Source organism: Phyllobates terribilis, unplaced genomic scaffold (genome assembly GCF_046119375.1).
Source record: "Phyllobates terribilis strain yellow unplaced genomic scaffold, ASM4611937v1 Scaffold_3__8_contigs__length_932513732, whole genome shotgun sequence".
Lineage (NCBI taxonomy): Eukaryota > Metazoa > Chordata > Amphibia > Anura > Dendrobatidae > Phyllobates > Phyllobates terribilis.
The window spans coordinates 89,541,161-89,613,249 of NW_027362763.1; the positions used below are offsets into that span (position 1 = coordinate 89,541,161).

The 72,089-nt window shown below is 45.6% G+C and overlaps 2 protein-coding genes across 2 annotated transcripts; both read left to right on the forward strand.

Moving 5' to 3' along the window:
* The first annotated feature begins 24,721 nt into the window (after nt 1-24,721).
* Nucleotides 24,722-28,708, forward strand: LOC141258446 (microtubule-associated serine/threonine-protein kinase 3-like). Its single transcript, XM_073673445.1, has 12 exons — nt 24,722-24,925; nt 25,168-25,293; nt 25,395-25,527; nt 25,673-25,838; nt 25,987-26,088; nt 26,327-26,449; nt 26,603-26,706; nt 26,795-26,886; nt 27,210-27,298; nt 27,885-27,974; nt 28,200-28,466; nt 28,668-28,708. The coding sequence occupies exons 3-12, from the start codon at nt 25,459-25,461 to the stop codon at nt 28,706-28,708; spliced, it is 1,143 nt and encodes a 380-aa protein (XP_073529546.1). The 5' UTR covers nt 24,722-24,925; nt 25,168-25,293; nt 25,395-25,458.
* A 15,746-nt stretch (nt 28,709-44,454) lies between these two features.
* LOC141257948 (uncharacterized) lies at nt 44,455-53,504 on the forward strand. The gene is made up of 2 exons (XM_073672952.1): nt 44,455-44,479; nt 51,721-53,504. Exon 2 carries the CDS (start codon nt 51,729-51,731, stop codon nt 53,421-53,423), a length of 1,695 nt encoding a protein of 564 aa, XP_073529053.1. The 5' UTR covers nt 44,455-44,479; nt 51,721-51,728; the 3' UTR covers nt 53,424-53,504.
* Nucleotides 53,505-72,089: the final 18,585 nt, after the last annotated feature.

A 72,089-nucleotide genomic window follows, 5' to 3' on the forward strand; every position in this document is an offset into this window, starting at 1 on the left:
GGTTGATTGCAGCGGCGGCAGATGGGTCGTCCGTCCTCGTTGTATCGGTCGCTGGGTCTCCCTCTGGCCGGTGGGGTCCTCCTTGGTCGACGCCACGGGATGTCCTCCGGTCCGGATGCCAGCTGGATCTTCCCTGGAGTGGAAACCTGTAAAGACTGCACAGTTCGGGTTAGCGCAGCAACGCTTTTAGCTAGCTCTTGGACCTGATGGTGCAGGTCTGGAGCCGGGTCATTGTTCAAAGCCTGCGCATCAGCTCCCACAGGCCCTGCCGACAAGGGCGCCGCCTCCTGGTGGTAAGTGGTAGTGGGGTGTCTGTGGGTCACAACGCCACCTGGTGCCGGTTCTCGGAGCACCCGGATGGCTCTGTCCTTGAACTGTGCAAATCCCAGATGAGGGTCCTGTAAGGCCATTGCCCGCAACTGGGTTCGGTGGGCATTGCAATATAAACCCTCTATAAATTGTTCAGTCAACAGCCTGTCCTCGTCTCCCACGCCGTCAGGGTCGGTCTGCTTAATGGCTCTCAGGGCCTCTTGTAGGTTCAGGGCATAGTCCCTTATACTCTCGTGTGCTCGCTGCTTGCACCCGTAGAATCTAAGCTTGATCTCGGCTGAGGTGCGGGTATCAAAGGTGTCCCTCAGCCGGGTTAGTATCCCTGCGACAGTCCTCCCCCCAGGTGGCCAGGACTTTACCTCCCTTCGGGCTGCCCCAGTTAATTGGGCCACCAGGATGCTCACTTTTTGCTCTTCTGTGAGGGGGTACACCTGGAAGAGGCTATCCAGCTTTTCTCTAAAGTCATGCAGGGTATGTGACTCCCCGGAGTACTGGGGTAGCCAGGCCGCTCCCGGGATATAGGGCATGGTGAAAGGCATGACTGCAGCAGCGGTGGCGCTGGCGGGGGTTGAGGCAGTGAAGCTCTCCTCCGTATCCGACATCCTCCTCCCCCCTAGTGGACCGTGGCCTACCTTGCGATGATCCTCTTCCGTAGGCCGCGGCTCCGCAGTAGATCGTCAGGGTTGAGGACCTTCCGTCGCGCTCCTGTGACGTCGGCGTCTGCTGGGCTCCTTCCAGGACCTTACGCGACGTCCGGACGTGAGGCGGGGCTTCAGTTCTCGCGCGCCTTCGGAGTCCACGCCCCTCCTCTTCCCGCGCGATGTCTCCAAGATGGCGTCCAACGGCGGGAAAACTCCACGGAAGGCGGGAAGAAGGCTGAAAATGGCGCCGGATGGCGGGAATCTTCACCGATGGCGGGAAGAAGGCTGAAGATGGCGCCGGATGGCGGGAATCTTCACCACAGGTAAGTTTGAACAGTCTTTTTCAGGCACGCAGTACCCGGTGGTTGCGGGCACGAAATCCTGCCGACTACGCCAAAAGTTGACGCGCCCCTGGGCCTGTGTCGCGCTGCGTTGCGCACGCGGGAGCTTACCCGGAGCCGGATCTGTTGAGGGTTGTAGTCTCGTGGCGGTGACCCGGTCCGTGCCCAGGGAGTCAAACTGAGCGGCGATGTATCAGCGGTAGATGTTGGACGACTACGCCACCCGTTGAGTACAGCTAAGGAGCTGCCGCTGCAGGGCAGACCGCTGAGGCCGGTGGTAGGATTGTGCAGCGTGATAGTATAACCCCCAACGGGAGGGGTATGGCCTCAGGGCAGCCGACGTGGATGATGGGGGTAGCAGGAACCACTCGGAGACGGTACGGTGTAGTTCAGGGTCTTTACTGGTGACAAAGATAGACCCTCCCGGAGTTCTGGCTAGCGATTGGGGCCTGGTCAGTCCTTGAGCAGAGGGGATCTCCCCTGGCCAGGCGGAGTTGTAGGCCTCCCAAACTAACTGTACTCTTCTGGCTACCTTGCTAGAGGCGGGTATAAGTAGCCCACGTCCCTCAGTGTACCGTGTGGTGCTCACCCGTATGGCCGGTGACTCGGGGCCTTCGGGTTTCTTGGCCAGAGGACCTGGAATCCCCTGCCTGACGGATTCTGCTGCTGGGTAGGAGTTAGTCCCCACAGCCTCGGACTCCGGGTCCGGTAAGAAATCTTCTCAGTCAGGGCGAGCTCTGCAGCTGCCAGCCCCTGACTCCTTGTAACACTGCTCCCACAGAGCTCCTGATGTTCTGTTCCTATATTTGCTTCTTTTCTCTGTCTCTACTTCTTCTCTACTCACGAACCCTGCCTCAGCCCTAGGTTTATATAGGGGAAGTTCTTCCCCTCCCAGGACTGGGCAGGAGGTGTGGCATGCATAGGATCCCTGACCAAGAGACCTCCCACCTGCTCTCAGACGTAATATCTCTATCACTGTGGCAACCAGACCCCTGGGGTGTCACATGAGCAGAAGGGAGCATGAGTTTTCTCTCTCTTGAAATTGGACACAGGAGGGGGGAGCCCTGGCTGGATACGCAACGGGGTCCCTGGCTGGACACACAAGGGGGAACCCTGGCTGGACACGCAAGGGGGGGCCCGGCTGGACACACAAGGGGGGAGCCCTGGCTGGACTCACAAGGGGGGGAGCCCTGGCTGGACACACAAGGGGGAGCCCTGGCTGGACACACAAGGGGGAGCCCTGGATGGACATACAAGGGGGGGCCCTGGCTGGACACACAAGGGGGAACCCTGGCTGGACCCAGGCAAAGGGGGGTGGGCAGGCTGGACACATGGAGGCCAGGATGAATATATGGGGGGCAGGATGGATATATGGGGGGGCAGGCTGGACTCATGGAGGCCAGGAAGGATATATGGGGGGGGCAGGCTGGACTCATGGAGGCCAGGATGGATATATGGGGGGGCAGGCTGAAAACATGGAGGCCAGGATGGATATATGGGGGGGAACAGACTGGACACATGGGGGGCTAGGATGAATACGTGGGGGGGGCGGGCTCGATACACATGGGCTAGCATAAATATATGGAGGGGCACGCTGGATATATGTGGGGTGTCAGGATGGATATATGCAGGTGGTAAGGGCAGTATGGATTTATGAGGGGGGGGAGGCTGGACACATGGAGGCCAGGATGTGTATGTAGAGGGCAGGCTGGACACATGGAGGATATATGGGTGGGATATATGGGGGCGCAGGCTGGAAACATGGAGGCAAGGATGGATATGTGGGGAGGGCAGACTGGCCACATGGGGGGGCTAGGATGGGTATATAGGAGGGGGCAGGCTCGATACACGTGTGCTAGGATAAATATATGGAGGGGTCACACTAGACAAATGGTGGCCAGAAGGGACATATGGGGGTGCCTGGCTAGACAAGGGACTTAATTACTGTTTGGGAGCCAGATTGAGGAACATACTTTATTAGTTTATGGTGACCAGTGGGGAACATTATTACTTTAGATTCCAATTATTATTATTACATTATTACTTCTGTAATATAATTTACTTTTTAGGAAATTGTTTTCCATGGGATGGGACAAAAGAGGGGTCCTGTTACTGTGCAGGACGGCACTATGTTGCTTTTTTTCTTCAACTGGTGTAGTGTAGAAGTCGGGGGGAAAAGTGGGAATATTCTCTAGAAGAGATCAGTTATTGATAACTGTGTGTTATTTTCTGCAGAGATGATTCCTGGCTGGAAGAAGTGATGGCTGTCTGTGCCAGATGAAGAAGAAAAGCGAAGATGAAGGACCTCACCGAGGGACATCACTGGTGAGTCAGTGTATTACATGTACACTTACACTACAGACGTGGTCAAAATTGTTGGTACCCCTCGTTTAATGAAAGAAAAACCCACAATGGTCACAGAAATAACTTGAATGTGATAAATTACTAATTTTTGAAAATGAACAAATCAAAGTCAGACATTGCTTTTCTGCTTCCACAGAATTTTAAAAAAAATTAACCTCATGAAATAGGCCTGGACAGAAATGATGGTTCTTCTTAACTTAATATTTTGTTGAACAACCTTTTGAGGCAATCACTGCAATCAAACCATTCCTGTAACTGTCAATGAGACTTCTGCACCTCTCGACAGCTATTTTGGCCCACTCCTCATGAGCAAACTGCTCCAGTTGTCTTGTGTGTGAAGGTTGCCACTTCAGAATAGTCCAATGTTTTCCTCTTAGCCATTCTTGGGTGTTTTTAGCTGTGTGTTTTGGGTCATTATCCTGTTGCAAGACCCATGACCTGCGACTGAGACCAAGCTTTCTGACATTGGGCAGCACATTTCTCTCTAGAATCCCTTTGGTAGTGCCAGATGCAGCAAAGCAGCCCCAGAACATAACAGCCTCCCCCATGTTTCACAGTAGGGACAGTGTTCTTTTCTTGATATGCTTCATTTTTCCATCTGTGAACATAGAGCTGATGTGCCTTGCCAAAAACTTCCATTTTTGTCTCATCTGTCCATAGTACATTCTCCCAGAAGCTTTGTGGCTTGTCAACATGTAGTTTGGCAAATTCCAGTCTGGCTTTTTTATTATTTTTTTTTTCAACAGTGGTGTTCTCCTTGGTCGTCTTACATGAAGTTCACTTTGGATCAAACAACGGTGGATAGTACGATCTGACACTGATGTTCCTTGAGCTTGAAGTTCACCTTTAATCTCTTTAGAAGTTTTCCTGGACTCTTTTGTTACCATTCATATTATCCGTCTCTTTGATTTGTCATCAATTTTCCTCCTGCGGCCACGTCCAGGGAGGTTGGCTACAGTCCCATGGATCTTAAATTTCTGAATAATATGTGCACCTGTAGTCACAGGAACATCAAGCTGCTTGGAGATGGTCTTATAACCTTTACCTTTTAACATGCTTTTCTATAATTTTCTTTCTAATCTCCTGAAACAACTCTTTCCTTTGCTTCCTCTGGTCCATGTTGAGTGTGGTACACACCATGTCACCAAACAACACAGTGAGTATCTGTAGCCCTATATACAAGCCCACTGACTGATTACAAGATTGTAGACACCTGTGATGCTAATTAGTGGACACAACTTGATTTAACATGTCCCTTTTGTCACATTATTTTCAGGGGTACCATCATTTCTGTCCAGGCCTATTTCATGAGTTTAATTTTTTTTAAAATTCAGTGGAAGCAGAAAAGCAATGTCTGACTTTCATTTGTTCATTTTCATAGATTTTTAATTTATTATTACTTTTGTCAGATTCAAGTTATTTCTGTGACCATTGTGGGTTTTTCTTTCATTAAATGAGGGGTACCAACAATTCTGACCACGTGTGTGTATAGTATATACAGAACTCCTGTGTATGTCACTGGTGATCACTGTATTATGTATACACAATATACAGAACTTCTGTGTATGTCACTGGTGACCACTGTATTACCAGTACACTGACACTATATACAGAGCTCCTGTGTATAATGTCACTGGTGATCCCTGTATTACCTGTACACTATACACTATATACAGAGCTCCTGTGTATAATGTCACTGGTGACCACTGTATTACCTGTACACTATATACAGAGCTCCTGTGTATAATGTCACTGGTGACCACTGTATTATCTGTACACTATATACAGAGCTCCTGTGTATAATGTCACTGGTGACCACTGTATTACCTGTGCACTATATACAGAGCTCCTGTGTATAATGTCACTGGTGAGATGTGACCACTGATCCATTCATTCCCTCAGTGACTGTGAGCGCTGCTCTTTTTTGGAAGCTGCATTTTAAAATGGGGATAAGTGTCCTGTCAGGGATGAAACTTCCCCATTCTTCTGATAGGCGCGTTTTCCAATGTTCGGACCCAAACGATCAATAAGTGATCACCGATCCTGTGGATCCCATGGATCGGTGATAACTTGTTTTAACCAAAGAACCCCTTTAATGCAAACTACCGTAATTCTACATCCCAGTTAGTGTCGCACAGTAGATGTGCAGGAGCCGCCAGTCAATGCTCCACTATAACAGGGATAGCGGATAACAGATATTTGCATATGGCTGTAGGTGGGCCCCTAGAGTCAGTTCTCCCTGTGGGCCCCAGACACCCCAGTCCGACCCTGTACAACGATGTATGTTGCATATACTTTATGTGAATATTGATGTTACAGTGGTAATTGTACTCAGCACATGTTCTTGGTGTGAAGCTCAGTAGGAGTATAACTGAGCCACGCAAGGTTTAGTGAGCGTAACAGACAGTGGTTACCTGTGTCAGGGAAAATCAAGGATATCTAGTCGATAGCTAAGCTATTGGTGTCATACTTCTTAGTGCTGTAGCGCTACGTTTGATATTTTATAGGGCATCGTTCAGATAAACAGGCCCAGAAACAGGGCCAGACGGTGACCACAAGCACGAAACAGAGAGAGAGCGCAGAGATCGCTCTACACTGTCTGTATTGTCATTGATATATAATTTAATAATTTTGTAAATAGTTAATAAACCACTTGTTTTATTGTACCACTGAGTCCGCGTTCTCTGTGCCACTGCTTCCACAAACTTAAAAAGTCTAAAAAATGTAAAACAAATTCCGAGTTGCTCAAATTGTTTTGACTTAACCCTGCTGTTCTGTTCGGGTCTACTATACACTTATAATGTTCCGGTCATTTTTGACCGGACATATTAAAGTCTTGATTTTTAGCTAATTTAAGTGTTTTATTTGAATACCTGTTGCATTATTATACTGTATGTGAACATGGTTGTTCATAAACAAATGAAAAATGAAATCAAAACTTAATTTTTATTGTATCAAAAAATGTTACATGACCTTATTGCAATATTCATGCATATTGCACCTTTGCACATAAAAAATAATCTTTATATAACTGTAAACTATTACTAGTCACATCAAACTGTATGTAAATATATTTAAAAAAATAAATAAATAAATAAATAAAAAGTTCAGTTTTTCTATATAAAATGGTAAATAAGGTTCACGGTGCTAAATTTACTGTTTGCATTCGTCACAAGTATAATTTACATGTCTTTTGCATAAGTACTTTGCACAACTGCAACATATCACATTTTAATCCAAAGGCGTAAAGGGGCCTATTAAATGCAATACTTCAGTCTTAAAGCAATCCAATCAAAATAAATGAAGAATAGATGCCAATAAAATCAATATTTATTTCAATTCATTAAAACAGTCAGTAAAAAACACAGTACTAAAAAAGGAGAAGTAAATAGAAGGATCCCACAGACTGTAGGTTGGGAGTATGACCGAGAGTATGAGCGAGGTAATAGGTATCAGCACATACAAGGATAATATAAAGGCATAGAAGGCCTATCCAATCAATCAGAAAAAATCTGTAAAGTGTCACATGAAATAGAAAAAATAATAATAATATAGCAATTAGTGATAGTGAGGACCCAAGGTATAGAGTCACACAAATAAACTCAACGGTATGAAAACCTGTCAAGAGAATAAACTATCAGTAGAGGCTATAAAGTGTTGCATGCAATATATATGAGGAAACAAAGTCCACAGATAGTGCTGTATATAACCTTGAAGCAAAAAAGATTAAAACTCAATATGGTAACACTTCCACAAAAACCCTAGGAAGACCAGGAGTTATGACGAGAAGACATATAGCTGAGTTCTGATTAAAATGCAATATAGACTGTAGTGTCAAGAGAGATCCATTCAGCATAAAGCAAACATAAGACATCATAACACGGCAGGTATATAGGGAGTGGAGGGAAGAAGCAATACAACCTGGTGACTGTGAGAAAAAGGACAACCCCAACGCGTGTTTTACGTGCTGCTTCCTCGGGGGGAAGGATACATAGGGGGCAGGGAAGCTCCCTTATATTGGGCCGTGCTCAGTGTACTCACGTGTGGCTGCATCGGCGCTTCCGGAAGCCGCAGCAGCAGCGTACCATGTCACCAGGCCCCGCCCACCGGCCGACGCGTCAGCCCGGGAGGAGGGGAGAAGTGACGTTGGAGGACACGTCATCACGGCAACCTAATTCGGCCTGCAACCGAAAGCGCACACCACGGGAAAGCTTATCGCAGTATGGAAAGAGATGCACCAAATCCAAGTAAGGATAAGCACATCATAAGATCTCCCCAGCATAGAGCCATTAATCAATACTTCAGTCATAAAGGAAGCAAGGAAGTGTCATGATGGTCGTCCCTTGATATAATCATAGAAAGGTGTATGAGAATGAAAACAATGCAAATCATTAGATAATTAATAACCAACTGGGGATAAAAAAAATAGAAGTTATATTATATAAACAGAACCCCAGTGATAAAGTGGACATAATAATAATAATAATAATTTTTATTTATATAGCGCCAACATATTCCGCAGCACTTTACAATTAAGCGGGGACATATACAAACAATAAATTCAATACAAGGTAAGACAGTTTAAACAGTTACATCAGGAGTGAGGTCCCTGCTCGCAAGCTTACAATCTACAAGGAAATGGGGGACACAATAGGTGGAAAGTGCTTGGTATTTCAGGTCTGGCAATTATACTATTAATGAGGGGAAAAAGGAGGATGTACACTCAGAAGAATACACAAATAAAAATATTAGATCACCATATTGATATATAAGTGCTAGAAGTCCCATATTGAAAGTGAAAAAATAATAAATAAAAAATAAAGTATAATAAAAAATAAGTGCACAGGAGTGAGACTGAATTATAGGAAAACCTATTTATTAATGATAGAAAAGTAAAGAAAGTGCAGGAATAATAAAATGAGTGACGATACATCAAATGGATATACAGTATACATAGTATATCCATATAATGCCAAATACTGTAATACACAACAAGTATATGGAACGTGCGTACATGTAAATAGACTAAAGTGCAAGTGCATGGGGGAAAAGATATATGTAATTATATCTATGGCATGTTACAAGCTATAGGAAACTCCAAGACAGATTGAAATTAGTCAGTTATTAGTAATAATAAATTTAAATCTTTGAAATGAACAAATGAAAGTCAGACATTGCTTTCCAACTCTGCTTCCACAGAATTTTAAAAAAATTAACCTCATGAAATCGGCCTGGACAGAAATGATGGTTCTTCTTAACTTAATATTTTGTTGAACAACCTTTTGAGGCAATCACTGCAATCAAACGATTCCTGTAACTGTCAATGAGACCTCTGCACCTCTCGACAGGTATTTTGGCCCACTCCTCATGAGCAAACTGCTCCAGTTGTCTCGTGTTTGAAGGTTGCCTTTTCCAGACGGCGTGTTTCAGCTCTTTCCAAAGATGCTCAATAGGATTTAGGTCAGGGCTCATAGAAGGCCACTTCAGAATAGTCCAATGTTTTCCTCTTAGCCATTCTTGGGTGTTTTTAGCTGTGTGTTTTTTGTCATTATCCTGTTGCAAGACCCATGACCTGCGACTGAGACCAAGCTTTCTGACACTGAGCAGCAAATTTCTCTCTAGAATCCCTTGATAGTCTTGAGATTTCATTGTACCCTGCACAAATTCAAGACACCCTGTGCCAAATGCAGCAAACCATCCCCAGAACATAACAGAGCCTCCTCCATGTTTCACAGTAGGGACAGTGTTCATTTCTTGATATGCTTCATTTTTCCGTCTGTGAACATGGCTGATGTGCCTTGCCAAAAACTTCCATTTTTGTCTCATCAGTCCATAGGACATTCTCCCAGAGGCTTTGTGGCTTGACAAGATGTAGTTTGGGAAATTCCAGTCTGGCTTTTTTATGACTTTTTTTCAACAATGGTGTTCTCCTTGGTCATCTTCCATGAAGTCCACTTTGGATCAAACAACGACGGATGGTGCGATCTGACACTGATGTTCCTTGAGCTTGAAGTTCACCTTTAATCTCTTTAGAAGTTATCCTGGGCTCTTTTGTTACCATTCGTATTATCCGTCTCTTTGATTTGTCATCAATTTTCCTCCTGCGGCTATGTCCAGGGAGGTTGGCTACACTCCCATGGATCTTACATTTCTGAATAATATGTGCAACTGTAGTCACAGGAACATCAAGCTGCTTGGAGATTGTCTTATAACCTTTACCCTTAACATGATTGTCTCTAATTTTGTTTCTAATCTCCTGAGACAACTCTTTCCTTTGCTTCCTCTGGTCCATGTTGAGTGTGGTACACACCATGTCACCAAACAGCACAGTGAGTATCTGTAGCCCTATATACAGGCCCACTAACTGATTACAATATTGTAGACACATGTGATGCTAATTAGTGGACACAACTTGATTTATCATGTCCCTTTTGTCACATTATTTTCAGGGGTACCATCATTTCTGTCCAGGTCTATTTCATGAGTTTCATTTTTTTTTAAATTCTGTGGAAGCAGAAAAGCAATGTCTGACTTTCATTTGTTCATTTTCATAGATTTTTAATTTATTATTATTTTTGTCAGATTCAAGTTATTTCTGTGACCATTGTGGGTTTTTCTTTCATTAAACGAGGAGTATCAACAATTTTGACCACGTGTGTATGTACTGAATTCTCGTGTACATTATCTGCAAACTAAAATATTAACATTGTGCAAAGATAATCAGGCAGCTGCTGACTCTGCTACATCTTGAAGGCATATAGACTACGACTTTGGGGCACTAAATACATATTTAGGAACAGCCGTACACAACTCAGTGCACATCCAATTCATTTTAACCAACAAAAGTTTACTGGACAGTTCAAGGACATCCGATTGGCACACGCAGTATCAGGCACAGCACCCTCCGTTTCTAGCTTCAGTAATACAGTAGATTTGCCACTTTATTTTCCTTTCCGCCTGGACTATCCCTACACTTACTGGCAAAGAACAGAGACCACCGGGCCTGACGTGGATTAAGTCTCTGGGCGTTTTGTAAAGAGGCCAGGTTTTTGTGATCTGTGTAGATGATCACCGGGTGCAGAGTCCCTTTCAGCAGGTAGCGCCACTCCTCCAGCGCCAATTTGATGGCAAGCAGCTCACGATCTCCTATGGAGTAGTTGCGCTCGATGAGGAGAAGAGCTTGGAGAAGAAGCCACAGGTTACCATTCTCCCGGATGGGGATTTCTGGGTGAGCACCGCTCCGGCTCCGGAGGAGGAACCATCAACCTCCAGGAAGAACTGCTTGTTGCAATCCGGACGGTGCAGCACAGGGGTGGAGGAGAAAGCTTGTTTTAGGGAGAAGAAGGCCTCCTCCGCTTCGGAAGTCCATTCCTTGGGATTTGCTCCCTTACGGGTGAGCGTGGAGATGGGAGCAGTCCGAAAGGAGAAATGAGGGATGAAGAGGCGGTAATAATTTGCGAAGCCCAGGAATCGCTGAATCGCCTTCAATGCCTCCGGTCGGGGCCATTTTAAGACGGCAGAAAACTTCTCGGGGTCCATCCGAAGACCAGTTTCGGAGATAATATATCCCAGGAACGGAAGGGAAGTCTGTTCGAAGAGACATTTCTCAAGTCTTGCGTAGAGACGATTCTGCCGGAGCCTTAGCAGAACCTGACGAACATTCCTCCGGTGTGTGGGCAGATCCGGAGAGAAGACCAAGATATTGTCCAGGTACACCACTACGCAAGAATACAAGAGATCACGGAAGATGTCGTTAACCAGCTCCTGTTAGACGGCTGGGGCATTACAGAGACCAAAGGGCATCACGCGGTATTCATAGTGACCGTCCCGGGTGTTGAATGCCGTCTTCCACTCGTCTCCCTGGCGGATCCGGACCAAATTGTATGCCCCACGAAGATCGAGCCTGGTGATGACCCTTGCGCCTTTAAGGCAGTCGAACAGCTCCGAGATTAGAGGCAGGGGGTACATATTCTTGATGTTAATCTGGTTAAGACCCCTGTATTCAATACACGGCCGAAGCGAGCCGTCTTTCTTTTTAATGAAGAAGAATCCTGCTCCAGCCGGGGAAGTAGATTTCTGGATGAATCCCCTATCAAGATTCTCCTCGATGTACTCAGTCATGGCCCGGGTCTCAGCCAGCGACAATGGGTAGATACACTCGCGGGGAGGAGAAGCAACGGGTACCAGGTCGATAGGGCAATCATACAGCCTATGAGGTGGTAGTGTCTCAGCTTCCTTCTTGTCGAAGATGTCCGCATAGGACCAGTAGAGTGCCGGCAGACCAGGTAGATTAGCCGGAGTAGACGGAGATCGAGCCAGACGAACCGGAACCAGGCAAGTCTCATGACAATCCTGCCCCCAACGGAGCACCTCACCAGATCACCAATTCAGCATGGGTTCATGTCTCTGTAGCCAGGCAAGACCTAGCAAAAGGGAGTGAGAGAGTCCGGATAGCACATGAAAGGAGATCCTCTCCGAGTGCAGCATTCCCACCTGAAGGGTTACAGCCTGACTCTGGAAAAACGGAAATTTTGGCGGATCGCCTCGAAAATCGGTACACCGGGCCCTGAGGGCGACGCCCGGGAGGGCAGCATCTCCGCTTTTGTGGATTTTTTTTTCCCCTCGCCGTGGCGCTTCTTTGGGCCGCTGCGGCCGTTCCGTCGCCCCGGCGGTCGCGAGACCGGTGCGTGCCCCACCGCCGAGACCGGCCGAACGATATGCCGCCTCTCCCACGCCTCTGCGACTACGCCCTATTTGCACGAAAAAGATCACCCCAAAATCACAAAGTGCACAAATTAACCGGATTAGGGCCATGCGATCTGCCGACCCCAGGCAGGTGGTGCAGCAGACCACGGAACCCTCAAACACCATTATCTGGGTTAGGAGATGCAATGCGGTGAACGAGCAGCAGGTGGCGGGCTGTCCATGGACAGTTTCGCCTTTAGCTAGCCCAATAGGGTGGAAAAAAAAGTGCGCCCAAAAAAAGAGAAAGTTTACGTTTTTTTTCCGTAATTCATGCGATGAGCGTGATAACGGACGCTGCGCTGAACGGAGGCGCGTCCGCACGTACGCTTATTTTTATTTTGCAAATTTCATGTGAAAAACGGGGTCAGTGACTTTTTTGTTGCAGATTGAATTTTAAGTGCGTGTGGTATCATCAGCCCCTCCCCCGGATGATGGCCGCCGCAAAAAAAATACTTCAAAAGACCCTCAAATCGCGTAAAACGGGGATGTTGCACGGCGGGGGCGGAGTCAGGGTGTTTGACTCGGAGCCGGCTGGCTTGTCACTCATTGTGCAATGTACAATGTTAACGGCCGGTAGGGGACGCGCACGGGCTGCGGGCTCAATGTGGGGGGCAGTGTACAGCGTGGCATCAGAGGCAGGGACAGGGTGATCTGCTTGTGGCCCCGTCCGGAGCACAATGTAGAATGGCCGTGGGGGGAGGGGGAGAGGGAGGCGCGGGCTCAATGTTCCAGCCTGCTCTATTTCCTCCTTTCCCCGTCCCTGTGTGAATGGCTGGGGGGCGGGGGGACGTGATGCTGCTGGGAAGCCAGCTGTCTGTCTGAGGCCGAAGCCGCACAGCATGCTGGGAGATGTAGTCCACGCCAAGGCCAGAAGAGGCAGTGACAGCGCCTGGAGAACTACAACTCCCAAGAGCCTCCGCGGGAGAACAGAACTCTCCCTTCCCGGAGAGGCGGAGGCTGTCTCTAGTGCCGTGTCTGCCATTTTCTTCAAAGAGCAGAGGATGCCCGCCGGCTGCTGTCATCCTTAAATGAGGTACACTCAACGATCCTATGTCCCAACAGGACTGGGGCAAAGGACCAGAACAGGGGGACACAGGGCCACACAGGACAGGAGCAGAGGACAGGGGGTGGTGCCTGCAGCAGAGCCACAGGGGGACACACAGGGGGACATGGGGGACAGCCAGAGACAGGGGGACATGGGGGACAGCCAGAGACAGGGGGACATGGGAGACAGCCAGAGACACAGGGGGACAGCCAGAGACACAGGGGGACATGGGGGACAGCCAGAGACACAGGGGGACATGGGGGACAGCCAGAGACACAGGGGGACACAGCCATCGGGGCACACCGCCGCCCGCCCGCATGTATTGCATTATTCTTAAATCTTCATAAATAAAATCTAATATATATAATTGTCTTGTCCCGTCTGTCTGTCCAGGAAATCCCGCGTCGCTGATTGGTTGCGGCCGGACCAATCAGCGACGCGGGATTTCAGAAAAAGGATGGCGGCCGTTAGCGGCTCATCTGCTGCACGGAGGTCAGCGGCGATTCAGCCGGGAGATGACCGGCTAATCGCAGCAGAACTACCCCGACCGGCGGCGCCGCTGACCTCCATGCTAGGACCGCTGATCTCCCGACTGTAAGAGTGAAGGGAGGACCGGGGAGCAGCGCCACCATTCGGGATGCTTCTGCTGCGAGCAGCCGGTCATCTCCCAGCTGCTCGCAGCGGAAGTACCCGCACAAGCAGCGCAGCGACCAATCAGCTATATTGGTGCCAAATTTAAAAACCGGTGTGCTGATTGCTTGCAGCCGCTGGCCACGACCAATCAGCGATATTGGCGCCAAATTTAAAAACCTCTGTGCTGATTGGTCGCGGCCGGGAGCAATCAGCGATATTGGCGCCAAATGTAAAACTGCTGTGCTGATTGCTCCCGGTGTACCGCATACATATTCTAGAATACCCGATGCGTTAGAATCGGTCAACCATCTAGTGTGTATGTATATATATATATTATACTAGTTGGAAGCCCGATGCTATCGCATCGGGAGGGGGGTTACGTTCTTATAGGGGCTCTTCCCCCTTGTGTGCTGTCTTCCTCCTGTGTGCCTTACTCCCTGTGTATGTGTGTTTCTTTATGTGTATGTCCCAACTGGCCAGCTGGAACGCGGCTGCTGGTGGTGGTGTCCCCCCTGGCCAGCTGGGACGCGGCTGCTGGTGGTGGTGTCCCCTCCTGGCCAGCTGGGATGCGGCTGCTGGTGGTGGTGTCCCCCCCTGGCCAGCTGGGATGCGGCTGCTGGTGGTGGTGTCCCCTCCTGGCCAGCTGGGACGCTGCTGCTGGTGGTGGTGTCCCCCCCTGGCCAGCTGGGACGCGGCTGCTGGTGGTGGTGTTCCCCCCCCTGGCCAGCTGGGACGCGGCTGCTGGTGGTGGTGTCCCCTCCTGGCCAGCTGGGACGCGGCTGCTGGTGGTGGTGTCCCCACCCCTGGCCAGCTGGGACGCGGCTGCTGGTGGTGGTGTCCCCACCCCTGGCCAGCTGGGACGCGGCTGCTGGTGGTGGTGTCCCCACCCCTGGCCAGCTGGGACGCGGCTGCTGGTGGTGGTATCTCCCCTGGCCAGCTGGGACGGGCATCAGACACCTGAATGCCCGCACCTCTGACAGTGGGAGTGACCCAGGGTCTAAAAAACGACAAAGTCCCTTCATTTTGAGTAATTCCGGTTAAGTAGTAGCATATGGTGCAGTGGTTCACCGGATAACTGAATGCTGAGTGTATCCTAATGAAAAGACTAAGCAATAAACTCACTGTACAGGCGATCTCTGGTAGTCTTCTCTTGAAGGAGATTCTTGAGTTGACTGAGCAGAGGGATGCACGGCACTGGCACTGCGAGGAAAGAAAGCATTATATGTGAGTTAGACAGACAGACTGACTGACGCAGACTGACTGAGTGACGCAGACTGACTGACTGACACAGACTGGCTGACTGGCCGACACTTACACACTCTCGGACATCTCGCTCTCCTGGACCACTTCATATTCCACCGCAGGGGCAGTGCTGCTGGCACCTGCAGTCTGCTCCTCACGTTGGACAGTACTGTAAATTTATAAAAAGCCACTTGATTAACGGACATGCATATCAAATGGTGATGAGCCATCCTGGGTTAGATGGGGTCAAAAGCATCGACCCAATCTGACCGACAATCGGTGATCGGCCCTAACCTTAAACCCAGTCAGCCAAAAAAGCGCCTGATCCATCCTGAAGTTGGGCCGATCAGATCATTCAACACTAATATATTAAACATACAAAGTCATGTGATATAGCCAAAAGATTGATAGGAAAAAGTGGAGCCTACCTGGCTGCAGTTGGCTTCCGGACTATGAGGAACCCTCTATCCTCAAGGAAAGGGATTACGTTGGCCAATGTTTGAAGAGACATAATGTCCTCCTCGTCTATGCTTGTCCCTTTGGATGTGATTTTCTAACTCTGGCCCTTGCATCAGCAGTAGCGGCTTTCCTCTCCTCGGCAGAATTCTGGGTCATGCACACTCCGTGTAGATGTTTGTCCAGTCGCTCTGATACTTTAGAGCAAACTGGGCAGGTCAGGTATGTCCTCGTGGTATATGTTCTAAAAAAAGCAGTATAAGACTGGTGATGCACCGTGCAACTACTGTCAAAGGGAATACGGCCTTACACATTCATAAAGCGCTCAAAAAGCTGCAGACATGACAAAATGGTAGACTTCACACCGTTCCATGTGGTATCACTGTCACAGTGTGACTGCGTATTGCATCAAGTAAGGTAATTTACCCATAGACACCCAGAAGTGAATAAAAAATGTTATACATATTGGCAGATGTAAGACACTAGTAGGTAAGGTACATACTTACGCCCAGCAGCCGGCGGATCCACAACACCATGGGATCTGTATTAAAAAACACCATGTAAAAATAAAACCTAGCCTGTAAAAAAAAAAAAAAAAAGTCTCACAGCCTATTTCCTAAAACAACAAATACACGCTGGTTGTTTTCTTCAATCTTTCTTGGGGCAGCAGTGACTCTGTACATTGGGTGGATTTCATTCTCTAGTGGATAGTGGTTTATCAGATTGCCTTGCTGTGCACTATGCTAGCAGTTACCTGGATTTACCGGAACCTTCTGACAATGCTCTGTGTTCAGGCCACTGAATTTATAGTTCATCAGTTACAGGGGGTGTGCTATAAATTTTTAACATTGCAAGCCCCCCTCTAAAGACCAAAAGGGGAGAAGCATCACATTTTTTTTCTTTCAAACTAGAAACATTGTAAGCCCTCCCTCTAGGGACCAAAGGTGGGAAATGCTTCATATTTCTTTTTTCAAACTGGCATTCACAGTCCATGTGATGTTTTTTTTCTCTTTTCACTGCTCCTATACTCGCCCCCCTGCAGGTTCTGCTCCTGCCTGGAGGGAGGCCATAAATGGTGCTCACTGTGCCATCCATCCCCAGGAAGGGTGAGAGTGTCGCCTTATCTCATTTTTTTGTTTGTTTTTTTAACACAGCTGTAATGTCCACAGGGACATGTTAGTGTCTAATCATACAATAAGGTAATATATTATGTCTCCTATGGGCTATGGTGAAGGCAGCAGAAATCTGTAAAACCAGGGTTCCCTGTGGTGTATAATGCGGATAAGGGATACAGTCCTTCATCACCCTGACTGGAGAGAGAAATCTTTTTAACCCCTTAAATACCGGGGACGTATTAGTACGCATATTTGCGTACTGCCAGTTCAGTGAGGGCTGCTGCGCTGAGCCCTCGCTGAACGGAGCACATGTCAGCTGATTCTTACAGCTGACATGTGCCCGCAACAGCCGCGGGTGGAATCGCGATCCACCCGCGGCTGTTAACATGTTAAATGCCGCTGTCAATCTCTGACAGCAGCATTTAACGCGCGCTTCCGGGTAGCGCGTCATAAGTCCCACCCACCGGCGACCCCGTCACGTGATCGCGGGTCGCCGATGGGTGGGCATGACAACCCAGGGTCTGCAGCAGACGCCTGTGGTTGTCATGATCTTGTCGCTATGAGCGCCACCTAGTGGTCGGCGCTCATAGCACAGGACCATTTCTGCTGCATGCAGGGGACCTGCTCGTCCCTTGTATGTAGCAGAGGCGATCGGATAGTTGCTGCTTCTAGTCTCCTATGGAGACTATAGAAGCATGCAAAAAGTAAAAAAATATAAAAGTTTAAATCACCCCCCCTTTGCCCCATTCAAATGTTATCAATAAAAATGTCAGCCCGGTGCGCAAAAAATAAGCCATCAACTAGCCCCAGATCACGAAAAATGGAGACGCTACGGGTCTTAGAAAATGGCGCTATTTTTTTATTTATTTTTTTTACCAAATTTTGGAATTTTTTTTCACCACTTAAATATAAAAGAACCTATACATGTTTGGTGTCTATGAACTCTTAATGACCTGTAGAATAAGAAGGGCAGGTCAGTTTTAGCATTCAGTGAACGTGGTAAAAAAATAAATAAAAAACAACTGTGGTATTGCACTTTTTTTGCAATTTTACCGCACTTGGATTTTTTTTCCAGTTTTCCCGTACAGGATATGGTAAAACTAGTAATGGCGTTGAAAAGTACAACTCGTCCCGCAAAAAATAAGCCCTCACATGGCCATATTGACCAAAAAATAAAAACGCTATGGCTCTGGGAACAAGGGGAGCAAAAACGAAAATGCAAAAACGAAAAATGCTCCGGGGCTTAAGGGGTTAAAATGCATCCTAGCTGAATATAACACCTTATCTCAGACGGAGCCACCCAAGGACAGGCTGTGTGGGAACAATAAGGTCTCAGAGTTGGGTAGTTCTGTCACTGTATGTGAAATGTGTGTTCACTATATAATTGCCTTGTGGTTCCACTTCCGTAACCGAAATCCCGCGTCGCTGAACCAATCCCGGCCGGCCAGAACCAATCAGGGACAGGCGCAGTCCAGCCGCGAATTGCCGCGGGAATTGAACCACGCTCACCGGAAGTGGAACCCACCCGCCACCTGGACCCGCCGTCGCTGGGACCCTTCCCCCATTCCCCTTCGCCCGACATCGCCACTGCGCTGCCTGCAGCCACCTCCGTGCACAGGCCGCAAGCCGCGGTCTTTCCTAGAGGCTGTGGCTACACGGAGGTGGGTGCAGGCAGCGCTGCGGCGATGTCGGGCGAGGAGACACATATACACACACCGCATGTGTATATACACACACACACACACACACACCCCTTCTCTGCTCTGCTGACCTCTGTTCCTACTGTGCTCCACTGACCCTTCTCTGCTTCGCTATCCCCCACTGTGCTGCGCTGTTCCCAGCTATGCTCCGCTGACCCCTTTTCTGCTCCACTGTCCCCCTCTGTGGTCTGCTAACCCCTCCTCTGGTGTCCCCCGCTGTGCTCCACTGACCCTTCTCTGCTCCGCTTTTTCCTCGCTGTGCTCCACTGACCCCTTCTCTACTCTGCTGTCCCCCACTGTGCTCTGATGTCTCCCATTATGCTCTGCTTACCCCTTCTCTGCTCTGCAGTCCCCCGCTGTGCTCCACTGACCCTTCTCTGCTAACCCCCGCTGAGCTCTGCTGAATCCTTCTCTGTTTTGCTGTCCCCCACTCTGCTCCGCTGACCCCTTCTCTGCTCTAATGTCCCCTGCTGTACTCCGCTGTACCCTGCTTTGCTTGCTATGCTCCACTGACCCCTTCTCTGCTGTACGCCGCTGTGCTCCACTGACCCCATTGTGCTCTACTGTCTCCCGTTGTGTTCTCCTGTCTCCCACTGTCGCCCTGCTGTGCTCCGCTGTCCCGCTCTCTGCTACTACCCTCACTCTGCTCTACCCACTCACGCCTACTCTGCCCGCTCTCACCCGCTGCATAAGAGCCAGCACATGGGATGGAGGGTAGAAAGCGAACACTGCGAGGGCAGATCCCGCATGGGGGTGCAGTGACCCAGGGTCAAAAAAATACAAAGTCCCTTCATTTTGAGTAAATCCGGTTAAGTAGTATCATATACTGCAGTTGTTCACCAGATTAGGGAAAAATGGACTTCGGTTACCCACTGCGCTATATGCTACAAATTAACTGGATTTACCCTCCTTGGCCTCTTTATGAGACATTAGTGCCCCCCTAGGTATCTTATCTTGTAATAATATTAGTACCCTGCAGTGACTGCAAAAAAATAGAAATAAACTCATATTTTCCTCACGACACTCCCATGCCGAGTGGTGATGTGCTCCTCCTCACTACAGTCTCTGATGTCATCTCATTGCCTGACGTCCATTACGTGGTACCGATCCCTTGCAGTCCCTGCCTGTGGTCGGAAGCAATCTGTGGCTTGCCTTAGTTAAGTGGCAGAGCAGGGAGCTGATGGCTCTCTGCTTCACTATAATTGTTAACAGTTAATAGTGTTGTGGATCGATGCAGCCCACTGCCAGACCGGCCAAGCCAGAATTTGACAGAATTGCCAGATGCCCAGTCCAGCCGTGAAGGAGACTTGCAAGCCTTGCCAGAAGTCAGGACAGCTATCCTTCCTCCCCACAATGCTGCTTGAAGCACAAGGCCTCCAGCTGCAGCCTCTTGTCAGCCATACCTGCTGGGATCAGCTCCAGAAAAGACAGCTGGAGAGGGGCAGCTCAAGGTATGTAGGGGGCTTATATTAATATGGGGTCTACCACTAGATACATGGTGGGAGGGGGTTAGCAAGAGGCTTTAAAACAGGGCTCAGGCACTTTGCATTACTGACAGCAGGTGAAATGGAGCAGTAAGAGGAGATACCGGCATTCTGCTGCTTAGGCTTGAAGGGGAATAAAGCCTGTGATAACACAGCAGGGCAGGAGGTGGGTAGTGTTTATTAGGAGCTTAGACCCGGCTTCTGCATTCAGTGACACTTTCCCTAAACCGTGTGGGGTCATCTAATATTTTTATCATTAATATTACTATTATAAAGAGGCCTGAGGGAGCATTATTATTTTTAATTTAATAAAAAAGAACAGGTAGTCACCATTATTATCATTATTATAAGGAGGCCCATAAGGGGCACTATTATTATAAGGAGGTCCGAGCCACACTATTAAAGGGAAACTGTCAGTAAGATCAACCCTCATAAGCCGTCTACATAAAGATGCAGGTCAGAGAAAGTTGAATAGAGTGATGCCTTGATAGCCACTATTTGATGAATGTCTTAATCCAGAGAAATTTACTTTTTTTCTTAATATGTAAATGAGCTGTTAAGATCTATGGGCCGGACATATATCTCCCTGAGAATCTGCATCCAGGGCTTATTATAAATGAAAAGAGTCATTTCCAGTGTGACACATGTAATGACTGACCGTCTACTCTCCTGATGTACATGTCTCCCACTGATAACTACCTGTTCCATTGAAAATAATCTCTGGATGCAGATTCTCAGGGAGATCTATGTCCGGCCCATAGATCTTAACAGCTCATTTACATATAAAAGAAAATGTGGATTTCTGTGGAATAAGACATCAGATGGCAGATATCAAGGTATCGGTTTCTTCAACATTCTATGACCTAAATGCCCATATAGATGGCTTATGAGGGTTGATGCCACTGTCAGATTCCCTTTAATATTATCAGGAGAACCAGATGGGCGCTATTATTATTATAAGGAGGGTCAAGAGGTTACTATTAATATTATAAAGAGACCTATTTTGCCAACTTTAAAAACTGGAATTATTGGGAGTAGTAAATTTTGATTTTCTCCATTGGTAGGCAGGGTCATATTTGTAATAAAGACCCCCATCTTTGGAAGTGGTTGTGGCAGAGCAACATGGGCCAGCGTGCTTCATATGCCAGGGTTGGATGCAGCCCCAGCCCCACATGCCCTGTTCCTACAGAAAGATATTTCTGTTAGCGCTGGAATCGGAATTTCTTATTGATACAAAACGCTATAATTTTTATTGTGTATAACAGATACTGATGCTGAGCCTATATTTTTCCCTACTTAAGGGTTGCAAGGCAACTTCCTTATAAGGTAAGATGCCCCTTTAAGATTAGAACACAAGATTCCATTATGACATCACAATTAACCATCACTACTTCTACAAGTGTTTACACTCCTGTTGTCACTTTGACATTCCGGTGTCATTGCTGTTGGTGTGATAAGCCATATAGCTAGTCATATACTAACCGCGCTTGGATTACTTGAAATGTCTGGAATTCCTCCAGACAGACTTCAGGTGTTAGCACTACTCCAGGGGATTCTTACCACCTATGACCCTGACTTTGTGCTACCACTACCCGATGGCGTCCTCAGCTTCACTTACCGGCTGGTTATGGAGCTTGTGAGAGATTGCCTGACCAAATACCACCAAGGTTGTATAAGCTCAGAATATCTTGAGCATTTACAGCAGAACATCTGGACATTAGTACACCAGGTAAGTAGCAGACAATCTGCACAAATTATATATAATAATAATGGAAAATAATAATGGAATACAAGTTTAAGTTTAACCTGTGCCAAATACCCAGATAAGAATAGCCTGGAGTCAAAACAGGGCAATCAGGCTACATGACAAAGGAGAGGGTGGGATCTAAAGGGTTAGTTGAATTAGGGTGGGAAGGTCCTGGATGCGGGGGGAGGAGGGAATAGGATTGGTTAACCCTTTATGGACCACAGAATTTTTCATTTTTCTGCTCTCATTTTTTCCTCACTTTCTTTCAAGAGCCATAACTTTGTTATTTCTCCATTGGCATAGACATGTGAGGGCTTGTTTTTTTGGGATGAATTGCAGCTTTCAATGGCTCCATCCTATTTACCATACATTGTATTGAAACAAGGTGAAAAAAATTCCAATTGAGATGAAATGGTTCTTTGTGTCACTATATTCAGAGACCCATAACATTGTAATTTTTCTGTTGATATAACTAAGTAAAGCCTTTTTTTGCGCAGTGAACTCAGGTTTTTATTGATATCATTTTTGTGTACATACGGTGCTTTAATTACTTATTATTACATTTTTTTAGTGAAGTGAGGTGAGCAAAAAAACCTGTAAATCTAGCGTTTTGATTTTTTTTCTCGGTGTTAGGGAATTAATTAACACAATTAATAAACACCTATCTTAACAGATCAGACTTTAACAAACGTGGCAATACCATATATGTTTATGAATTTTATTGATTATTTTCATTTCTTGTTTATTTTCATCTTTATAGGCTGAAGAAAAATCCCAAAGTGGAGAATTGGCCTTTTTCAAACAGCTGGCCCAAAATGTCCTGCTTGTACTGGAGTATCCGGCCTACTTACTGGAGCGTCTGGTAAGGATCCATCATCTTCTACATCTCATGTCCTTGTTGTCTGATCTTCTCCAGATTACCAGTCATATAGCAGAAGGTCAGATTTATGATGGTAGAGGCCTTCCTCTCTCCGCTCCAGGCAGACACAGGATATTTTATGGCAGCCTGTCTCTGCGGCTCCATCCTCTGTGGTGATAATCTGTACTCAGCGGTGCGGAGCTTGTATTTCTACCTCTGTCCCACTCGATCATCACAATCTTCCTCCTTGTAAATGCTGCAGTTCTGATAGAAGTTATTAGAGAACAGTTGTAGATACAAGTCGCTTAAATATTAATGTAAATTTACTTGATAGAGCGGCCGTGAATTGTCCGTCCAATACTGAACTTGTCAAGTAAATCCAGGTTTAATCCTTCCTGCTTTATATATATGGTAATCTAGTGTTTGAGAAATGTTATATTAATTGTATATCTTATATCCATCAGGAAACATCAAAAGGCGACTCCGCAGAGGGGCAAAACCTAAATGTTGCTGACCCTGATAATAGTCAGCCAGGGCCAAACTCCGATCTGATAGAAGGTAAGACGATCATCTAATATTTTACATTCAAATATTTCGTTATTGAGAACGGCAAAGAATAAGTTGATTTATTCTTCATCCTCTGTATAAATAAATAAGCAAATAAATAGGAGAAACCTGCATGGTCTGGGAGGGTGGGGAGTGAGCCCCTGATGCGCATTTCATGTAGGCTTCTTACACACCCCCTGGAAGAAGCCTACGCAAAACTTCTTCAATACCCCTTGGAAGAAGCCTACGCGAAAAGCATGTCGGGGTCTTGCTCCCCACCCTCCCAGACTGTGCAGGTTTCTCTTTTTTATTTGTCTTATTTATTTTGAGGCCTACAGATTGTTCCTATATCTTCTACATTCTAAACAGACACAAACTTGTATGAATACCATTATGAATAGGTTTTGAAGTGATTTTGATCAGTTGTTCTTGGTTTGAAAGAGAGAGCGTTCTCTGTGTCTGACATTCTCTTATTATTTTTTTTTATCATGAATTGTTCTGATTAATCAATAAAATTTGTTATGTTTTTTGATATTTGACTTTTTTGCTTCCTTTTGTTTTGGTTATTAAGTGCTGATATAGACATTTAATAAATAACGTTTCTTCATTATTTTAGGAATAACTGTGTCGGCAAATACTGATGGTGGAATATGTGAGACACCAGAGATCATCCAGGAATCTGCCAGTGTAAGTATCAGAGGGACGTCTGTATATCATCAGATGACGGGTGTGAATTATACATCCCATATTATATCCCATATGACAATGGGATATCACTGTTCGTCATGTAGATCAGACATATTATGTGTGATAATGGCGTTATTCTTCCTGCCCCCTCTGTGTGATGTCCCTTATCCTTCCCTGCAGTATTGATTTATGTGTATGGGGGATTTCCCTTTATAATATAATGGGGTCTGTGGAGGGTCCAGCTTGTATCATGTTCTCTACAGTGTAATCAGCATGGACATAATATAGAAGGGAGACGTTCCTGCATCTTGAGCTTTTATTGTCATGCAGTTTCTCTGTCTTAAGGTCATTTCTTATTCCTATTTAGGCCTTGATCGGATCATTGAACCCAGAGAGAAATCCTTGTAAGAGCGACTATAAACAGATCAAACTGATCAGCAGTGGAGCCTTTGGGTGAGCTTTACTTTGGTATAATATTTATTTCCCAGGGCTCCTTATGATGATGCCTCGGTGTCCTGCCCATGTAATATTCCCATAGAGAAATTAGGAGTCCACATCACTGTCCACATCTATCTGTCAGGTCAGTTAGGATGTGACGTGGATGTGGACCCTCCATTGATAATCATTTAGGAAGTATTATTTTATGCATTTCTAGACATGGATTTATAGTGATGGCCTCACATCTAGTTTTTACAATTAGTACAGGAGATGATTTGATGAGGTCTATAGATGGACCGTTAATAAGAATTTGTAATAAATCATGGATTTTCTTCCTCTCCAGGGCCGTCCACTTAGTGCGCCATAAAGACACGAACCAGATTTGTGCTATGAAGACAATGGACAAGGAGAACCTGAAAAAGCCAAAGAGACTTGAATTGGCCTTTCTGGAGAGGGACATCTCAGCATTCGCCGATTGTCCCTTTGTGGCCTCCATGTTCTGCTCTTTTCCTACTAAGCTTCATCTGTGTATGGTCATGGAGTATGTTCCAGGTAGGACACATCCATTGTATCGATATCCAGCCCACGTCTGTTTAATCCTAGCACCTATATATGACCATAATGTGCCCACATGGATGGCTACATGTAGTATACAGTATACGCTCTACATTACACAGTATATCTCTATATAGGCCATCTTGTCCCAATATTTCCACTTATTTCATATTCACCCTCATCATGTGTAATCTACATTGAAACAAACCCTCACCTCTCATATTTGCTTTCTTCTATAGGAGGAGACTGTGCCAGCCTTATAAAGCGCAGGGGTCCTTTACCAGTCCCCCTGGCCCGTATGTACATTGCGGAAACGGTAACCTGCACAGTTATGGTGTGGTGCACAGAGACCTGAAGTCTGGCAAGTAAGTGACCCCAGTAGTATAATAAAGGGGAAAAAAAATTATAGTTTTTATACAGTTTAAGGGTTATTACTTGGGTCTAACACCATTTCTTTCTTTCACAGCCTCCTGATATCATCAACAGGACATATTAAGGTCACCGATTTTGGGGTTTCAAAACTCGGCCTCATGAGACCAAGCTCAGATATCTACAAGGCTTCAACTGAGGACATCACCAGCGAGTTCCTTGATGAAGAAGTAGGCTTTACTTGCAAGATCTTGTACTTTACAGATTTCATCTCTTTCTCCTTCTCTGACAATTTCTCTATAAAACGTTTGCACTTATGTTATTTGACGCAATTATATTTATTGATCATCATCTCATTCTTCTGTTGGTTTCCAGACTTTCGGCACCCCTAGTTACATGGCCCCAGAAATTATCCAAAGGAAAGGCTATGGAAGGCCCGTTGATTGGTGGTCAGTAGGGATCACTCTACATAAATTTCTTTATGGATGTACACCATTTAAAGGGGCTTTAAAAAGAGATATTTTACGCAGTGTCCTTGAGGGTAAGTAAAATAATCTGAATGCTTGTGATGTCACTGTTATTTGGTTTCATTGGTTTTCTGGTTTAATTTCTAGCCTTATTAAGGACATTTTTTATGAAAATAAATGAAAACGTTTCATTTCCTGTAATATTTGCTTTTTATATAACAGATGAATTAATTTGGACATATCATAAATACTCTATTCCACCTGATGCTCGGGACATCATCACTCAGCTGCTCAGAAAAGATCCAGCAGATAGACTTGGGACAGGTAATATTATAATAGTATTATGACTTATTACACCTCTGTGACCAGACAAATGGTTGTGTCCATGAGGTTCAGTAATCTACCTACTTATCCATTCCCCATTTTTCATGCTGTGACTTTCAGTACATTTCCTTCATGTCTGCTGTTACATCTTCAGTTCAGGTTAACATAAACTGTACCGATATGGAGCAGTTTCTCTAAAAATGACTCTATCACTTTATTTCTTGTCTTCCTTTTCCAGGCGGAGCAAATGAGATCAAAATGCATCCATTTCTGCATCACTTAGACTTTGACAACCTTCTAAGTCAGAAGCCCCTGTTCGTTCCTGAGCTAAAGTCAGATGAGGACACCCGCTACTTTATCAGTAAGTAAAATGAGACATCATCTGTAGAAAACTTCTGTGTGTCTTGTCTTTCATTTTATGTGAAAATAAGTTCTCATCATTATTAGTGATAACAGGGTGAATGTCTGACCGGGTCTTATACTAATTATCTCTGATAACACTTGTACTTTGTAGCTCGTTGTAGCAGACACATGAATTCAGATGAGGCGGACACAAGAGAGGACAATGACTGGCCAGAAATAAAAAACTTTGTATCATCTTATCAAAGGTTTTCTAAAGTAAGTATGTGGCTAATAATATGTCTAAAACCTATAATTTCAAAAATGCTTAAAAAGAAATCAATTTATTTTTCTCCGTCTGTTTTAGCTAAATATCACCAATACCGGGATGATGACCAATGTAGAGCCTATGTTACCTCCACAGTGTTCCCAGGAGAACAGTGAAAAACACTCAGACATGTGAGTAGATTATTATTATTATGAGATTTAGTTTTGATATATGTTCAGAACCAAATACAAGACACGAGTAACACAAATGTAAATCCAGCATCCACCACCCCATGATTGCTGATCTCTGTGCGTCTGGCTTGTGATAACACTGCAATAACAGCTGTTCATTGTGACCAGCCATTCATTTCCAGCTCATGACAGGCCAATATTACTAGTTGAGGCCGTGGGCAGGGTATCCCCTCTATGTTGTCCTAATTGGCCTCACAAACAGGTGTTCTTCATTTTTCTATTGTTTTTACTTTTAATTTACTGGTCTTTCTTCTACCAAACAGGCAGAAAGAGTCTTCCTCTTCCAAAACTAATGGAGACAATCAGTGTTTCACTGCTAAAAACAGCAAGTCATCCTCGTCCTCATTGTCAGGTATGTACAGGTTTATAGGCCATCCAAATATAGCCTATAATCAAAAATTATAATGTGAATCAGCACATGAAGGCTCCAAAAATTACTTACTTTATTCCCGTTGCTCCCCTGAGAATTCTGTTTTTTGAGTTATGGGTCTTATTTAGTGCTACTTTTATGGTCTTTTCTAAGAGGGCGGTGCTCACAGGATCCTCTGGGGCGTGTCTTTAGGTTGTTCTGCAGTATAAAATTGTGAGCCACACCCTCATGGAAAAAACCATAGGGTGGATTTTAGCAAATCAAATATCAGAATACTCAGGGGAGCAGCAGACATAAGATAAAAGTGAATCTCAGACACTTTTGATCTGGTGACGGGTCCTCTTTAAAGTTGCATTGAATTTTTATCTAACTGATTAAACAATAACACAGTGGCTTGCTGCAAGTAATGTCATGATAATAAGGGGACATAGTTCCTTGGGGAGACACCACATGGCGGCACACAGAAATGCTACAGGTGCATATTAAATCAGTTGCATAACTCTATATAGATACAAAGAAAATATTTTAGAAGTTTATAATTAATATTTTTTTCTGACTTTTTAATTAGAATCTCCAGTTCAGAAGAAAAGAAAATATTTTCTAAAACTGAGAAGACAAGAAAAAACTGAGAAAGTAGAAGAGGGGGAAAGTAGGCGAGGTAAGTGTGACAATAATCTCCCTGTTGTATGATGTCAGTGAGAAGAAGTCATGTGGAGCAGATGTTATCTGTCAGTGGTGGGATTGTCACATGTATGATGACTGACAATGATCCCTGCCCTCTGTGTAATGAGATTCCTCTAACGTTATCCCACAGTGACACCACAGTAGTACCCTCTAATATGGAGTCCCATTACTTACATTAGTTTTACATCTTTTCTCATAGGTTCCATCTTCCACCGGATGATATCATCCTGCCGGCGTGGATTATCCAGGGCTGCTCGCACTGTCAGAGGAAGCTTCATTTTTGCCTGCTGTCACCAGGGCACCTTAGACATCTCAGGACAGAAAACCCCCACATCTAGCGCCCTGAAGAAACTACAGCATGTCCACCATCAATGCTGTACCTGTATGGAAGGATTTGAATCATGTACTCGTGGCCTCCTGACCAGCAAGAAACACCTGCTAAAGTTGAAGGCTTCTCCAAGAACACGTCTTCATCCTTCCATGCCAGATTTAATTAAACTAAATAAATACAAATTTTAAATTGATTAATGTCTTTTAGAATTTAATTGATTATTACTGATATTTTTGGTATATCAATACTATACATCATATACCATATATCTGAAGGGTTGGATTCCAAAGTGGAGAACAGCGGTTCTATGTCTCCGATTAATCCTCTAAATCTCAGCCAAAAGTGGAGAAGAGGACCAAAGTTTCTGTTATTCCTAAGAGCACATACACACATAGCCTTGTAGATGCCAGCAACCATTGTGAGTTGCTGGCAGCTGAGCTTTAGGAAAGCTCCCTGTCCGGAGATGTGCACTGCCGACAGTGGTGAAATAAAACATTATAATGAGGACAATATGGCCAAAGGACCCCCGGTGCCTTTGGCCCTGGGCGGTAGCCCAGATTACCTCATTGCAATCTGCTAATGATTTCACAAGGAATGAAGCCCAGAGTGAAGAAGGAAGTCCATGAGAGTGATACCCACTTCAGAACAGAGAGAACTTTCCACTGGCTACAACAGCTTCTGTATTGGCCACAAGTAAATTGAGTGGGGAAAGAAGAGTACCGGAAATCCCATCAGGGTGAGATGACTAAACCCCCTAAACACAGAGCATCCATATAGGTGAAGAGGTTTTCTTTCCCTTTGGAAGTGCTGATGGTGGACTATCTTAAGATCAGCCACTCAGATAATGGTTGTCTGTACTGTCTGGTGATGATGGATCATTTTAAAAAGTTTGCAGTCATGACTCCCACCGGGAATCAAACAGCCGAGTTAGCGGCCTGCACCATCTGTCATGACTTCATGTGGGTATACGGGTGTCCAAAAAGAATTCACTCCGAGCAAGGAGCCTGTTTTCATGGAAAAGTCATGGATGAATTGCACCAACTGTACAACATTGAGAATTCCAGAACTACACCCTACCACCCACAGGGAAATGGGGACTGTGAACGTTTCAACAGAACTTTATCTACATTCTGAGAATTGTGGAGAACAACAGGAAGATGACAGGATGTCACACGCTGTCTAGCGCTGTGTATCTGCGGTCTATTATAGATGCCGCGGTAAACTGTGAAATTCCCTCTTGTACTGCATGGGTTAATACCAGTTCTATTGCCATGTCCTGGTGGATGTGAGTTTCTGTGTGAGTCTCCTCCCCCTAGCCTTTAAGTAGCCTCTCCTTCCACCAGGTGGTGCAGCTGATAGAGTTTCACTCTATATGTGGAAGCCATGCTGTGCAGTGCTGTTCGTTTGTGCTGCTGAAGTCCTTTCCTTTGAGATTGCTGTACCTTTGTTCTGAGGAGGGAGGTTAGGCGAATTAGCGCAGGGCTTGTGGAGGAGTTAGGGCTTAGGGTGGAGACCCGAACCTTCTCACCATCAGAGATACCTTTGAGGTCAGAGCTATTCAGGGTTCCCAGTCTAGGGACAGATTAGTTTTCCCTGCTCACCCAGCCCGTATCTGCTATTTCCTCACCAGCATTCCCCTACACCGTGACACAGGAAAATGAAATGGCCTGAATTTGTACCAGAACTGGTCTGGGTGTACAGTAACCAGGTTCATGCCATGACAGGGTACACGCCTTACACGTTGCTGTTTGGACGTAACAGCCGTAAGGTTACTGAGCTAGAGCTTGATCCAGAGGAAGATTGTACGAAGATAAACACCACAACTTTGGTGTGGGAACACCAACATCGGTTAGAGACACTGAGACTTAAGATTGTACAGAAGCCCCAGGGGAAAATGCATCCTGTAGAAACTCCTGTGCAGGAGGCACCATTACAGCTGGGGAATCGAGTTTTGGTTCAAGTGAAGCACCCTTGGGGAAAATTGGACTACGCGTGGGAGGCTGTTCCTCATCGAGTGACAAGGACAGTACACCCCGAAAGGAGAAGACGTCGCACCAGAGAGAGTGCGGCACCCTTACATGCTACCGATATGTGTGTCTGATGAAGAGAGAATGACCGGGGCTAGCTTAGAGGGTAGGGTAGAGGTCAAAATCACAGGAAGAGTGTTTCAGGGCCTCAGTGTCCCAGAAGAGACAGGTCAGGAGGGACCTCACAGATCTGAATGTACCAACACTGGTGTTTCACCCAGGAGGTATGCGGAAGATGATTTCATATGGCAGTATGTAATACAGCAGACACAGGAGTGTGTTTAGATATTGGTGACTCTGAGACCACCGCCAAGGAGCATCTAGAGCATAAGTAACCTTTCTCATCCAAGTACTGATGAGCTTAAAGAGAGGAGGAATGTAAGGAGAGTGAGTGATTCATATAATAGAAATGAGCTGTAAGGTATTTGTGGGCAGATGCTGCCATGTAGTGATCAGGAATATAGGTGTAGGAACCTGAAAGGGTATTGGAACCAAAGGGCAGAAGGCAGGCTGAATGAGAGGAAAGGAGAGCTAGGTACACAGGGGACATGTGATCTGCAGCAGAAAAATACAAAAGCCACAGGGGTCAGGCCAGGAAGTCAGTCGTCGCCCCGACTTGTAACAAGTCACCTGTGGTAGCTAGGCCTGACGTAGGTGATGAGTATGTCCAGAAACACAAGATCAATATTGGATGTGGATTAAGCAAGGGGTGCAGAGTCCTTATGTGACGCCCAGCTGCGCTTGGTATCACAGATCCTGGAAGAGTGCATTGATGGAATCCTCCACAAGAGGCCCCCATAAACATTCACACATCTCCACCTTCCACCTTAGACCAGCAGAGGGAGCCCGTTAATGATATAAAAAGGGAACGTGGAGCCAGGCAGTTCAGTTCCTCTGGAGAGTTCAGCAAGTACAGACCTGAATACAGAGTTGAGCTCAGCCTAGTCAAGTCTGTTGAGAGAGTTCCTGCAGTGGAGCACAGTCCAGACTCAGTTGTAGCTCTGAATAGTGAGCTTAGGTGTGGCGGCGCCATAAGATCGGTGAAGTGCGGCAAGCTGCCGTTAGTGTGTATAGCCTAGTGAGGGCCCGAGAAGGCCGAAGGCGAGTGGAGAAGTTAGTACATAGGGGGCAGAGGAGCTTAACTAGCTCACCCCGAAGCAATCATTGTTGGTAACTGTTTGGGAGAGGTTGTTTTCTTGCTCCAACAGATAGCTGACACTGCCAGACCAGGACAGAGGAGGGCGCTGCAGAAGGAGATCCGAGTCCTGATGTACCAACAGCAAGTAAGGTTAACGGAAGGTGAAATTGGTAATGTGCGTGTAACGGACCCCACACCCATTGTCGTCCCCCCAATGAGTGAAATGCTCATCTGGTGTAGAGCTGCTATAGGTCTTAGAGGACAGAGCTACTAGGCGTTAGTAGAACCTCTTTGCTCTGAGCACAGACCCTTGCTCTTAACCACCAGAGGAGTGGTAGATGTACGCAATGGGAGGGTGCCCGTCCGTCTTCTCAACTGTGGGGAAGATGAGGTCAGATTGCCACGTTATGCCACTGTTGCCAAATTACATGCTGTAAATAACAATTGTATTCACAAGGCGGAGTCCTTAGCCTCACCAGATGAAGTGGAGGATAATGACCCTGAAACCCAGGTGGAGGATTGGTGTCAACAGCTCCATGTTGGGACAGACACCACTTCTGCCCATCAAAAACAGGGTGTACACCGGGTGGTTCAAGAATACTCGTAGGTGTTCAGTAAACATCCACTTGACTTCGGGAGGATTAAGGGGGTTCAACATCATATCCCCACAGGCGACCATGCCCCAATCAATGAACGTTACAGGCCTATACCACCAGCTCACTACCAGAAGGCTAAGGAAATGTTGCACGACATGAGAAAGGCGGGGGTAATAAGGGATAGTTGTAGTCCCTGGGCAGCTCCCCTAGTGCTAGTTAGGAAAAAGGATGGGAGCATGAGAATGTGTGTAGATTACCGACAAGTAAATCGCATTACACATAAAGATGCATACCCTTTACCACACATAGAGGAGTCCCTAGCTGCCTTAAAGTCTGCAAATTACTTTTCCACCCTTGACCTCACTAGTGGGTACTGGCAAGTAGCTGTGGCTGAGGAGGATCGGGAGAAGACGGCCTTTACAACCCCGATGGGACTCTGCGAGTTCAACAGTATGCCGTTTGGATTCTGCAATGCCCCTGGAACGTTCCAGAGATTGATGGAGTGCTGCCTGGGACACCGCAACTTCGAGACTGTGTTACTATACCTGGATGACGTGATAGTGTACTCCAGAACGTACGAGGACCACTTGAAACACCTGGCAGAGGTATTTGATTCACTGTCCCGGTATGGGATGAAGCTGAAGCCCTCAAAGTGCCACCTGCTCAAGAGAAAGGTACAGTACCTGGGGCACATTGTCAGTCCGGAAGGGGTAGCACCAGACCCGGAGAAGATCACTGCCATCCAGAAGTGGCCGGAGCCGAAGAACCTCAAGGAGGTGCATCAGTTTCTGGGACTAGTAGGATACTACCAGAGGTTTGTAAAAGACTATACTAAGAAAGCAGCCCCTCTGCAAGACCTCCTGGTAGGGCAGTCCCCCAAAGGCAGAAATCCACCGTTCCACTGGGGTAAGGAGCAAGCCGAGTCATTTCAGGAGATGAAGGAGATCCTGACAGGCGATGAGATCCTAGCCTACCCTGACTACAGCCAACCGCTCCTGCTGTATACAGATGCCAGCAACGAAGGGCTGGGAGCTGTCTTAAGTCAGAAGCAGAATGGCCAGGAGAAGTTAATCGCATACGCAAGCAGGAAGCTCCGCCCGACCGAGAGGAACCCAGAGAACTATAGCAGCTTCAATTTGGAGTTCCTGGCCTTGGTCTGGGCCATCACTGAAAGATTTAAGCACTACCTGGCCTCCAGCAAGTTCACTGCCTTCACTGATAACAACCCTTTGACCCATCTTGAAACAGCCAAGCTAGGAGCACTGGAACAACGATGGATGGCTCGGAAGCCAAATTACCAATTTACAATTAAATACCGGGTGGGCCGCAAGAAATGGTGTTGGAGGCCTACCACGATCAGGCGGGACACTTTGGCTGGAAAAAGCTAGAGACCCTGCTGAAGTGTCGATTCTACTGGGTAGTAATGCGCAGCTCCATTGAGCGGTGGTGCCAAGACTGTGGACCCTTTGGCCTCAGAAAAAAAGACTACAGCAGCCAGAAGGCACCCCTGCAACCCATCAAGACGATTCGACCCCTGGAGATCGTGGCCCTGGACCATGTCAAGTTGTCACCCAGCAGGTCAGGGTACTCCTACGCCCTGACCATGGTGGATCACTACTCTAGGTTCCTGGTGGTCGCCCCCGTCAAGGACCTGACGGCGGAGACAGCAGCAAAGACCTTCCAGGCGTGTTTCTGCAGACTCCATGGATACCCTGAGCAGGTGCTGATGGACCAAGGCCCGGCCTTTGAGGCTGAATTGTTTAAGGAGTTGTGCCATCTGTACGGGTGTAAAAAGATAAGAACTACACCGTACCACTCACAAACCAACGGTCTCTGTGAAAAGATGAACAACATCATCGACCTGCTGAAGACCATACCACTTGAGGAGAGAAATCAATGGCCAGACCTACTACCTGACCTAGTGGATCTGTACAACCACATACCCGTGAGTTCCACCAATTGTACTCCGGCATATCTTATGCGTGCAAGACCTGGGAAGTTGCCCATGGATCTGGAGCTTGGTGTAGTAGAACCAGAAGCGGATGTGACCACTGAGGACTGGGACATGACCAGACAAGAGCAGTACAGAAGGGTACAAGCCTGTGTCGAGGACAGTCTCACTCAGGTGAGGGATAAGCAAGAGGCCCACTACAATAAACGTGCACCCGCAGAGCCTTTCACACCTGGTGAAATAGTATTGAAAAGGAAAAGAAGGAACCACAAACTTGATGACCAGTGAGAGAAAGAACCCTACACTGTGCTGAAGTCAAGATTTGATAATAAGAAGACCTGCATAATTAGTCGAGATGGAGGAAGGACAACTGCCACAGTATCCAGGGACCATCTAAAGTTATGTCCAAATCTACTGAAACCCCAAGAAGAAGTGCCTTTCATTATCCAGGAGGAGCCTAAAGAAGCAGTAATCCATACTGACTTAGGAGACTTCCCAGCAGATTGGCCCCAACTAGGAGGAGCAGTAATCTTTCCAATACTCCAATTCTTTCAACAACCAGAAGACCCTCCACAGCAAGTTGAACCTGTAAGTGCTGCAGAAGAGCCTAGTGCCGCAGAAGAGCCAGCTCAAGAAGAATCCCCGGACGAAGGATCCCCGGCAGGAGCAGAGCAAGAAGGCCGAGCCAATGGTAGACTTACCAGTTCCAGAGAGAGGTTAAGGCAGTTTTACAACATAGTCACACGTAGAACTGGTAGGGTAATTGATAGTACAGACATTGATACCTCACAGACCACCGCACTACGCAGATCAACACGTAGCACGCGAGGTAAACCCCCTCATAGGTACAAGCAGTAAGACAGCTAACCTCTGACAAATGTAGATAGTTACCCCTGGGGTATTAAATTATAATGTACTGTACTAATGTATATTATTTTGTGCTTTGCTTTATTATTGAACAGTTCAAGTGACATGGACACGTTACCTGATTAATTCCTTTATTGTTTGCATAAAGAACTTCGTGGCTGAGGACTGTGTGCAGCCCAAAAACTATTTATTGTATATAATTGCGCTCCCAGGAGTGCCCCTTTAGGTGACCACCGAAGGAAAACCTGTCTGGAGTGGCTCTACTGGAGGTCCAACTCGGGATCTCCATGCCCTGCAGCCACCCCAGGGCCTACGTTGAGGGTTTGGGACAGGTCCCTCAAACCACCAAGTACTCTACTCTGTGAGATGGACATCCTGTTTGGGAACCTCACCACAAGAGACTTGAATTCTGAGGACACTTTGTATTTGTTGATATTATTATGCAACGTTTAAGCTTGGTGCCTCCCATAAAGGGAAGATTGTTAATGTTTCTTATTGTTATAAAATGTACATCAGCCCGGGAGTGCTAAGCTTTGCTAGGGGGGAATTTGACGCCCAGCTGCGATTGGTATCACAGATCCTGGAAGAGTGCATTGATGGAATCCTCCACAAGAGGCCCCCATAAACATTCACACATCTGCACCTTCCACCTCAGACCAGCAGAGGGAGCCCGTTAGGGATATAAAAAGGGAAGGTGGAGCCAGGCAGTTCAGTTCCTCTGGAGAGTTCAGCAAGCACAGACCTGAATACAGAGTTGAGCTCAGCCTAGTCAAGTCTGTTGAGAGAGTTCCTGCAGTGGAGCACAGTCCAGACTCAGTTGTAGCTCTGAATAGTGAGCTTAGGTGTGCCGGCGCCATAAGATCGGTGAAGCGTGGCAAGCTGCCGTTAGTGTGTATAGCCTAGTGAGGGCCCGAGAAGGCCGAAGGCGAGTGGAGAAGTTAGTACATAGGGGGCAAAGGAGCTTAACTAGCTCACCCCGAAGCATTACCGGACACCGGATCCGAGTTTACCGGGATCTCTATGACCCAGTAAGGTATAACCGGAATCCCTGGAGAACTACAGGTCCCAGGATCGCTAAAGTGCTGATACGTAACAGAGCCAGGAGACACATAGGCCCCGTAAGCTGGGAGCGTGTATTCCAAGAAAAGGCCCTACCACAAGGTCAGCCAGCGCAGGACAGAGACAAAGTTAGGCCTAGCTCCAGGCAGGTCAGAAACTTACTACGCAGAGGCAAGAAACAGGAGGCTCTACACCCGCTCATTGGGGAGGATTCTGATATGCACCCTTCACCCTACAGTGCCCTGGGATGTGTCTGAATTTCCACCAGTAAAAGGTACTGAAGTGACTATCATGTCCATCCCTGTTCTTGCTCTGACCCGGATTTGTCTCGTCTGCCCAGCATCCCCCCTCCTACGCTGCCCTGAGGCCCTGCTCCACCTGTGGGAAGCGATACCATCTAAGCTGCCTTATCACCGGCCTCAGTGGACTGCCGCAGCGCTGGTGAATCTCACCAGAAACCACAGGTGGCGTCACGAACTTTAATAAAACTAATAAACAAACCAATCCCTTTTTAAAAGCTGACCCCAGAGTACGGGCCCGGGAGCCGACCACCGTGACATCCCCAAGGTCAGGCGAAAGGCCCGGGTACCGAGTCATCCCCATCACCCTGGGCGAGTCACTTACAGAGGCTAGGAGATCCTGATTGTCGAGGCTAAAGATAGCAGATAGCACAGACCCGATTGCAGAAATGGAAATTCGGTCGTGTGAGCGTAGACCCAATTGGAAGGACAGAAATTCGGTTATGTGAGCAGAAGGGAGCATGAGTTGTCTCTCTCTGGAAATTGGAGGCAAGGACAGAAGGTCTGTGGTAGAAGAAATTGACTATGGCCCACAGTGTGAGACTTTCATCCTTGCAGGAAAGTGTAGTGTGGGCTCCTGTTAGGGTCTGGGGCGGTGACTGCCATGGGAAAATAGAGCAGGTTGACGGAGGCCCATACTGATTCGACCAAGACACCATTGGCTGACAGTCCAGTCTATCTTTAACTATTATAGATTAGTGTGCATTTATACCAATATTCATACAACGATGTATGTTGCATATACTTTATGTGAATATTGATGTTACAGTGGTAATTGTACTCAGCACATGTTCTTGGTGTGAAGCTCAGTAGGAGTATAACTGAGCCACGCAAGGTTTAGTGAGCGTAACAGACAGTGGTTACCTGTGTCAGGGAAAATCAAGGATATCTAGTCGATAGCTAAGCTATTGGTGTCATACTTCTTAGTGCTGTAGCGCTACGTTTGATATTTTATAGGGCATCATTCAGATAAACAGGCCCAGAAACAGGGCCAGACGGTGACCACAAGCACGAGACAGAGAGAGAGCGCAGAGATCGCTCTACACTGTCTGTATTGTCATTGATATATAATTTAATAATTTTGTAAATAGTTAATAAACAACTTGTTTTATTGCACCACTGAGTCCGCGTTCTCTGTGCCACTGCTTCCACAAACTTAAAAAGTCTAAAAAATGTAAAACAAATTCCGAGTTGCTCAAATTGTTTTGACTTAACCCTGCTGTTCTGTTCGGGTCTACTATACACTTATAATGTTCCGGTCATTTTTGACCGGACATATTAAAGTCTTGATTTTTAGCTAATTTAAGTGTTTTATTTGAATACCTGTTGCATTATTATACTGTATGTGAACATGGTTGTTCATAAACAAATGAAAAATGAAATCAAAACTTAATTTTTATTGTATCAAAAAATGTTACATGACCTTATTGCAATATTCATGCATATTGCACCTTTGCACATAAAAAAATAATCTTTATATAACTGTAAACTATTACTAGTCACATCAAACTGTATGTAAATATATTTAAAAAAAAAAAAAAAAAATAAATAAAAAGTTCAGTTTTTCTGTATAAAATGGTAAATAAGGTTCACGGTGCTAAATTTACTGTTTGCATTCGTCACAAGTATAATTTACATGTCTTTTGCATAAGTACTTTGCACAACTGCAACATATCACATTTTAATCCAAATGCGTAAAGGGGCCTATTAAATGCAATACTTCAGTCTTAAAGCAATCCAATCAAAATAAATGAAGAATAGATGCCAATAAAATCAATATTTATTTCAATTCATTAAAACAGTCAGTAAAAAACACAGTACTAAAAAAGGAGAAGTAAATAGAAGGATCCCACAGTCTGTAGGTTGGGAGTATGACCGAGAGTATGAGCGAGGTAATAGGTATCAGCACATACAAGGATAATATAAAGGCATAGAAGGCCTATCCAATCAATCAGAAAAAATCTGTAAAGTGTCACATGAAATAGAAAAAATAATAATAATATAGCAATTAGTGATAGTGAGGACCCAAGGTATAGAGTCACACAAATAAACTCAACGGTATGAAAACCTGTCAAGAGAATAAACTATCAGTAGAGGCTATAAAGTGTTGCATGCAATATATATGAGGAAACAAAGTCCACAGATAGTGCTGTATATAACCTTGAAGCAAAAAAGATTAAAACTCAATATGGTAACACTTCCACAAAAACCCTAGGAAGACCAGGAGTTATGGCGAGAAGACATATAGCTGAGTTCTGATTAAAATGCAATATAGACTGTAGTGTCAAGAGAGATCCATTCAGCATAAAGCAAACATAAGACATCATAACACGGCAGGTATATAGGGAGTGGAGGGAAGAAGCAATACAACCTGGTGACTGTGAGAAAAAGGACAACCCCAACGCGCGTTTTACGTGCCGCTTCCTCGGGGGGAAGGATACATAGGGGGCAGGGAAGCTCCCTTATATTGGGCCGTGCTCAGTGTACTCACGTGTGGCTGCATCGGCGCTTCCGGAAGCCGCAGCAGCAGCGTACCATGTCACCAGGCCCCGCCCACCGGCCGACGCGTCAGCCCGGGAGGAGGGGAGAAGTGACGTTGGAGGACACGTCATCACGGCAACCTAATTCGGCCTGCAACCGAAAGCGCACACCACGGGAAAGCTTATCGCAGTATGGAAAGAGATGCACCAAATCCAAGTAAGGATAAGCACATCATAAGATCTCCCCAGCATAGAGCCATTAATCAATACTTCAGTCATAAAGGAAGCAAGGAAGTGTCATGATGGTCGTCCCTTGATATAATCATAGAAAGGTGTATGAGAATGAAAACAGTGCAAATCATTAGATAATTAATAACCAACTGGGGATAAAAAAAATAGAAGTTATATTATATAAACAGAACCCCAGTGATAAAGTGGACATAATAATAATAATAATAATTTTTATTTATATAGCGCCAACATATTCCGCAGCACTTTACAATTAAGCGGGGACATATACAAACAATAAATTCAATACAAGGTAAGACAGTTTAAACAGTTACATCAGGAGTGAGGTCCCTGCTCGCAAGCTTACAATCTACAAGGAAATGGGGGACACAATAGGTGGAAAGTGCTTGGTATTTCAGGTCTGGCAATTATACTATTAATGAGGGGAAAAAGGAGGATGTACACTCAGAAGAATACACAAATAAAAATATTAGATCACCATATTGATATATAAGTGCTAGAAGTCCCATATTGAAAGTGAAAAAATAATAAATAAAAAATAAAGTATAATAAAAAATAAGTGCACAGGAGTGAGACTGAATTATAGGAAAACCTATTTATTAATGATAGAAAAGTAAAGAAAGTGCAGGAATAATAAAATGAGTGACGATACATCAAATGGATATACAGTATACATAGTATATCCATATAATGCCAAATACTGTAATACACAACAAGTATATGGAACGTGCGTACATGTAAATAGACTAAAGTGCAAGTGCATGGGGGAAAAGATATATGTAATTATATCTATGGCATGTTACAAGCTATAGGAAACTCCAAGACAGATTGAAATTAGTCAGTTATTAGTAATAATAAATTTAAATCTTTGAAATGAACAAATGAAAGTCAGACATTGCTTTCCAACTCTGCTTCCACAGAATTTTAAAAAAATTAACCTCATGAAATCGGCCTGGACAGAAATGATGGTTCTTCTTAACTTAATATTTTGTTGAACAACCTTTTGAGGCAATCACTGCAATCAAACGATTCCTGTAACTGTCAATGAGACCTCTGCACCTCTCGACAGGTATTTTGGCCCACTCCTCATGAGCAAACTGCTCCAGTTGTCTCGTGTTTGCAGGTTGCCTTTTCCAGACGGCGTGTTTCAGCTCTTTCCAAAGATGCTCAATAGGATTTAGGTCAGGGCTCATAGAAGGCCACTTCAGAATAGTCCAATGTTTTCCTCTTAGCCATTCTTGGGTGTTTTTAGCTGTGTGTTTTGGGTCATTATCCTGTTGTAAGACCCATGACCTGCGACTGAGACCAAGCTTTCTGACACTGAGCAGCAAATTTCTCTCTAGAATCCCTTGATAGTCTTGAGATTTCATTGTACCCTGCACAAATTCAAGACACCCTGTGCCAAATGCAGCAAACCATCCCCAGAACATAACAGAGCCTCCTCCATGTTTCACAGTAGGGACAGTGTTCATTTCTTGATATGCTTCATTTTTCCGTCTGTGAACATGGCTGATGTGCCTTGCCAAAAACTTCCATTTTTGTCTCATCATTCCATAGGACATTCTCCCAGAGGCTTTGAGGCTTGACAACATGTAGTTTGGGAAATTCCAGTCTGGCTTTTTTATGACTTTTTTTCAACAATGGTGTTCTCCTTGGTCATCTTCCATGAAGTCCACTTTGGATCAAACAACGACGGATGGTGCGATCTGACACTGATGTTCCTTGAGCTTGAAGTTCACCTTTAATCTCTTTAGAAGTTATGCAGGGCTCTTTTGTTACCATTCGTATTATCCGTCTCTTTGATTTGTCATCAATTTTCCTCCTGCGGCTATGTCCAGGGAGGTTGGCTACACTCCCATGGATCTTACATTTCTGAATAATATGTGCAACTGTAGTCACAGGAACATCAAGCTGCTTGGAGATTGTCTTATAACCTTTACCCTTAACATGATTGTCTCTAATTTTGTTTCTAATCTCCTGAGACAACTCTTTCCTTTGCTTCCTCTGGTCCATGTTGAGTGTGGTACACACCATGTCACCAAACAGCACAGTGAGTATCTGTAGCCCTATATACAGGCCCACTAACTGATTACAATATTGTAGACACATGTGATGCTAATTAGTGGACACAACTTGATTTATCATGTCCCTTTTGTCACATTATTTTCAGGGGTACCATCATTTCTGTCCAGGTCTATTTCATGAGTTTCATTTTTTTTTAAATTCTGTGGAAGCAGAAAAGCAATGTCTGACTTTCATTTGTTCATTTTCATAGATTTTTAATTTATTATTATTTTTGTCAGATTCAAGTTATTTCTGTGACCATTGTGGGTTTTTCTTTCATTAAACGAGGAGTATCAACAATTTTGACCACGTGTGTATGTACTGAATTCTCGTGTACATTATCTGCAAACTAAAATATTAACATTGTGCAAACATAATCAGGCAGCTGCTGGCTCTGCTACATCTTGAAGGCATATAGACTACGACTTTGGGGCACTAAATACATATTTAGGAACAGCCGTACACAACTCAGTGCACATCCAATTCATTTTAACCAACAAAAGTTTACTGGACAGTTCAAGGACATCCGATTGGCACACGCAGTATCAGGCACAGCACCCTCCGTTTCTAGCTTCAGTAATACAGTAGATTTGCCACTTTATTTTCCTTTCCGCCTGGACTATCCCTACACTTACTGGCAAAGAACAGAGACCACCGGGCCTGACGTGGATTAAGTCTCTGGGCGTTTTGTAAAGAGGCCAGGTTTTTGTGATCTGTGTAGATGATCACCGGGTGCAGAGTCCCTTTCAGCAGGTAGCGCCACTCCTCCAGCGCCAATTTGATGGCAAGCAGCTCACGATCTCCTATGGAGTAGTTGCGCTCGATGAGGAGAAGAGCTTGGAGAAGAAGCCACAGGTTACCATTCTCCCGGATGGGGATTTCTGGGTGAGCACCGCTCCGGCTCCGGAGGAGGAACCATCAACCTCCAGGAAGAACTGCTTGTTGCAATCCGGACGGTGCAGCACAGGGGTGGAGGAGAAAGCTTGTTTTAGGGAGAAGAAGGCCTCCTCCGCTTCGGAAGTCCATTCCTTGGGATTTGCTCCCTTACGGGTGAGCGTGGAGATGGGAGCAGTCCGAAAGGAGAAATGAGGGATGAAGAGGCGGTAATAATTTGCGAAGCCCAGGAATCGCTGAATCGCCTTCAATGCCTCCGGTCGGGGCCATTTTAAGACGGCAGAAAACTTCTCGGGGTCCATCCGAAGACCAGTTTCGGAGATAATATATCCCAGGAACGGAAGGGAAGTCTGTTCGAAGAGACATTTCTCAAGTCTTGCGTAGAGACGATTCTGCCGGAGCCTTAGCAGAACCTGACGAACATTCCTCCGGTGTGTGGGCAGATCCGGAGAGAAGACCAAGATATCGTCCAGGTACACCACTATGCAAGAATACAAGAGATCACGGAAGATGTCGTTAACCAGCTCCTGGAAGACGGCTGGGGCATTACAGAGACCAAAGGGCATCACGCGGTATTCATAGTGACCGTCCCGGGTGTTGAATGCCGTCTTCCACTCGTCTCCCTGGCGGATCCGGACCAAATTGTATGCCCCACGAAGATCGAGCCTGGTGATGACCCTTGCGCCTTTAAGGCAGTCGAACAGCTCCGAGATTAGAGGCAGGGGGTACATATTCTTGATGTTAATCTGGTTAAGACCCCTGTATTCAATACACGGCCGAAGCGAGCCGTCTTTCTTTTTAATGAAGAAGAATCCTGCTCCAGCCGGGGAAGTAGATTTCTGGATGAATCCCCTATCAAGATTCTCCTCGATGTACTCAGTCATGGCCCGGGTCTCAGCCAGCGACAATGGGTAGATACACTCGCGGGGAGGAGAAGCAACGGGTACCAGGTCGATAGGGCAATCATACAGCCTATGAGGTGGTAGTGTCTCAGCTTCCTTCTTGTCGAAGATGTCCGCATAGGACCAGTAGAGTGCCGGCAGACCAGGTAGATTAGCCGGAGTAGACGGAGATCGAGCCAGACGAACCGGAACAAGGCAAGTCTCATGACAATCCTGCCCCCAACGGAGCACCTCACCAGATCACCAATTCAGCATGGGTTCATGTCTCTGTAGCCAGGCAAGACCTAGCAAAAGGGAGTGAGAGAGTCCGGATAGCACATGAAAGGAGATCCTCTCCGAGTGCAGCATTCCCACCTGAAGGGTTACAGCCTGACTCTGGAAAAACGGAAATTTTGGCGGATCGCCTCGAAAATCGGTACACCGGGCCCTGGGCAGCATCTCCGCTTTTGTGGATTTTTTTTTCCCCTCGCCGTGGCGCTTCTTTGGGCCGCTGCGGCGATTCCGTCGCCCCGGCGGTCGCGAGACCGGTGCGTGCCCCACTGCCGAGACCGGCCGAACGATATGCTGCCTCTCCCACGCCTCTGCGACTACGCCCTATTTGCACGAAAAAGATCACCCCAAAATCACAAAGTGCACAAATTAACCGGATTAGGGTCATGCGATCTGCCGACCCCAGGCAGGTGGTGCAGCAGACCACGGAACCCTCAAACACCATTATCTGGGTTAGGAGATGCAATGCGGTGAACGAGCAGCAGGTGGCGGGCTGTCCATGGACAGTTTCGCCTTTAGCTAGCCCAATAGGGTGGAAAAAAAAGTGCGCCCAAAAAAAGAGAAAGTTTACGTTTTTTTTCCGTAATTCATGCGATGAGCGTGATAACGGACGCTGCGCTGAACGGAGGCGCGTCCGCACGTACGCTTATTTTTATTTTGCAAATTTCATGTGAAAAACGGGGTCAGTGACTTTTTTGTTGCAGATTGAATTTTAAGTGCGTGTGGTATCATCAGCCCCTCCCCCGGATGATGGCCGCCGCAAAAAAAATACTTCAAAAGACCCTCAAATCGCATAAAACGGGGATGTTGCACGGCGGGGGCGGAGTCAGGGTGTTTGACTCGGAGCCGGCTGGCTTGTCACTCATTGTGCAATGTACAATGTTAACGGCCGGTAGGGGACGCGCACGGGCTGCGGGCTCAATGTGGGGGGCAGTGTACAGTGTGGCATCAGAGGCAGGGACAGGGTGATCTGCTTGTGGCCCCGTCCGGAGCACAATGTAGAATGGCCGTGGGGGGAGGGGGAGAGGGAGGCGCGGGCTCAATGTTCCAGCCTGCTCTGTTTCCTCCTTTCCCCGTCCCTGTGTGAATGGCTGGGGGGCGGGGGGACGAGACGCTGCTGGGAAGCCAGCTGTCTGTCTGAGGCCGAAGCCGCACAGCATGCTGGGAGATGTAGTCCACGCCAAGGCCAGAAGAGGCAGTGACAGCGCCTGGAGAACTACAACTCCCAAGAGCCTCCGCGGGAGAACAGAACTCTCCCTTCCCGGAGAGGCGGAGGCTGTCTCTAGTGCCGTGTCTGCCATTTTCTTCAAAGAGCAGAGGATGCCCGCCGGCTGCTGTCATCCTTAACTGAGGTACACTCAACGATCCTATGTCCCAACAGGACTGGGGCAAAGGACCAGAACAGGGGGACACAGGGCCACACAGGACAGGAGCAGAGGACAGGGGGTGGTGCCTGCAGCAGAGCCACAGGGGGACACACAGGGGGACATGGAGGACAGCCAGAGACAGGGGGACATGGGGGACAGCCAGAGACAGGGGGACATGGGGGACAGCCAGAGACACAGGGGGACATGGGAGACAGCCAGAGACACAGGGGGACATGGGGGACAGCCAGAGACACAGGGGGACATGGGGGACAGCCAGAGACACAGGGGGACATGGGGGACAGCCAGAGACACAGGGGGACATGGGGCGGATGCAGAGACACAGGGGGACATGGGGGACAGCCAGAGACAGGGGGACATGGGGGACAGCCAGAGACACAGGGGGACATGGGGGACAGCCAGAGACACAGGGGGACATGGGGCGGACGCAGAGACACAGGGGGACATGGGGGACAGCCAGAGACAGGGGGACATGGGGGACAGCCAGAGACACAGGGGGACACAGCCATCGGGGCACACAGCCGCTGCTCATACACACCACTGCACACCTACACCGCCGCCCGCCCGCATGTATTGCATTATTCTTAAATCTTCATAAATAAAATCTAATATATATAATTGTCTTGTCCCGTCTGTCTGTCCAGGAAATCCCGCGTCGCTGATTGGTTGCGGCCGGACCAATCAGCGACGCGGGATTTCAGAAAAAGGATGGCGGCCGTTAGCGGCTCATCTGCTGCACGGAGGTCAGCGGCGATTCAGCCGGGAGATGACCGGCTAATCGCAGCAGAACTACCCCGACCGGCGGCGCCGCTGACCTCCATGCTAGGACCGCTGATCTCCCGACTGTAAGAGTGAAGGGAGGACCGGGGAGCGGCGCCACCATTCGGGATGCTTCTGCTGCGAGCAGCCGGTCATCTCCCAGCTGCTCGCAGCGGAAGTACCCGCACAAGCAGCGCCGCGGCCGTCGGCAGCGACCAATCAGCTATATTGGTGTCAAATTTAAAAACCTCTGTGCTGATTGGTCGCGGCCGGGAGCAATCAGCGATATTGGCGCCAAATGTAAAACTGCTGTGCTGATTGCTCCCGGTGTACCGCATACATATTCTAGAATACCCGATGCGTTAGAATCGGTCAACCATCTAGTGTGTATGTATATATATATATTATACTAGTTGGAAGCCCGATGCTATCGCATCGGGAGGGGGGTTACGTTCTTATAGGGGCTCTTCCCCCTTGTGTGCTGTCTTCCTCCTGTGTGCCTTACTCCCTGTGTATGTGTGTTTCTTTATGTGTATGTCCCAACTGGCCAGCTGGAACGCGGCTGCTGGTGGTGGTGTCCCCCCTGGCCAGCTGGGACGCGGCTGCTGGTGGTGGTGTCCCCTCCTGGCCAGCTGGGACGCGGCTGCTGGTGGTGGTGTCCCCTCCTGGCCAGCTGGGACGCGGCTGCTGGTGGTGGTGTCCCCCCCTGGCCAGCTGGGATGCGGCTGCTGGTGGTGGTGTCCCCTCCTGGCCAGCTGGGACGCTGCTGCTGGTGGTGGTGTCCCCCCCTGGCCAGCTGGGACGCGGCTGCTGGTGGTGGTGTTCCCCCCCCCTGGCCAGCTGGGACGCGGCTGCTGGTGGTGGTGTCCCCTCCTGGCCAGCTGGGACGCGGCTGCTGGTGGTGGTGTCCCCACCCCTGGCCAGCTGGGACGCGGCTGCTGGTGGTGGTATCTCCCCTGGCCAGCTGGGACGGGCATCAGACACCTGAATGCCCGCACCTCTGACAGTGGGAGTGACCCAGGGTCTAAAAAACGACAAAGTCCCTTCATTTTGAGTAATTCCGGTTAAGTAGTAGCATATGGTGCAGTGGTTCACCGGATAACTGAATGCTGAGTGTATCCTAATGAAAAGACTAAGCAATAAACTCACTGTACAGGCGATCTCTGGTAGTCTTCTCTTGAAGGAGATTCTTGAGTTGACTGAGCAGAGGGATGCACGGCACTGGCACTGCGAGGAAAGAAAGCATTATATGTGAGTTAGACAGACTGACTGACTGACGCAGACTGACTGACTGACGCAGACTGACTGAGTGACGCAGACTGACTGACTGACACAGACTGGCTGACTGGCCGACACTTACACACTCTCGGACATCTCGCTCTCCTGGACCACTTCATATTCCACCGCAGGGGCAGTGCTGCTGGCACCTGCAGTCTGCTCCTCACGTTGGACAGTACTGTAAATTTATAAAAAGCCACTTGATTAACGGACATGCATATCAAATGGTGATGAGCCATCCTGGGTTAGATGGGGTCAAAAGCATCGACCCAATCTGACCGACAATCGGTGATCGGCCCTAACCTTAAACCCAGTCAGCCAAAAAAGCGCCTGATCCATCCTGAAGTTGGGCCGATCAGATCATTCAACACTAATATATTAAACATACAAAGTCATGTGATATAGCCAAAAGATTGATAGGAAAAAGTGGAGCCTACCTGGCCGCAGTTGGCTTCCGGACTATGAGGAACCCTCTATCCTCAAGGAAAGGGATTACGTTGGCCAATGTTTGAAGAGACATAATGTCCTCCTCGTCTATGCTTGTCCCTTTGGATGTGATTTTCTAACTCTGGCCCTTGCATCAGCAGTAGCGGCTTTCCTCTCCTCGGCAGAATTCTGGGTCATGCACACTCCGTGTAGATGTTTGTCCAGTCGCTCTGATACTTTAGAGCAAACTGGGCAGGTCAGGTATGTCCTCGTGGTATATGTTCTAAAAAAAGCAGTATAAGACTGGTGATGCACCGTGCAACTACTGTCAAAGGGAATACGGCCTTACACATTCATAAAGCGCTCAAAAAGCTGCAGACATGACAAAATGGTAGACTTCACACCGTTCCATGTGGTATCACTGTCACAGTGTGACTGCGTATTGCATCAAGTAAGGTAATTTACCCATAGACACCCAGAAGTGAATAAAAAATGTTATACATATTGGCAGATGTAAGACACTGGTAGGTAAGGTACATACTTACGCCCAGCAGCCGGCGGATCCACAACACCATGGGATCTGTATTAAAAAACACCATGTAAAAATAAAACCTAGCCTGTAAAAAAAAAAAAAAAAAAAAAAGTCTCACAGCCTATTTCCTAAAACAACAAATACACGCTGGTTGTTTTCTTCAATCTTTCTTGGGGCAGCAGTGACTCTGTACATTGGGTGGATTTCATTCTCTAGTGGATAGTGGTTTATCAGATTGCCTTGCTGTGCACTATGCTAGCAGTTACCTGGATTTACCGGAACCTTCTGACAATGCTCTGTGTTCAGGCCACTGAATTTATAGTTCATCAGTTACAGGGGGTGTGCTATAAATTTTTAACATTGCAAGCCCCCCTCTAAAGACCAAAAGGGGAGAAGCATCACATTTTTTTTCTTTCAAACTAGAAACATTGTAAGCCCTCCCTCTAGGGACCAAAGGTGGGAAATGCTTCATATTTCTTTTTTCAAACTGGCATTCACAGTCCATGTGATGTTTTTTTTCTCTTTTCACTGCTCCTATACTCGCCCCCCTGCAGGTTCTGCTCCTGCCTGGAGGGAGGCCATAAATGGTGCTCACTGTGCCATCCATCCCCAGGAAGGGTGAGAGTGTCGCCTTATCTCATTTTTTTGTTTGTTTTTTTAACACAGCTGTAATGTCCACAGGGACATGTTAGTGTCTAATCATACAATAAGGTAATATATTATGTCTCCTATGGGCTATGGTGAAGGCAGCAGAAATCTGTAAAACCAGGGTTCCCTGTGGTGTATAATGCGGATAAGGGATACAGTCCTTCATCACCCTGACTGGAGAGAGAAATCTTTTTAACCCCTTAAATACCGGGGACGTATTAGTACGCATATTTGCGTACTGCCAGTTCAGTGAGGGCTGCTGCGCTGAGCCCTCGCTGAACGGAGCACATGTCAGCTGATTCTTACAGCTGACATGTGCCCGCAACAGCCGCGGGTGGAATCGCGATCCACCCGCGGCTGTTAACATGTTAAATGCCGCTGTCAATCTCTGACAGCAGCATTTAACGCGCGCTTCCGGGTAACGCGTCATAAGTCCCACCCACCGGCGACCCCGTCACTTGATCGCGGGTCGCCGATGGGTGGGCATGACAACCCAGGGTCTGCAGCAGACGCCTGTGGTTGTCATGATCTTGTCGCTATGAGCGCCACCTAGTGGTCGGCGCTCATAGCACAGGACCATTTCTGCTGCATGCAGGGGACCTGCTCGTCCCCTGTATGTAGCAGAGGCGATCGGATAGTTGCTGCTTCTAGTCTCCTATGGAGACTATAGAAGCATGCAAAAAGTAAAAAAAAAAAAGTTTAAAAAAATATAAAAGTTTAAATCACCCCCCTTTTGCCCCATTCAAATGTTATCAATAAAAATGTCAGCCCGGTGCGCAAAAAATAAGCCATCAACTAGCCCCAGATCACGAAAAATGGAGACGCTACGGGTCTTAGAAAATGGCGCTATTTTTTTATTTATTTTTTTTTTTACCAAATTTTGGAATTTTTTTTCACCACTTAAATATAAAAGAACCTATACATGTTTGGTGTCTATGAACTCTTAATGACCTGTAGAATAAGAAGGGCAGGTCAGTTTTAGCATTCAGTGAACGTGGTAAAAAAATAAATAAAAAACAACTGTGGTATTGCACTTTTTTTGCAATTTTACCGCACTTGGATTTTTTTTCCAGTTTTCCCGTACAGGATATGGTAAAACTAGTAATGGCGTTGAAAAGTACAACTCGTCCCGCAAAAAATAAGCCCTCACATGGCCATATTGACCAAAAAATAAAAACGCTATGGCTCTGGGAACAAGGGGAGCAAAAACGAAAATGCAAAAACGAAAAATGCTCCGGGGCTTAAGGGGTTAAAATGCATCCTAGCTGAATATAACACCTTATCTCAGACGGAGCCACCCAAGGACAGGCTGTGTGGGAACAATAAGGTCTCAGAGTTGGGTAGTTCTGTCACTGTATGTGAAATGTGTGTTCACTATATAATTGCCTTGTGGTTCCACTTCCGTAACCGAAATCCCGCGTCGCTGAACCAATCCCGGCCGGCCAGAACCAATCAGGGACAGGCGCAGTCCAGCCGCGAATTGCCGCGGGAATTGAACCACGCTCACCGGAAGTGGAACCCACCCGCCACCTGGACCCGCCGTCGCTGGGACCCTTCCCCCATTCCCCTTCGCCCGACATCGCCACTGCGCTGCCTGCAGCCACCTCCGTGCACAGGCCGCAAGCCGCGGTCTTTCCTAGAGGCTGTGGCTACACGGAGGTGGGTGCAGGCAGCGCTGCGGCGATGTCGGGCGAGGAGACACATATACACACACCGCATGTGTATATACACACACACACACACCCCTTCTCTGCTCTGCTGACCTCTGTTCCTACTGTGCTCCACTGACCCTTCTCTGCTTCGCTATCCCCCACTGTGCTGCGCTGTTCCCAGCTATGCTCCGCTGACCCCTTTTCTGCTCCACTGTCCCCCTCTGTGGTCTGCTAACCCCTCCTCTGGTGTCCCCCGCTGTGCTCCACTGACCCTTCTCTGCTCCGCTTTTTCCTCGCTGTGCTCCACTGACCCCTTCTCTACTCTGCTGTCCCCCACTGTGCTCTGATGTCTCCCATTATGCTCTGCTTACCCCTTCTCTGCTCTGCAGTCCCCCGCTGTGCTCCACTGACCCTTCTCTGCTAACCCCCGCTGAGCTCTGCTGAATCCTTCTCTGTTTTGCTGTCCCCCACTCTGCTCCGCTGACCCCTTCTCTGCTCTAATGTCCCCTGCTGTACTCCGCTGTACCCTGCTTTGCTTGCTATGCTCCACTGACCCCTTCTCTGCTGTACGCCGCTGTGCTCCACTGACCCCATTGTGCTCTACTGTCTCCCGTTGTGTTCTCCTGTCTCCCACTGTCGCCCTGCTGTGCTCCGCTGTCCCGCTCTCTGCTACTACCCTCACTCTGCTCTACCCACTCACGCCTACTCTGCCCGCTCTCACCCGCTGCATAAGAGCCAGCACATGGGATGGAGGGTAGAAAGCGAACACTGCGAGGGCAGATCCCGCATGGGGGTGCAGTGACCCAGGGTCAAAAAAATACAAAGTCCCTTCATTTTGAGTAAATCCGGTTAAGTAGTATCATATACTGCAGTTGTTCACCAGATTAGGGAAAAATGGACTTCGGTTACCCACTGCGCTATATGCTACAAATTAACTGGATTTACCCTTATTAGGGAAAATGGACTTTGGGTAAATCCGGTTAACTATGGCCTGTGATTGGCTGAGGCAGTCACATTTTCTGGTCAGTACACCCCAGCAGCAGCAGCCTCTATATACAGCCCAGCAGCCGCTATATACACCCCAGCAGCCTCTATATACAGCCCAGCAGCAGCAGCCTCTATATATACTCCAGCAGCCTCTATATACACCCCAGCAGCCTACATATATATTCTAGAATACCCGATGCGTTAGAAACGGGCCACCATCTAATATATATATATTATATTATTTATTTTTTTCTATTTAGGTAACCAAGCGTTGGAGACTTGAATAACTCCTTTAGATGTTTCTTGGCAAAAAAAGGGGATTGAGATTTCCAAATGTGGATGTCATGTCTGGATGGCATTGGTGCAAGATTGACAGAGTTATGAATAAATGACAAGGCTCATTAATGCAGAATTTCTTTCCTTTGTTTTTAAAAGAGTACATATATGAATTTATTTTTTTTTGTATTAAATGTTTTTGCCCTCTGCCTCATTACTTTTTCCAGTAAATAAAATGTTTTAAATAAAAGTTTGAGATGGTTTTGTTTGCTTCTCTAGTATAGTGGTGGGGTAGTGTTAATTGAAAATATTTGTCCATATTCAGCATCTGAATATATCTATTCCTACTCACAGGTCAACAAAAAAATATTTTTTTTCTGGTGCCAAAGATATTTTAATGAATTTGGGGTATTTTTGGGGTGCTGATTCTGAATATGCAATCAGTTTTGCCAGATTGGCTCTAGTTTTTGAGATTTTTGGTATCTTATTTATAGCACGTGTTGGTAAATGCGACGCGTCATCTCATTAATTTCTTTAGATTAGTACTTGAACTGAGCAGTTCTCAATATAGTTTTGTGTTAATTAGTGTTCTAGAAGTTTGTTCATAGCTTGATTTTTATACTAACTTTATGTTGTTGTCTGTTTTCCAGTGAAAAGCATGAACTCAACAAGAAGAAGTTGCCTTAACGATCCAGACTCATTCTGTTACATTTGTGGTGAATATACACTGCCAAAACATAGAAGAAACATAACAGACTTCCTAAAAAAAGTGTATTTGGCCTATTTTGGGGTTATGCTTGGGGACCAAGACAAGTTTTGGGCACCACACATAGTGTGCAAAGCATGTATCGAATTATTACGAAAATGGAGCAAAGGACAAAGAAAAAGCTTCAAATTTGGTGTTCCAATGGTGTGGAGAGAGCAAAAAAATCATCATGATGACTGTTATTTCTGTGCAGTGCAAGTGCAAGGATTCAATAAGCATAAGAAACGAAAATGGGAGTATCCTAACATGGAATCTGCAAAAAGGCCTGTCCCTCATTGTGAAGATGTGCCTGTACCTGTGTTTACCATGTTACCTGACCTTCCCCCACCTGATGATGATGAAATGCAGGGTATGGAGCTAAGCATTAGTTCTGGAAGTGAACCAGAATATGAAGGAAGTTTCAGAACACCTACGCAATTTACCCAAGGAGAGCTCAACGATCTAATAAGAGACCTCAACCTCTCAAAAAGTGCATCCGAACTTTTAGCTTCCAGGCTAAGTGATAAAAATTGTCTGACGCCTGGAACTAAAATTACATCTTACAGGACCAGAGAAGAAGCACTTCTTAAATTTTTCTGTGAAGATGACCTACTTGTTTATTGTAAGGATATTCCTGGCCTGATGCTGCAAATGGGTTTACAAGTATATCGTCCTGAAGACTGGAGGCTTTTCATAGATAGTTCTAAAAGGAGTTTGAAATGTGTTTTGTTGAACAATGGCAATCAGTGTGCATCTCTTCCAGTAGCTCACTCAACTAAACTTGTAGAACAATACAAAAATGTCAAAATGGTCTTGGAGAAACTGTGCTACCATGAACATTCGTGGCTGATATGTGTTGATTTAAAAATGGTCAACTTTTTACTTGGACAGCAAAGTGGATACACAAAGTATCCTTGCTTCATCTGCATGTGGGATAGTAGAGCAAAACATCAGCACTGGGAGAAAGTGAATTGGCCTCCAAGGGACACCTTTACAGTAGGAGCATCAAACATAGTGAACGAACCTTTGGTGGACAGGGAAAAAATCATTCTACCACCACTTCACATAAAGTTAGGATTAATGAAGCAGTTCGTCAAGGCATTAGACAAAGATGGTAATTGCTTCATGTACATCTGCAGATCTTTCCCTGGTCTTAGTAGCGAAAAACTGAAGGCAGGAATCTTTGATGAACCTCAAATTCGGAAACTCATTAAAGATTCAAATTTTCCTAAGGAAATGAATGACATAGAAGCTGCTGCATGGTGTAGTTTTGTGTTGGTAGTGAAGAACTTCTTGGGAAATAAAAAGGCAGACAATTATGAAGAACTGGTACAAAACATGCTATTGAGATTTAGAAATCTGGGTGTACACATGAGCATTAAATTGCATTATCTTCACAGTCACTTGGACAGATTTCCAGAAAATCTTGGAGATTTTAGCGAAGAACAAGGGGAGAGATTTCATCAGGATATTATGGTGATGGAGGAAAGGTACCAAGGCAGATGGGACAGACATATGATGGCTGATTACTGCTGGAATCTACAGCGTGACTGCCCGAAAAGCTCACATAGAAGAAAATCATATAAAAAGCGCTTTTCCAGAGATTAAATGTCTCCTATCTTTCATGTCTTGTTCATTTTTGAAGATTACTTTCTAAAACTAGTTAAAATAAACTATAATCAACATTTACTTTGTTTAATTTATAGTATTCATGACAATATCAATAAAATTAATGCGCGTGTAGCAAATTACGTCATTTTTTTACACATTTTACAGAAAATATCAAGAACTAGAGCCAATCTGGCAAAACTGATGACATATTCAGAATCAGCACCCCAAAGTTACCCTAAATTCGTTGAAATATCTTTGGCACAAAAAATGCTGTTGACCAATTGCATCTTGGAGGCTGCTGCAACATGCATTATTAGGTAGATGCACGATCCTGGATACAGATGCTGCAATTTGGCATCTAGGATACTGCGCGAAATTCTGGGAAAGGCACACACAACTGCAGCAGCGACACTTGCCTGGCTGTCTCCAGGGCTGTGGAGTCGGTAAGCCAAACCACTGACTCCTCAATTTCTCTGACTCCTTCGTACATTGCTGATGTTTAGGTGATACATTTATTGTAGCATCATGTGAACTTAAGCCTTTTAATCATTGTTATAATAATCAAGATATGTAGAGCATAATAATTTGCAAATATTGCATTGAACTACCGTACCCAATTTATATATTTTTGGAGTCTGAGTCAGTCATTTTTATACCGACTCCACCAAAATTGGCACTTACTCAGGCTCCACGACTCCGACTTTGACTCCACAGCTCTGGTCTCCGATGCACCATCACTGGCAAAGATGATGACATAACCCAGCGAGCATTCGCACTTGTGCTGCTGCCTTGTTTTTACACTACGGAGGAGAGTGTGCCCACAAAGACAATCAAGAACACTAAGCAATGGGAGGCTATGTACTTACATAATTGGCAGTTTGCGAAGTGAACGAATCCCATAAGGCATCGCGGCCGTGCCCGGCAGGAAGCACATGAGTGTCCCAAGATGGCACAGGACACCCTGGCAGCACCCGCCACTGCAAACGCTGCTCCAAGCACAGCCGGACACACCGCCAGAGACGCCGCCGCTGCCAGAGCCGCCCCTGGGGTCGCCGCTGGATCCACCAAACACGCTGCCACCACCAAATAACCCCATGCCACTGCCAGACCCGCCAGAACACACACACTCATCGGTGCTCTGTGGTTCCACGCTGGATTCCGCTCGACCGCCGGTCTCTCTCCGCTGCTGTACCCTACATGTAGCGTCCCGTACATTACGGTAAGCTCCGCCCAATCACAGGAAGCAGCCGCCAGCCAATCACAGACCAGCAGCTAACGGCACGTGATGTTACAGCTGTCCCTCTGATTGGGTGCCGGATGCTTCCTCTCATTGGTCCAAGCTTACCGTAACGTACACGTATGATACGGTATGTACATGTACGCTACGCCAGCAGGGGGCAGAGACGCCGATGCTATAGATACATGGTGGGAGGGGTTAACAAGAGGCTTTAAAACAGGGCCCAGGTACTTTGCATTACTGACAGCAGGTGAAATGGAGCAGGAAGAGGAGATACCGGCATTCTGCTGCTTAGGCTTGAAGGGGAATAAAGCCTGTAATAACACAGCAGGGCAGGAGGTGGGTAGTGTTTATTAGGAGCTTAGACCCGGCTTCTGCATTCAGTGACACTTTCCCTAAACCGTGTGGGGTCATCTAATATTTTTATCATTAATATTATTATTACTATTATAAAGAGGCCCAAAGGGAGCATTATTATTTTTAATTTAATAAAAAAGAACAGGTAGTCACCACTTTCCACTTGAGCAGAGGAAATAAAATAAATAATTATGAACTAAATCGTAAAACACTGGGTAAAACAGTCACTGAGTAAGACTTGGGTGTATGGGTGGACGGCAAACTTCACTTTAGTGACCAGTGTCAGGCAGCTGCTGTCAAGGCAAAGAAAATGATGGGATGCATTAAAAGAGGCATAGACACTCATGGCAAGAACATTGGTTTTGCCACCATACAAGTCACCATTGCTACCCCACTTAGAATACTCTGTACAATTTTGGTCTCCAGTGTATAAGAAGGACATAACTGAACTAGAGTGAGTACAGAGAAGAACAACCAAGGTTATTAAGGGAATGGGTGGACTGCAATACCAAGACAGATTATCAAACTTGGGGTTTTTCGGTTTGGAGAAACGAAGGCTTAGGGGCGATCCTGCTGCAATGTACAAATATATGAGGGGACAATACAGAGATCTGTATAATGAGCTTTTGTTACTTAGGCCTGCGATGGGGACAAAAGGGGATCCTCTACGTCTAGAGGAAAGAAGGTTTAATCATTACCACAGATGCGGATTCTTTACTGTAAGAGCAGTGAGACTGTGGAACTCTCTGCCAGATGATGTTTGTAATGAGTGATTCACTACAAAAATTGAAGAAGAGTCTGGATGCTTTTCTTGAGAAATATAACATTAAATAAGAAAAAATTCAGCTCACCCCTGAGATGCTGTTCCAGTCCGGGAGGAGCACGGCGTCCCCGCTGCTGCACAGCGCTGGAGGTAGTTGAGGAAATTGGAGTAGGAACCAGATCAACACACCGGAGTAATTAAAAATTCGCAAAATCTTTATTGGAAATCCTTTAAGAATGAAATTGATAATAAATTGGGCATCTCAGACAACAAAGCAATAAAGAGGGGTGGTGTGTGTAACAGGAATCAATCCATACACATTTCGAGCTACATGGCTCTTGAACACTGTGTTTAAGAGCCATGTAGCTAGAAACGCGTATGGATTGATTCCTGTTACACCCCTCTTTGTTGTCTTTGTTTTCCCCTAATATGGAGCTTCTAATCTCTGCCCCATGGGGTTTTTGCCTTCCTCTGGATCAACATTTTAGACTATAGGTTGAACTTGATCTTAAGTCTATCTTCAACTTTAAAACTATGAAACTATGTGAGGGCTCATACTGTATATAGGAGGCCATGTGAGGTTCACACTGCATATAGAGGGGCTATGGGGGGCTAATACTGTTTATGGGGCAAATACTGTATATAGGAAATATGTGAAGGCTCATACTATATATAGGAGGCTATGTGAGGGCTCATATTATATACAGAGAGGCTATGTGGGGGCTCACTGTATATAGAGGGGCTATTTGGGGGCTCATACTGTATGTAAGGGGCTGTGTAGGGGCTCATACTGTATATTGGAGGCTGTTTGCGGGCTCGTACGGTATATAGGGGGATGTCAGCATACTTAATTCTACTTAATATTAAGTGATACTATTATTATAAAATAATAATTGTAATTATTTTTGGTAATATTAATGATGAGCAGAATTAAATTCAGCCTATTGGTTTGACCCTCCACAACAGTCACAGTCTCTCTTGTTTCCTCTCTGGAAAATTAATTGCCCACCCCTGTCGTAGTAATAATGCCCCCTCTGTACCCTGCATAGAAAGAGCTTCCTGCTTTTGTAACCCACACAGTAACAGTGTCCCCTCTGTGCCACTACAGAGTAATAATGCCCCCATCTGTACCTAATAATAATGGTGCAGTAGGGCTTCTTACAATAATATTGCCCCAATAATAATAGAGACCCCCTGGGCCTGCTTAAAATAATAATAATAATAATAATAATAATAATGGACCCTGGGCTTCCTTATAATATTTATAGCGCCCCGGGATTTCTTACAATAATATTAATATCCCCGGGCTTCCTTATAATAATAACAGAGCCCCTCTAGGCCTCCCCATAGTGATAATAAAAGAGCCCCATGGGACAACCTGTAATAACAATGTCACCCTCCTTGGCCTCTTTATGAGACATTAGTGCCCCCCTAGGTATCTTATCTTGTAATAATATTAGTACCCTGCAGTGACTGCAAAAAAATAGAAATAAACTCATATTTTCCTCATGACACTCCCATGCCGAGTGGTGATGTGCTCCTCCTCACTACAGTCTCTGATGTCATCTCATTGCCTGACGTCCATTACGTGGTACCGATCCCTTGCAGTCCCTGCCCGGGGCTGGAAGCAATCTGTGGCTTGCCTTAGTTAAGTGGCAGAGCAGGGAGCTGATGGCTCTCTGCTTCACTATAATTGTTAACAGTTAATAGTGTTGCGGATCGATGCGGCCCACTGCCAGACCGGCCAAGCCAGAATTTGCCAGATGCCCAGTCCAGCCGTGAAGGAGACTTGCGAGCCTTGCCAGAAGTCAGGACAGCTATCCTTCCTCCCCACAATGCTGCTTGAAGCACAAGGCCTCCAGCTGCAGCCTCTTGTCAGCCATACCTGCTGGGATCAGCTCCAGAAAAGACAGCTGGAGAGGGGCAGCTCAAGGTATGTAGGGGGCTTATATTAATATGGGGTCTACCACTAGATACATGGTGGGAGGGGGTTAGCAAGAGGCTTTAAAACAGGGCCCAGGCACTTTGCATTACTGACAGCAGGTGAAATGGAGCAGTAAGAGGAGATACCGGAATTCTGCTGCTTAGGCTTGAAGGGGAATAAAGCCTGTGATAACACAGCAGGGCAGGAGGTGGGTAGTGTTTATTAGGAGCTTAGACCCGGCTTCTGCATTCAGTGACACTTTCCCTAAACCGTGTGGGGTCATCTAATATTTTTATCATTAATATTACTATTATAAAGAGGCCTGAGGGAGCATTATTATTTTTAATTTAATAAAAAAGAACAGGTAGTCACCATTATTATCATTATTATAAGGAGGCCCATAAGGGGCACTATTATTATAAGGAGGTCCGAGCCACACTATTAAAGGGAAACTGTCAGTAAGATCAACCCTCATAAGCCGTCTACATAAAGATGCAGGTCAGAGAAAGTTGAATAGAGTGATGCCTTGATAGCCACTATTTGATGAATATCTTAATCCAGAGAAATTTACTTTTTTTCTTAATATGTAAATGAACTGTTAAGGTCTATGGGCCGGACATAGATCTCTCTGAGAATCTGCATCCAGGGCTTATTATAAATGAAAAGAGTCATTTCCAGTGTGACACATGTAATGACTGACCGTCTACTCTCCTGATCTACATGTCTCCCACTGATAACTACCTGTTCCATTGAAAATAATCTCTGGATGCAGATTCTCAGGGAGATCTATGTCTGGCCCATAGATCTTAACAGCTCATTTACATATAAAAGAAAATGTGGATTTCTGTGGAATAAGACATCAGATGGCAGATATCAAGGTATCGGTTTCTTCAACGTTCTATGACCTAAATGCCCATATAGATGGCTTAGGAGGGTTGATGCCACTGTCAGATTCCCTTTAATATTATCAGGAAAACCAGATGGGCGCTATTATTATTATAAGGAGGGTCAAGAGGTTACTATTAATATTATAAAGAGACCTATTTTGCCAACTTTAAAAACTGGAATTATTGGGAGTAGTAAATTTTGATTTTCTCCATTGGTAGGCAGGGTCATATTTGTAATAAAGACCCCCATCTTTGGACGTGGTTATGGCACAGCAACATGGGCCAGCGTGCTTCATATGCCAGGGTTGGATGCAGCCCCAGCCCCACATGCCCTGTTCCCACAGAAAGATATTTCTGTTAGCACTGGAATCTGAATTTCTTATTGATACAAAACGCTATAATTTTTATTGTGTATAACAGATATAAATAATTTATCTTACATAAAAATACTCTAACTGATCAGAAGAGTAAAGCACCCATAGCGCTTTCCTCCTTGCCTGCATCTGGTACTGATGCTGAGCCTATATTGTTCCCTACTTAAGGGTTGCAAGGCAACTTCCTTATAAGGTAAGATGCCCCTTTAAGATTAGAACACAAGATTCCATTATGACATCACAATTAACCATCACTACTTCTACAAGTGTTTACACTCCTGTTGTCACTTTGACATTCCGGTGTCATTGCTGTTGGTGTGATAAGCCATATAGCTAGTCATATACTGACCGCGCTTGGATTACTTGAAATGTCTGGAATTCCTCCAGACAGACTTCAGGTGTTAGCACTACTCCAGGGGATTCTTACCACCTATGACCCTGACTTTGTGCTACCACTACCCGATGGCGTCCTCAGCTTCACTTACCGGCTGGTTATGGAGCTTGTGAGAGATTGCCTGACCAAATACCACCAAGGTTGTATAAACTCAGAATATCTTGAGCATTTACAGCAGAACATCTGGGCATTAGTACAGCAGGTAAGTAGCAGACAATCTGCACAAATTATATATAATAATAATGGAAAATAATAATGGAATACAAGTTTAAGTTTAACCTGTGCCAAATACCCAGATAAGAATAGCCTGGAGTCAAAACAGGGCAATCAGGCTACATGACAAAGGAGAGGGTGGGATCTAAAGGGTTAGTTGAATTAGGGGTGGGAAGGTCCTGGATGCGGGGGGGGGGAGGGAATATGATTGGTTAACCCTTTATGGACCACAGAATTTTTCATTTTTCCGCTCACATTTTTTCCTCACTTTCTTTCAAGAGCCATAACTTTGTTATTTCTCCATTGGCATAGACATGTGAGGGCTTGTTTCTTAGGGATGAATTGCAGCTTTCAATGGCTCCATCCTATTTACCGTACATTGTATTGAAACAATGGGAAAACATTCCAATTGAGATGAAATGGTTCTTTGTGTCACTATATTCAGAGACCCATAACATTGTAATTTTTCTGTTGATAGGACTAAGTAAAGCCTTTTTTTGCGCAGTGAACTCAGGTTTTTATTGATATCATTTTTGTGTACATACGGTGCTTTAATTACTTATTATTACATTTTTTTAGTGAAGTGAGGTGAGCAAAAAAACCTGTAAATCTAGCGTTTTGATTTTTTTTCTCGGTGTTAGGGAATTAATTAACACAATTAATAAACACCTATCTTAACAGATCAGACTTTAACAAACGTGGCAATACCATATATGTTCATGAATTTTATTGATTATTTTCATTTCTTGTTAATTTTCATCTTTATAGGCTGAAGAAAAATCCCAAAGTGGAGAATTGGCCTTTTTCAAACAGCTGGCCCAAAATGTCCTGCTTGTACTGGAGTATCCGGCCTACTCACTGGAGCGCCTGATAAGGATCCATCATCTTCTACATCTCATGTCCTTGTTGTCTGATCTTCTCCAGATTACCAGTCATATAGCAGAAGGTCAGATTTATGATGGTAGAGGCCTTCCTCTCTCCGCTCCAGGCAGACACAGGATATTTTATGGCAGCCTGTCTCTGCGGCTCCATCCTCTGTGGTGACAGTCTGTACTCAGCGGTGCGGAGCTTGTATTTCTACCTCTGTCTCACTCGATCATCACAATCTTCCTCCTTGTAAATGCTGCAGTTCTGATAGAAGTTATTAGAGAACAGTTGTAGATACAAGCCCCTTAAATATTAATGTAAATTTGCTTGATAGAGCGGCCGTGAATTGTCCGTCCAATACTGAACTTGTCAAGTAAATCCAGGTTTAATCCTTCCTGCTTTATATATATGGTAATTTAGTGTTTGAGAAATGTTATATTAATTGTATATCTTATATCCATCAGGAAACATCAAAAGGCGACTCCGCAGAGGGGCAAAACCTAAATGTTGCTGACCCTGATAACAGTCAGCCAGGGCCAAACTCCGATCTGATCGAAGGTAAAACGATCATCTAATATTTTACATTCAAATATTATGTTATTGAGAACGGCAAAGAATATGTGGATTTATTCTTCATCCTCTGTATAAATAAATAAGCAAATAAATAGGAGAAACCTGCATGGTCTGGGAGGGTGGGGAGTGAGCCCCTGATGCGCGTTTCATGTAGGCTGTAACGGGTCTGGGAGGTGGAACCTCTGAGCAACTATATAAAGGGGCAGTCCTTGTAAGGAAGCGGGTGGCTCCCAGGGAAGGCGGGCAGGCAGTCACGGCTAGTGACGCGGACAGTCTCTGGGTAAGAGGGCAGGAGGTCACGGCAAGTGACGGGGACAGTCTCTGGGTAAGAGGGCAGGAGGTCACGGCAAGTGACGGGGACAGTCTCTGGGTAAGAGGGCAGGAGGTCACGGCAAGTGACGGGGACAGTCTCTTGACAGGCGGGTGGTCACAGCAAGTGACGGCTGAGCCTCCAGGTAGGCTAGCAGGCAGGTAGCAGGTGGACGCTCCCAGGTGAGCGGGCGAGAGTCTCTGGACACGCAGGTGGTCACAGCAAGTGACGGCTGAGCCTCCAGGTAGGCTAGCAGGCAGGTAGCAGGTGGACGCTCCCAGGTGAGCGGGTGAGAGTCTCTGGACAGGCAGGTGGTCACAGCAAGTGACGGCTGAGCCTCCAGGTAGGCTAGCAGGCAGGTAGCAGGTGGACGCTCCCAGGTGAGCGAACGAGAGTCTCTGGACAGGCAGGTGGTCACAGCAAGTGACAGCTGAGCCTCCAGGTAGGCTAGCAGGCAGGTAGCGGGTAGGCGCTCCCAGGTGAGTGGGTAAGAGTCTCTGGACAGGCAGGTGGTCACAGCACATGACGGCAGAGCCTCCTGGTAGGCTAGCAGGCAGGTAGCAGGTGAGCGCTCCCAGGTGAGCGGGTAAGAGTCTCTGAACAGGCAGGTGGTCACAGCACGTGATGGCAGAGCCTCCAGATAGGCTAGCAGGCAGGTAGCAGATGAGCGCTCCCAGGTGAGCAGGCAGACAGGTCCATAGACAGACTTGCAGGGCTGGTAGGCAGACTGTCGGACCACAGGAATGTCAGCAGAAAGACACGTATCAGGCAGGTATCAAGCAGGAAACTGGCAGGTAACTGGCAGGTATCTAGTAACGGGACCTGAGGGCTGAAGCAGAGTGATAGGCTATGCAACAACATTGCTCGGGCACCTCCATTTTGGAGGAGGTGCCTTATATATGGAGAGATCCTCCGGCCATTGGACGGGGACTCCTTAGGACGGTGCGCACGGCCCCTTTAAGAGAGGGGGAGCGCGTGCGCGCGCGCCCTAAGCACAGTGGCCGGGAAGGAGCGCGCGCTGCCAGCAGAGCGGGAGGAAGACGCCGGGCACGGAGCGGAGAGGTGAGGGGAACAGCGTCCCTACCTAGCAGGAGGCAGGGACGCCGACGCTACATAGGCGTCTTCCACACCCCCTGGAAGAAGCCTATGCAAAACTTCTTCAATACCCCTTGGAAGAAGGCTACGCGAAAAGCATGTTGGGGTCTTGCTCCCCACCCTCCCAGACTGTGCAGGTTTCTCTTTTTTATTTGTCTTATTAATTTTGAGGACTACAGATTGTTCCTATATCTTCTACATTCTAAACAGACACAAACTTGTATAAATACCATTATGAATAGGTTTTGAAGTGATTTTGATCAGTTGTTCTTGGTTTGAAAGAGAGAGCGCTCTCTGTGTCTGACATTCTCTTATTATTTTTTTTTATCATGAATTGTTCTGATTAATCAATAAAATTTGTTATGTTTTTTGATATTTGACTTTTTTACTTCCTTTTCTTTTGGTTATTAAGTGCTGATATGGACATTTAATAAATGACGTTTCTTCATTATTTTAGGAATAACTGTGCCGGCAAATACTGATGGTGGAATATGTGAGACACCAGAAATCATCCAGGAATCTGCCAGTGTAAGTATCAGAGGGACGTCTGTATATCATTAGATGACGGGTGTGAATTATACATCCCATATTATATCCCATATGACAATGGGATATCACTGTTCGTCATGTAGATCAGACATATTATGTGTGATAATGGCGTTATTCTTCCTGCCCCCTCTGTGTCATGTCCCTTATCCTTCCCTGCAGTATTGATTTATGTGTATGGGGGATTTCCCTTTATAATATAATGGGGTCTGTGGAGGGTCCGGCTTGTATCACGTTCTCTACAGTGTAATCAGCGTGGACATAATATAGAAGGGAGACGTTCCTGCATCTTGAGCTTTTATTGTCATGCAGTTTCTCTGTCTTAATGTCATTTCTTATTCCTATTTAGGCCTTGATCGGATCATTGAACCCAGAGAGAAATCCTTGTAAGAGCGACTATAAACCGATCAAACTGATCAGCAGTGGAACCTTTGGGTGAGCTTTACTCTGGTATAATATTTATTTCCCAGGGCTCCTTATGATGATGCCTCAGTGTCCTGCCCATGTAATATTTCCATAGAGAAATTAGGAGACCACATCACTGTCCACATCTATCTGTCAGGTCAGTTAGAATGTGACGTGGATGTGGACCCTCCATTGATAATCATTTATGGAGTATTATTTTATGCATTTCTAGACATGGATTTATAGTGATGGCCTCACATCTAGTTTTTACAATTAGTACAGGAGATGATTTGATGAGGTCTATAGATGGACTGTTAATAAGAATTTGTAATAAATCATGGATTTTCTTCCTCTCCAGGGCCGTCCACTTAGTGCGCCATAAAGACACAAACCAGATTTGTGCTATGAAGACAATGGACAAGGAGAACCTGAAAAAGCCAGAGACTTCAATTGGCCTTTCTGGAGAGGGACATCTCAGCATTCGCCGATTGTCCCTTTGTGGCCTCCATGTTCTGCTCTTTTCCTACTAAGCTTCATCTGTGTATGGTCATGGAGTATGTACCAGGTAGGATACATCCATTGTATCGATATCCAGCCCACGTCTGTTTAATCCTAGCACCTATATATGACCATAATGTGCCCACATGGATGGCTACATGTAGTATACAGTATACGCTCTACATTACACAGTATATCTCTATATAGGCCATCTTGTCCCAATATTTCCACTTATTTCATATTCACCCTCATCATGTGTAATTTACATTGAAACAAACCCTCACCTCTCATATTTGCTTTCTTCTATAGGAGGAGACTGTGCCAGCCTTATAAAGCGCAGGGGTCCTTTACCAGTCCCCCTGGCCCGTATGTACATTGCGGAAACGGTACTTGCTGTGGAATACCTGCACAGTTATGGTGTGGTGCACAGAGACCTGAAGCCTGGCAAGTAAGTGACCCCAGTAGTATAATAAAGGGGAAAAAAAATTATAGTTTTTATACAGTTTAAGGGTTATTACTTGGGTCTAACACCATTTCTTTCTTTCACAGCCTCCTGATATCATCAACAGGACATATTAAGGTCACCGATTTTGGGGTTTCAAAACTCGGCCTCATGAGACCAAGCTCAGATATCTACAAGGCTTCAACTGAGGACATAACCAGCGAGTTCCTTGATGAAGAGGTAGGCTTTACTTACAAGATCTTGTACTTTACAGATTTCATCTCTTTCTCCTTCTCTGACAATTTCTCTATAAAACGTTTGCACTTATGTTATTTGACGCAATTATATTTATTGATCATCATCTCATTCTTCTGTTGGTTTCCAGACTTTTGGCACCCCTAGTTACATGGCCCCAGAAATTATCCAAAGGAAAGGCTATGGAAGGCCCGTTGATTGGTGGTCAGTAGGGATCACCCTATATAAATTTCTTTATGGATGTACACCATTTAAAGGGGCTTTAAAAAGAGATATTTTACGCTGTGTCCTTGAGGGTAAGTAAAATAATCTGAATGCTTGTGATGTCACTGTTATTTGGTTTCATTGGTTTTCTGGTTTAATTTCTAGCCTTATTAAGGACATTTTTTATGAAAATAAATGAAAACGTTTCATTTCCTGTAATATTTGCTTTTTATATAACAGATGAATTAATTTGGACATATCATAAATACTCTATTCCACCTGATGCTCGGGACATCATCACTCAGCTGCTCAGAAAAGATCCAGCAGATAGACTTGGGACAGGTAATATTATAATAGTATTATGACTTATTACACCTCTGTGACCAGACAAATGGTTGTGTCCATGAGGTTCAGTAATCTACCTACTTATCCATTCACCATTTTTCATGCTATGACTTTCAGTACATTTCCTTCATGTCTGCTGTTACATCTTCAGTTCAGGTTAACATAAACTGTACCGATATGGAGCAGTTTCTCTAAAAATGACTCTATCACCTTATTTCTTGTCTTCCTTTTCCAGGCGGAGCAAATGAGATCAAAATGCATCCATTTCTGCATCACTTAGACTTTGACAACCTTCTAAGTCAGAAGCCCCTGTTCGTTCCTGAGCTAAAGTCAGATGAGGACACCCGCTACTTTATCAGTAAGTAAAATGAGACGTCATCTGCAGAAAACTTCTGTGTGTCTTGTCTTTCATTTTATGTGAAAATAAGTTCTCATCATTATTAGTGATAACAGGGTGAATGTCTGACCGGGTCTTATACTAATTATCTCTGATAACACTTGTACTTTGTAGCTCGTTGTAGCAGACACATGAATTCAGATGAGGCGGACACAAGAGAGGACAATGACTGGCCAGAAATAAAAAACTTTGTATCATCTTATCAAAGGTTTTCTAAAGTAAGTATGTGGCTAATAATATGTCTAAAACCTATAATTTCAAAAATGCTCAAAAAGAAATCAATTTATTTTTCTCCGTCTGTTTTAGCTAAATATCACCAATACCGGGATGATGACCAATGTAGAGCCTATGTTACCTCCACAGTGTTCCCAGGAGAACAGTGAAAAACACTCAGACATGTGAGTAGATTATTATTATTATAAGATTTAGTTTTGATATATGTTCAGAACCAAATACAAGACACGAGTAACACAAATGTAAATCCAGCATCCACCACCCCATGATTGCTGATCTCTGTGCGTCTGGCTTGTGATAACACTGCAATAACAGCTGATCATTGTGACCAGCCATTCATTTCCAGCTCATGACAGGCTAATATTACTAGTTGAGGCCGTGGGCAGGGTATCCCCTCTATGTTGTCCTAATTGGCCTCACAAACAGGTGTTCTTCATTTTTCTATTGTTTTTACTTTTAATTTACTGGTCTTTCTTCTACCAAACAGGCAGAAAGAGTCTTCCTCTTCCAAAACTAATGGAGACCATCAGTGTTTCACTGCTAAAAACAGCGAGTCATCCTCGTCCTCATTGTCAGGTATGTACAGGTTTATAGGCCATCCAAATATAGCCTATAATCCAAAATTATAATGTGAATCAGCACATGAAGGCTCCAAAAATTACTTACTTTATTCCCGTTGCTCTCCTGAGAATTCTGTTTTTTGAGTTATGGGTCTTATTTAGCGCTAATTTTATGGTCTTTTCCAAGAGGGCGGTGCTCACAGGATCCTCTGGGGCGTGTCTTTAGGTTGTTCTGCAATATAAAATTGTGAGCCACACTCCGATGGAAAAAAAAACATAGGGTGGATTTTAGCAAATCAAATATCAGAATACTCAGGGGAGCAGCAGATATAAAATAAAAGTGAATCTCAGACACTTTTGATCTGGTGACGGGTCCTCTTTAAAGTTGCATTGAATTTTTATCTAACTGATTAAATAATAACACAGTGGTGCAAGTAATGTCATGATAATAAGGGGACATAGTTCCTTGGGGAGACACCACATGGCGGCACACAGAAATGCTACAGGTGCATATTAATCAGTTGCATAACTCTATATAGATACAAAGAAAATATTTTAGAAGTTTATAATTAATATTTTTTTCTGACTTTTTAATTAGAATCTCCAGTTCAGAAGAAAAGAAAATATTTTCTAAAACTGAGAAGACAAGAAAAAACTGAGAAAGTAGAAGAGGGGGAAAGTAGGCGAGGTAAGTGTGACAATAATCTCCCTGTTGTATGATGTCAGTGAGAAGAAGTCATGTGGAGCAGATGTTGTCTCTCAGTGGTGGGATTGTCACATGTATGATGACTGACAATGATCCCTGCCCTCTGTGTGATGAGATTCCTCTAACGTTATCCCACAGTGACACCACAGTAGTACCCTCTAATATGGAGTCCCATTACTTACATTAGTTTTACATCTTTTCTCATAGGTTCCATCTTCCACCGCATGATATCATCCTGCCGGCGTGGATTATCCAGGGCTGCTCGCGCTGTCAGAGGAAGCTGCATTTTTGCCTGCTGTCACCAGGGCACCTTAGACATCTCGAGGACAGAAAACCCCCACATCTAGCGCCCTGAAGAAACTACAGCATGTCCACCATCAATGCTGTACCTGTATGGAAGGATTTGAATCATGTACTCGTGGCCTCCTGACCAGCAAGAAACACCTGCTAAAGTTGAAGGCTTTTCCAAGAACACGTCTTCATCCTTCCATGCCAGATTTAATTAAACTAAATAAATACAAAATTTAAATTGATTAATGTCTTTTAGAATTTAATTGATTATTACTGATATTTTTGGTATATCAATACTATACATCATATACAATATATCTGAAGGGTTGGATTCCAAAGTGGAGAACAGCGGTTCTATGTCTCCGATTAATCCTCTAAATCTCAGCCAAAAGTGGAGGAGAGGACCAAAGATTCTGTTATTCCTAAGAGCACATACACACATAGCCTTGTAGATGCCAGCAACCATTGTGAGTTGCTGGCAGCTGAGCTTTAGGAAAGCTCCCTTTCCGGAGATGTGCACTGCCGACAGTTGTGAAATAAAACATTATAATGAGGACAATATGGCCAAAGGACCCCCGGTGCCTTTGGCCCTGGGCGGTAGCCCAGATTACCTCATTGCAATCTGCTAATGATTTCACAAGGAATGAAGCCCAGAGTGAAGAAGGAAGTCCATGAGAGTGATACCCACTTCAGAACAGAGAGAACTTTCCACAGGCTACAACAGCTTCTGTATTGGCCACAAGTAAATTGAGTGGGGAAAGAAGAGTACCGGAAATCCCATCAGGGTGAGATGACTAAACCCCCTAAACACAGAGCATCTATATAGGTGAAGAGGTTTTCTTTCCCTTTGAAAGTGCTGATGGTGGACTATCTTAAGATCAGCCACTCAGATAATGGTTGTCTGTACTGTCTGGTGATGATGGATCATTTTAAAAAGTTTGCAGTCATGACTCCCACTGGGAATCAAACAGCCGAGTTAGCGGCCTGTGCCATCTGTCATGACTTCATGTGGGTATACGGGTATCCAAAAAGAATTCACTCCGAGCTAGGAGACTGTTTTCATGGAAAAGTCATGGATGAATTGCACCAACTGTACAACATTGAGAATTCCAGAACTACACCCTACCACGCACAGGGAAATAGGGACTGTGAACGTTTCAACAGAACTTTATCTACATTCTGAGAATTGTGGAGGACAACAGGAAGATGACAGGATGTCACACGCTGTCTAGCGCTGTGTGTCTGCGGTCTATTATAGATGCCGCGGTAAACTGTGAAATTCCCTCTTGTACTGCATGGGTTAATGCCAGTTCTATTGCCATGTCCTGGTGGCTGTGAGTTTCTGTGTGAGTCTCCTCCCCCTAGCCTTTAAGTAGCCTCTCCTTCCACCAGGTGGTGCAGCTGATAGAGTTTCACTCTATATGTGGAAGCCATGCTGTGCAGTGCTGTTCGTTTGTGCTGCTGAAGTCCTTTCCTTTGAGATTGTTGTACCTTTGTTCTGAGGAGGGAGGTTAGGGGAATTAGCGCAGGGCTTGTGGAGGAGTTAGGGCTTAGGGTGGAGACCCGAACCTTCTCACCAATTGAGATACCTTTGAGGTCAGGGCTATTCAGGGTTCCCAGTCTAGGGACAGATTAGTTTTCCCTGCTCACCCAGCCCGTGTCTGCTATTTCCTCACCAGCATTCCCCTACACCGTGACACAGGAAAATGAAATGGCCTGAATTTGTACCAGAACTGGTCTGGGTGTACAGTAACCAGGTTCATGCCATGACAGGGTACACGCCTTACACGTTGCTGTTTGGACGTAACAGCCGTAAGGTTACTGAGCTAGAGCTTGATCCAGAGGAAGATTGTACGAAGATAAACACCACAACTTTGGTGTGGGAACACCAACATCAGTTAGAGACACTGAGACTTAAGATTGTACAGAAGCCCCAGGGGAAAAGGCATCCTGTAGTAACTCCTGTGCAGGAGGCACCATTACAGCTGGGGAATCGAGTTTTGGTTCAAGTGAAGCACCCTTGGGGAAAATTGTACTACGCGTGGGAGGCTGTTCCTCATCGAGTGACAAGGAGAGTACACCCCGAAAGGAGAAGACGTCGCACCAGAGAGAGTGCGGCACCCTTACATGCTACCGATATGTGTGTCTGATGAAGAGAGAATGACCGGGGCTAGCTTAGAGGGTAGGGTAGAGGTCAAAATCACAGGAAGAGTGTCCCAGAAGAGACAGGTCAGAAGGGACTTCACAGATCTGAATGTACCAACGCTGGTGTTTCACCCAGGAGGTATGCGGAAGATGATTTCATATGGCAGTATGTAATACAGCAGACACAGGAGTGTGTTTGGATATTGGCGACTCTGAGACCACCCCAAGGAGCGTCTAGAGCATAAGTAACCTTTCTCATCCAAGTAATGGTGAGTTTAAAGAGTGGAGGAATGTAAGGAGAGTGAGTGACTCATATAATAGAAATGAGCTGTAAGGTATTTGTGGGCAGATGCTGTCATGTAGTGATCAGAGACTATAGGTGTAGGAACCTGAAAGGGTATTGGAATCAAAGGACAGAAGGCAGGCTGAATGAGAGGAAAGCAGAGCTAGGTGCACAGGGGACATGTGATTTGCAGCAGAAAAATACAAAAGCCACAGGGGTCAGGCCAGGAAGTCAGTCGTCGCCCCGACTTGTAACAATCACCTGTGGGAGCTAGGCCTGACGTAGGTGATGAGTGTGTCCAGAAACACAAGATCAGTATTGGAAGTGGATTAAGGAAGGGGTGCAGAGTCCTTGCAGAGGCTAGGAGATCCTGATTGCCGAGGCTAAAGATAGCAGATAGCGCAGACCCGATTGCAGAAATGGAAATTCGGTCGTGTGAGCGTGGACCCAATTGGAAGGACAGAAATTCGGTTATGTGAGCAGAAGGGAGCATGAGTTGTCTCTCTGGAAATTGGAGGCAAGGACAGAAGGTCTGTGGTAGAAGAAATTGACTGTGGCCCACAGTGTGAGACTTTCATCCTTGCAGGAAAGTGTAGTGTGGGCTCCTGTTAGGGTCTGGGGCGGCGACTGCCATGGGAAAATAGAGCGGGTTGACGGAGGCCCATACTGATTCAACCCAGACACTATTGGCTGACAGTCCAGTGTATCTTTAACTATTATAGGTTAGTGTGCATTTATACCAATATTCATACAATGATGTATGTTGCATATACTTTATGTGAATATTGATGTTACAGTGGTAATTGTACTCAGCACATGTTCTTGGTGTGAAGCTCAGTAGGAGTATAACTGAGCCACGCAAGGTTTAGTGAGCGTAACAGACAGTGGTTACCTGTATCAGGGAAAATCAAGGATATCTAGTCGACAGCTAAGCTATTGGTGTCATACTTCTTAGTGCTGTAGTGCTACGTTTGATATTTTATAGGGCATCGTTCAGATAACCAGGCCCAGAAACAGGGCCAGACGGTGACCACAAGCACGAGACAGAGAGAGAGCGCAGAGATCGCTCTACACTGTCTGTATTGTCATTGATATATAATTTAATAATTTTGTAAATAGCTAATAAGCAACTTGTTTTATTGTACCACTGAGTCCGAGTTCTCTGTGCCACTGCTTCCAAACTTAAAAAGTCTAAAAAATGTAAAACAAATTCCGAGTTGCTGAAATTTTTTTTGACTTAACCCTGCTGTTCTGTTCGGGTCTACTATTCACTTGTAATGTTACGGTCATTTTTGACCGGACATATTAAAGTCTTGATTTTTAGCAAATTTAAGTGTTTTATTTGAATACCTGTTGCATTATTATACTGTATGTGAACATGGTTGTTCATAAACAAATGAAAAATGAAATCAAAACTTAATTTTTATTGTATCAAAAAATTTTACATGACCTTATTGCAATATTCATGCATATTGCACATTTGCACATAAAAAAAATAATCTTTATATAACTGTAAACTATCATTAATCACTAATGTTGATCGAGCACTAAAATGCTCGGGTGCTCGAAGCTCGGGCCGAGCTCGCCGTGATACTCGGGTGCTTGACCCGAGCAACGAGCCCAATGTTAGTCTATGGGAGACCCGAGCATTTTTGGCGCGGCACCCCCGGCAGTCTTTTAAAAGCCTAACAAGTGCCCAAAACCATAGTGACAGTGCTCAAATGACATGGGGACAGCATGGGGATCGCCCCAGGAAGCATTTCTGATGCCCAGGTCACTGCTGTCAACAACGTGGTCAGAGGTATTAAGCCACTTTTAAATAAAACGTTGAACAATAAAACGTTCAAAAACTAAACTGAAGCTGCTTTCCTGTGAAATATGTTAAGGAACTTCCTTTCCAGGGTAAAGAAGACTTGTGTATAAGGTAAAATAAATAACCCCCCTAAAAAAATACTCCTCCACACCTTGGGCTATGTTCTCAAGTAGCATTTTTTATGCGTTTTTGCACTTTTGTATTGCTTTCATCCGTGACAAATGCATTCACCGGGAAATGTCATTTTAACATTTTACAACCTTATCTGGCCATGTGCTGTGTGACACATGCATACAGTGCTGAAAAGACATGGGAACAGCATGGGGAAGACCTCTGGAAGCATCTCTGACACCCAGGTCACTGCCTAAAAGTGTGCCCATCAGAAGTCATCCTTGCCGTATCAGAAGATGCAGACTTGCAACTATCCCCGTGCAAGTTCTTGTCCCAGGGCACTGTTCAATTGTACCTCCCCCATTCCTTGCAATGCAAGTGCAAATATGCAGCCAATCACACACCCACCCCCAGGCTGCAATACCATACTGCTT

What these genes read in the sequence shown, in the direction of transcription:
- LOC141258446 (XM_073673445.1), top strand. Translation starts at nt 25,459, where the DNA reads ATGAGACCAAGCTCAGATATCTACAAGGCTTCAACTGAGGACATCACC. An exon ending in CTTATCAAAGGTTTTCTAAA is followed by an intron (nt 26,707 to 26,794) that starts GTAAGTATGTGG and finishes CGTCTGTTTTAG; the next exon opens with CTAAATATCACCAATACCGG. An exon ending in GAAGGCTTCTCCAAGAACAC is followed by an intron (nt 28,467 to 28,667) that starts GTCTTCATCCTT and finishes TCTAAATCTCAG; the next exon opens with CCAAAAGTGGAGAAGAGGAC.
- LOC141257948 (XM_073672952.1), top strand. Translation starts at nt 51,729, where the DNA reads ATGAACTCAACAAGAAGAAGTTGCCTTAACGATCCAGACTCATTCTGT.